General features: G+C 57.5%; 1 protein-coding gene across 1 annotated transcript; it reads left to right on the top strand.

Annotated features, from left to right (window-relative positions):
- Positions 1–13,480: 13,480 nt before the first annotated feature.
- Positions 13,481–17,956, top strand: HSPBP1 (HSPA (Hsp70) binding protein 1; the record flags this gene model as incomplete). Its single annotated transcript, XM_080639748.1, has 7 exons — positions 13,481–13,600; positions 13,684–13,888; positions 14,897–15,121; positions 15,782–15,937; positions 17,355–17,451; positions 17,670–17,781; positions 17,879–17,956. 7 exons carry the CDS (start codon positions 13,481–13,483, stop codon positions 17,954–17,956), a joined length of 993 nt encoding a protein of 330 aa, XP_080495874.1.
- Positions 17,957–51,945: the final 33,989 nt, after the last annotated feature.

Here is a 51,945-nt window from a genome sequence, read left to right on the forward strand (position 1 = left end):
AAATGAGCCCAAAATGAGCCCGAAATGAACCCGAAATGAACCCAAAATGAACCCAAAATGAACCCAAAATGAACCCGAAATGAACCCAAAATGAACCCAAAATGAACCCGAAATGAGCCCGAAATGAACCCGAAATGAACCCAAAATGAACCCAAAATGAGCCCGAAATGAGCCCAAAATGAACCCGAAATGAGCCCGAAATGAGCCCAAAATGAACCCAAAATGAACCCAAAATGAACCCAAAATGAGCCCAAAATGAACCCGAAATGAACCCAAAATGAACCCAAAATGAACCCGAAATGAGCCCGAAATGAACCCGAAATGAACCCAAAATGAACCCAAAATGAACCCGAAATGAGCCCGAAATGAACCCGAAATGAACCCAAAATGAACCCAAAATGAGCCCAAAATGAGCCCAAAATGAACCCGAAATGAGCCCGAAATGAACCCGAAATGAACCCAAAATGAACCCAAAATGAGCCCGAAATGAGCCCAAAATGAACCCGAAATGAACCCGAAATGAGCCCGAAATGAGCCCGAAATGAGCCCGAAATGAGCCAAATGAGACCCAAAATGAGCCCGAAATGAACCCGAAATGAGCCCGAAATGAGCCCAAAATGAACCCGAAATGAGCCCAAAATGAACCCGAAATGAACCCGAAATGAGCCCAAAATGAGCCCAAAATGAACCCAAAATGAACCCAAAATGAACCCAAAATGAGCCCGAAATGAGCCCAAAATGAACCCAAAATGAGCCCGAAATGAACCCGAAATGAACCCAAAATGAGCCCAAAATGAGCCCAAAATGAACCCAAAATGAACCCAAAATGAACCCAAAATGAGCCCGAAATGAGCCAAAATGAACCCAAAATGAGCCCGAAATGAACCCGAAATGAACCCAAAATGAGCCCAAAATGAACCCGAAATGAGCCCAAAATGAGCCCGAAATGAACCCAAAATGAACCCGAAATGAACCCAAAATGAGCCAAAATGAACCCAAAATGAACCCAAAATGAGCCCAAAATGAACCCAAAATGAACCCGAAATGAACTCAAAATGAACCCAAAATGAACCCAAAATGAGCCCAAAATGAACCCAAAATGAGCCCGGAAATGAACCCAAAATGAACCCAAAATGAACCCAAAATGAGCCCGAAATGAACCCCAAAACAGCCCCAAATGAGCCCAAACCGACCCCGCGCCGCCCACCCCCTCCCCCGGCCCTGCCCCACTCACGCTGCAGTTGGGCCGGCAATCTATGGGGCAGAAAGGGGGAGGCGCCTCAGCAGAGACCCCCCCAGCCCCCATAGATGGGATTTACCCCCCCCAGCCCCATAGATGGGATTTACCCCCCCCAGCCCCATAGATGGGATTCCCCCCGACAGCCCCACAGATGGGATTTACCCCCCCCAGCCCATAGATTGGATTTACCCCCCCAGCCCCATAGATGGGATTTACCCCCCCAGCCCCATAGATGGGATTTACCCCCCCCAGCCCCATAGATGGGATTTACCCCCCCCAGCCCCATAGATGGGATTTACCCCCCCCAGCCCCATAGATGGGATTTACCCCCCCCAGCCCCATAGATGGGATTTACCCCCCCCAGCCCCATAGATGGGATTTCCCCCCGACAGCCCCACAGATGGGATTTACCCCCCCCAGCCCCATAGATTGGATTTACCCCCCCAGCCCCATAGATGGGATTTACCCCCCCAGCCCCACAGATGGGATTTACCCCCCCCAGCCCCATAGATGGGATTTACCCCCCCCAGCCCCATAGATGGGATTTCCCCCCATTGCTCAAAGCCTCACCTTCAACCCCCCTTAACCCCCTTGCCTTACATTTCCCTGCCCATTGATGGAACCCCCCCACCCCCCCCCCCCAACTTAGGGCTCTGGGGGTTCATTTCCCCCTCACTGGGGCCGCTTCCCCCCCCCCAGGGCCGGCTGTTCCCGCCCCATAGATCCTCCCCCCCCAGCCGCACACATGGTACAATCCCCCCCCCCCCCCCCGCACCGTGGTTGATGAAGGCGGCGGGGCCGAGCCAGAGCTGCGCCCTCTGGCGGCGCGTGGAGTAAACGAGCCCGAAGTCGTTGAACCCCGCCCGCAGCAGCGCCCGGTCCCGGCCCCGCAGCTCCGCGGAGCAGCCCCCGAGCAGCGGCAGCGTCTCGTGCTTCCGCCTGCGGGAGGGCATAGAGCCCATAGAGACCCATAGAGACCCATAGAGACCATAGAGACCCATAGAGACCCATAGAGCCCTATAGAGACCATAGAGACCCATAGAGACCATAGAGACCATAGAGACCCATAGACCCCATAGAGACCATAGAGACCAGAGAGACCATAGAGACCATAGAGACCATAGAGACCATAGAGACCATAGAGACCCATAGAGACCCATAGAGACCATAGAGACCAGAGAGACCATAGAGACCCATAGAGACCCATAGAGACCATAGAGACCATAGAGACCATAGAGACCATAGAGACCATAGAGACCATAGAGACCCATAGAGACCCATAGAAACCATAGAGACCATAGAGACCCATAGAGACCATAGAGACCATAGAGACCATAGAGACCCATAGAGACCATAGAGACCCACAGAGACCATAGAGACCATAGAGACCCATAGAGACCATAGAGACCATAGAGACCATAGAGACCATAGAGACCATAGAGACCATAGAGACCATAGAGACCCATAGAGACCCATAGAGACCCATAGAAACCATAGAGACCATAGAGACCCATAGAGACCATAGAGACCATAGAGACCATAGAGACCCATAGAGACCATAGAGACTCATAGAGACCATAGAGACCATAGAGACCCATAGAGACCATAGAGACCATAGAGACCATAGAGACCCATAGAGCCCATAGAGACCATAGAGATCATAGAGACCCATAGAGACCCATAGAAACCATAGAGACCATAGAGACCCATAGAGACCATAGAGACCATAGAGACCATAGAGACCCATAGAGACCATAGAGACTCATAGAGACCATAGAGACCATAGAGACCCATAGAGACCATAGAGACCATAGAGACCATAGAGACCCATAGAGACCATAGAGACCATAGAGACCATAGAGACCCATAGAGACCATAGAGACCCATAGAGACCCATAGAGCCCATAGAGACCCATAGAGACCATAGAGACCATAGAGCCCATAGAGACCCATAGAGACCATAGAGACCCCATAGAGACCATAGAGACCATAGAGACCATAGAGCCCATAGAGACCCATAGAGACCATAGAGCCCATAGAGACCCATAGAGACCCATAGAGCCCATAGAGACCCATAGAGACCATAGAGACCATAGAGCCCATAGAGACCCATAGAGACCATAGAGACCATAGAGCCCATAGAGACCCATAGAGACCATAGAGACCCCATAGAGACCATAGAGACCATAGAGACCATAGAGCCCATAGAGACCCATAGAGACCATAGAGCCCATAGAGACCCATAGAGACCCATAGAGCCCATAGAGACCCATAGAGACCATAGAGACCATAGAGCCCATAGAGACCCATAGAGACCATAGAGACCATAGAGCCCATAGAGACCCATAGAGACCATAGAGACCCATAGAGCCCATAGAGACCCATAGAGACCCATAGAGACCATAGAGACCCCATAGAGATCATAGAGACCATAGAGACCATAGAGACCATAGAGACCCATAGAGACCATAGAGACCATAGAGACCCATAGAGACCCATAGAGCCCATAGAGACCCATAGAGCCCATAGAGACCCATAGAGACCATAGAGACCCCATAGAGACCATAGAGACCCCATAGAGACCATAGAGACCATAGAGACCCATAGAGACCATAGAGCCCATAGAGACCCATAGAGCCCCATAGAGCCCATAGAGACCCATAGAGACCATAGAGACCATAGAGCCCATAGAGACCCATAGAGCCCATAGAGACCATAGAGCCCATAGAGACCCATAGAGCCCATAGAGACCATAGAGACCATAGAGCCCATAGAGACCCATAGAGCCCATAGAGACCCATAGAGCCCATAGAGACCCATAGAGACCATAGAGCCCATAGAGACCCATAGAGACCATAGAGACCAGAGAGACCATAGAGACCAGAGAGACCCATAGAGACCCATAGAGACCATAGAGACCATAGAGACCCATAGAGACCATAGAGACCATAGAGACCATAGAGACCATAGAGACCCATAGAGACCATAGAGACCCATAGAGACCATAGAGACCATAGAGACCATAGAGACCCATAGAGACCATAGAGACCATAGAGACCCATAGAGACCATAGAGACCATAGAGACCATAGAGACCATAGAGACCCATAGAGACCATAGAGACCATAGAGACCCATAGAGACCCATAGAGCCCATAGAGACCCATAGAGACCATAGAGACCATAGAGCCCATAGAGACCCATAGAGACCATAGAGACCCCATAGAGACCATAGAGACCATAGAGACCATAGAGCCCATAGAGACCCATAGAGACCATAGAGCCCATAGAGACCCATAGAGACCCATAGAGCCCATAGAGACCCATAGAGACCATAGAGACCATAGAGCCCATAGAGACCCATAGAGACCATAGAGACCATAGAGCCCATAGAGACCCATAGAGACCATAGAGACCCCATAGAGACCATAGAGACCCCATAGAGACCATAGAGACCATAGAGCCCATAGAGACCCATAGAGACCATAGAGCCCATAGAGACCCATAGAGACCCATAGAGCCCATAGAGACCCATAGAGACCATAGAGACCATAGAGCCCATAGAGACCCATAGAGACCATAGAGACCATAGAGCCCATAGAGACCCATAGAGACCATAGAGACCATAGAGACCATAGAGACCCATAGAGACCCATAGAGACCATAGAGACCCCATAGAGACCATAGAGACCATAGAGACCATAGAGACCCATAGAGACCATAGAGACCATAGAGACCCATAGAGACCCATAGAGCCCATAGAGACCCATAGAGACCATAGAGACCATAGAGACCATAGAGACCCATAGAGACCATAGAGACCCCATAGAGACCATAGAGACCCCATAGAGACCATAGAGACCATAGAGACCCATAGAGACCATAGAGCCCATAGAGACCCATAGAGACCCATAGAGCCCATAGAGACCCATAGAGACCATAGAGACCATAGAGCCCATAGAGACCCATAGAGACCATAGAGACCATAGAGCCCATAGAGACCCATAGAGACCATAGAGACCATAGAGCCCATAGAGACCCATAGAGCCCATAGAGACCCATAGAGACCATAGAGACCCATAGAGACCATAGAGCCCATAGAGACCCATAGAGACCATAGAGACCATAGAGACCAGAGAGACCAGAGAGACCAGAGAGACCCATAGAGACCATAGAGACCATAGAGACCAGAGAGACCAGAGAGACCCATAGAGACCCATAGAGACCCATAGAGACCATAGAGACCATAGAGACCCATAGAGACCCATAGAGACCATAGAGACCATAGAGACCCATAGAGACCCATAGAGACCCATAGAGACCCATAGAGACCATAGAGACCATAGAGACCCATAGAGACCATAGAGACCCATAGAGACCCATAGAGACCATAGAGACCATAGAGACCCATAGAGACCATAGAGACCCATAGAGACCCATAGAGACCCATAGAGACCCATAGAGACCCATAGAGACCATAGAGACCATAGAGACCCATAGAGACCATAGAGACCCATAGAGACCCATAGAGACCATAGAGACCATAGAGCCCATAGAGACCCATAGAGACCATAGAGACCCATAGAGACCATAGAGACCCATAGAGACCCATAGAGACCATAGAGACCATAGAGACCATAGAGCCCATAGAGACCCATAGAGACCCATAGAGACCCATAGAGACCCATAGAGACCATAGAGACCCATAGAGACCCATAGAGACCCATAGAGCCCATAGAGCCCATAGAGACCCATAGAGACCATAGAGACCCATAGAGACCCATAGAGCCCATAGAGACCCATAGAGACCATAGAGACCCATAGAGACCCATAGAGCCCATAGAGCCCATAGAGACCCATAGAGACCCATAGAGCCCATAGAGACCCATAGAGACCCATAGAGACCCATAGAGACCATAGAGCCCATAGAGACCCATAGAGACCCATAGAGCCCATAAAGACCCATAGAGACCCATAGAGACCCATAGAGACCCATAGAGACCATAGAGCCCATAGAGACCCATAGAGACCCATAGAGACCCATAGAGACCATAGAGACCCATAGAGACCATAGAGACCATAGAGACCCATAGAGCCCATAGAGCCCATAGAGACCATAGAGACCCATAGAGACCCATAGAGACCCATAGAGCCCATAGAGCCCATAGAGACCATAGAGACCCATAGAGACCCATAGAGACCCATAGAGACCATAGAGCCCATAGAGACCCATAGAGACCCATAGAGACCATAGAGCCCATAGAGACCCATAGAGCCCATAGAGCCCATAGAGCCCATAGAGACCCATAGAGCCCATAGAGACCATAGAGCCCATAGAGACCCATAGAGACCATAGAGACCCATAGAGACCCATAGAGCCCATAGAGACCATAGAGACCCATAGAGACCATAGAGCCCATAGAGCCCATAGAGACCCATAGAGACCCATAGAGCCCATAGAGCCCATAGAGACCCATAGAGCCCATAGAGCCCATAGAGACCCATAGAGACCATAGAGCCCATAGAGACCCATAGAGACCATAGAGCCCATAGAGACCCATAGAGACCCATAGAGACCATAGAGACCCATAGAGACCCATAGAGCCCATAGAGACCCATAGAGACCATAGAGCCCATAGAGCCCATAGAGACCCATAGAGCCCATAGAGCCCATAGAGACCATAGAGACCCATAGAGACCCATAGAGACCATAGAGACCATAGAGCCCATAGAGACCCATAGAGCCCATAGAGCCCATAGAGCCCATAGAGACCCATAGAGCCCATAGAGACCCATAGAGACCATAGAGCCCATAGAGACCACAGAGACCATAGAGACCCATAGAGCCCATAGAGACCACAGAGACCATAGAGACCATAGAGACCCATAGAGACCATAGAGACCGTAGAGACCATAGAGACCGTAGAGACCCATAGAGACCATAGAGACCATAGAGACCCATAGAGCCCATAGAGACCATAGAGACCATAGAGACCCATAGAGACCATAGAGACCATAGAGACCATAGAAACCATAGAGACCATAGAGACCCATAGAGACCCATAGAGCCCCATAGAGGCTCCTGGCTCACCGTCAAACCCTCATTGGTATCCTCCCCAGTGCGACCCCAAACCCATGGGGACCCACCCAGTGTCTATGGGGCATCTATGGGGTGGCTATAGGGATTTATAGGGCTCTATAGGGTACCTATAGAGATCTATAGTGTGTGTGTAGGCATCTATAGGGATGTATAGGGTATCTATAGGGTCTCAAAAGAGATCCATAGGGAGTCTATAGGGGGCCTATAGGGTATCTATAGGGTGTCTATAGGGATCTACAAGGTATTGATAGGATGTCTATAGGGTATCTATAGGGGTCCACAGGGCTCTATGGGTTATCTATGGGGTCTATAGGGTATCTACAGGGGTCCATAGGGTTTATGGGGAATCTATAGGGCATCTATAGGGTGTCTATAGGGATCTATAGGGGTCCACAGGGCTCTATGAGGTATCTATAGGGTACCCATAGGGATCTATAGGACTCTATTGGGTATCTATACGGTATCTATAGGGCTCTATAGGATATCTATAGGGTCTATAGGGATCTATAGGGCTCTATAGGGATCTATAGGGTATCCATAGGGATCTATAACGCTCTATAGGGTATCTATAGGGTATCTATAGGGTATCTATAGGGCTTTATAGGGTATCTATAGGGATCTATAATGCTCTATAGGGTATCTATAGGACTCTATATGGTATCTATAGGGCTCTATAGGGTGTATATAGGGTATCTATAGGGATCTATAACGCTCTATAGGGTATCTATAGGGCTCTATAGGGCTCTATAGGGTATCCATAGGGTATCTATAACACTCTACAGGGTGTCTATAGGGTATCTCTAGGGCTCTATACGGTATCTCTAGGGCTCCCTAGGGTATCTCTAGGGCTCTATAGGGCTCTATATGGTATCTATAGGGTATCTCTAGGGCTCTATATGGTATCTATAGGGCTCTATATGGTATCTATAGGGTATCTCTAGGGCTCTATATGGTATCTATAGGGTATCTCTAGGGCTCTATAGGGTATCTATAGGGTATCTCTAGGGCTCTATATGGTATTTATAGGGCTCTATATGGTATCTATAGGGCTCTATATGGTATCTATATGGTATCTATAGGGTATCTCTAGGGTTCTATATGGTATCTATAGGGCTCTATATGGTATCTATAGGGTATCTATAGGGTATCTATAGGGTATCTATAGGGCTCTATATGGTATCTATAGGGTATCTATAGGGCTCTATATGGTATCTATAGGGCTCTATATGGTATCTCTAGGGTATCTATAGGGTATCTATAGGGTGTCTATAGGGCTCTATATGGTATCTATAGGGTATCTATAGGGTGTCTATAGGGCTCTATATGGTATCTATAGGGTATCTATAGGGTATCTATAGGGTATCTATAGGGTGTCTATAGGGCTCTATATGGTATCTATAGGGTATCTATAGGGTATCTATAGGGTGTCTATAGGGTGTCTATAGGGCTCTATAGGGTATCTATAGGGTATCTATAGGGTGTCTATAGGGCTCTATAGGGTATCTATAGGGTGTCTATAGGGTGTCTATAGGGCTCTATAGGGTATCTATAGGGTGTCTATAGGGCTCTATATGGTATCTATAGGGTATCTATAGGGTGTCTATAGGGCTCTATATGGTATCTATAGGGTATCTATAGGGTGTCTATAGGGCTCTATATGGTATCTATAGGGTATCTATAGGGTATCTATAGGGCTCTATATGGTATCTATAGGGCTCTATATGGTATCTCTAGGGTATCTCTAGGGTGTCTCTAGGGTATCTCTAGGGTATCTCTAGGGTATCTCTAGGGTATCTCTAGGGTGTCTCTAGGGTATCTCTAGGGTATCTCTAGGGTATCTCTAGGGTGTCTCTAGGGTGTCTCTAGGGTATCTCTAGGGTATCTCTAGGGTATCTCTAGGGTATCTCTAGGGTGTCTCTAGGGTATCTCTAGGGTATCTCTAGGGTATCTCTAGGGTATCTCTAGGGTATCTCTAGGGTATCTCTAGGGTGTCTCTAGGGTATCTCTAGGGTATCTCTAGGGTGTCTCTAGGGTGTCTCTAGGGTATCTCTAGGGTATCTCTAGGGTGTCTCTAGGGTGTCTCTAGGGTATCTCTAGGGTATGTCTAGGGTGTCTCTAGGGTATCTCTAGGGTATCTCTAGGGTGTCTCTAGGGTGTCTCTAGGGTATCTCTAGGGTGTCTCTAGGGTGTCTCTAGGGTGTCTCTAGGGTGTCTCTAGGGTATCTCTAGGGTATCTCTAGGGTGTCTCTAGGGTGTCTCTAGGGTGTCTCTAGGGTGTCTCTAGGGTATCTCTAGGGTGTCTCTAGGGTGTCTCTAGGGTATCTCTAGGGTATGTCTAGGGTATCTCTAGGGTATCTCTAGGGTATCTCTAGGGTATCTCTAGGGTATCTCTAGGGTATCTCTAGGGTATCTCTAGGGTGTCTCTAGGGTATCTCTAGGGTATCTCTAGGGTATCTCTAGGGTGTCTCTAGGGTGTCTCTAGGGTGTCTCTAGGGTGTCTCTAGGGTATCTCTAGGGTATCTCTAGGGTATCTCTAGGGTATCTCTAGGGTATCTCTAGGGTATCTCTAGGGTGTCTCTAGGGTATCTCTAGGGTGTCTCTAGGGTATCTCTAGGGTGTCTCTAGGGTGTCTCTAGGGTGTCTCTAGGGTATCTCTAGGGTATCTCTAGGGTATCTCTAGGGTATCTCTAGGGTATCTCTAGGGTGTCTCTAGGGTATCTCTAGGGTGTTTCTAGGGTATCTCTAGGGTATCTCTAGGGTGTCTCTAGGGTATCTCTAGGGTATCTCTAGGGTATCTCTAGGGTATCTCTAGGGTATCTCTAGGGTATCTCTAGGGTGTCTCTAGGGTGTCTCTAGGGTGTCTCTAGGGTATCTCTAGGGTATCTCTAGGGTATCTCTAGGGTGTCTCTAGGGTATCTCTAGGGTGTTTCTAGGGTATCTCTAGGGTATCTCTAGGGTGTCTCTAGGGTATCTCTAGGGTATCTCTAGGGTATCTCTAGGGTATCTCTAGGGTATCTCTAGGGTGTCTCTAGGGTATCTCTAGGGTGTCTCTAGGGTGTCTCTAGGGTATCTCTAGGGTATCTCTAGGGTATCTCTAGGGTGTCTCTAGGGTGTCTCTAGGGTATCTCTAGGGTATCTCTAGGGTATCTCTAGGGTATCTCTAGGGTATCTCTAGGGTATCTCTAGGGTGTCTCTAGGGTGTCTCCAGGGCTCTGTGGGTCCGTACCAGGCGCGGGTGGAGACGACGCGGGCGCCGTTGCTCTCGCGGGAGTAGCGCCGGCAGCGCTGGATGCAGACCCCGCTCTCGGGCAGCAGCACCCGCAGGTACCGCAGCAGCTGGGGGGAGCCGAGGGTCCATGGCCCCATAGAGACCCCCTGCCCCATAGAGACCCCTCCTGCCCCATAGAGACCCCCCTGCCCCATAGAGACCCCCCTGCCCCATAGAGACCCCTCTGCCCCATAGAGACCCCCTGCCCCATAGAGACCCCTCTGCCCCATAGAGACCCCCCTGCCCCATAGAGACCCCTCCTGCCCCATAGAGACCCCCCTGCCCCATAGAGACCCCCCTGCCCCATAGAGACCCCTCTGCCCCATAGAGACCCCCCCTGCCCCATAGAGACCCCTCCTGCCCCATAGAGACCCCTCTGCCCCATAGAGACACCCCCTGCCCCATAGAGACCCCTCTGCCCCATAGAGACCCCCCTGCCCCATAGAGACCCCTCTGCCCCATAGAGACCCCCTGCCCCATAGAGACCCCTCTGCCCCATAGAGACCCCCTGCCCCATAGAGACCCCTCCTGCCCCATAGAGACCCCTCTGCCCCATAGAGACCCCTCCTGCCCCATAGAGACCCCTCTGCCCCATAGAGACCCCCCTGCCCCATAGAGACCCCTCCTGCCCCATAGAGACCCCTCTGCCCCATAGAGACCCCTCCTGCCCCATAGAGACCCCTCTGCCCCATAGAGACCCCCCTGCCCCATAGAGACCCCCTGCCCCATAGAGACCCCCCCTGCCCCATAGAGACCCCTCCTGCCCCATAGAGACCCCCCTGCCCCATAGCGCCCTCTAGAGAACACCCCATGCCCCATAGCAAGCCCCATAGCACCCCATAGAACCCACCCCATGCCCCATAGCGCCCTCTAGAGAACACCCCGTGCCCCATAGCGCCCCATGGCGCCCACCCCGTGCCCCATAGCGCCCCATAGAGAACACTCCCTGCCCCATAGCGCCCCCATAGCGCCCACCCCGTGCCCCATAGCGCCCCATAGAGAACACTCCGTGCCCCATAGCGCCCCATAGAACCCACCCCGTGCCCCATAACGCCCCCATAGCGCCCACCCCGTGCCCCATAGCGCGCCCTCCCCACAGCGCCCCCCAGCGGCTCACGTGGCTCTTGAGCGCTGCGCGCTGCGCGGGGCGGCGCTGCCGGAAGTAGGGCCCTGCCCAGGCCGCGCTCAGCGCGCGCCACGCGGCCTCCGGGTCCCGGCGGCGCCGGAACGAGTCCACGGCCGCGCGCAGGAGGTGGGGGCGGCGCAGGGCGGGGAGGGGGCTGCGGGCACAGGGACCCTGCGGCCAGGCCACGCCCACCGCGGGACGAGGCCACGCCCCCCACCCGCCAAGCACCGCCCCCCACAGGAACCCGCTATGGAGCGAGGCCACGCCCCCAAGGCACAAACCACGCCTGCCCGGGGACCAAGCCACGCCCCCCGGCAAGCCACGCCCCCAAGCCACACCACATTAGAAACTCAATATAGAGCGAGGCCGCGCCCCCAAAGGGACAAACCACGCCTACCCAGAGACCAAGCCACGCCCCCTTAGGAACCCGACATGGCTCCAGGCCCCGCCCCCACGGGACAAACCCACGCCCCCCTCCGCGCCAAGCCACGCCCAGGCCGGAACCAAACCACGCCCCCCCCCCCGTCACTCCCACCCCCACCCGGAAAGCACCGCCCCCTTAAGGGTCGAACCACGCCCCCCTCCAAGCCACGCCCCCTTAGAAGCCCGATATGGAGCGAGGCCACGCCCCCAAGGGGCAAGCCACGTCTGCCCAGAGACAAAGCCACGCCCCCACGCCACGCCCCCTCCAAGCCACGCCCCTAGAAGCCTAATATATCGCGAAGCCACGCCCCCAATGGACAAAACCACGCCCCCCCTCCGCGCCAAGCCACGCCCCCTCAGAAACCCGCTATAGAGCGAGGCCCCGCCCCCAGGGCTCAACCCCGTGCCCCGCACCACGTCCCCATTGGACAAACCCCGCCCCCTTAAAAGCCACGCCCCCCGTGGCCAAGCCACGCCCCCAAGCACAGGGAGCTCCTCCCGTCCCCCGAGCCCCGTTACCCCCGTTCAAGCCCCGGTCCCCCCCCGGTCCTTACCTGACGCCCATCTTGTGCGTGCGGAAGCCGAGCACCGAGTCCAGCACCAGGCTCGTGGCCAGGTCATCGTTCTCGCACAGCTCCCGCGCCGTCACCCGCCGCTGCAACCGGGACCGGCGTTACCGGGACCCGGCCACGGGGGTGAATGGAAACAAAGAACCCCCCCCCCCCCCCCCAAGGGGAGCGGCGGGGAGCGGGACCCCCGGTACCTCCGCTCTGCGGCCGCGGCTCGGCCCGGCCCGGCTCCCATTGGAGCGGGCACCGGCACCGGCACCGGGACCGGGCCGCCGGCGCCCCCGCCGCCGCCGCCGCCGCCGCCGTCCCGCTGCCGCGCGGCTCCCCGCCATCCCCATTGGCCGCCCGCCCTCCGTCGCGCCGCGCTGATTGGCTGGCGGGTGTGGTCGGCGGCGGGGAGCGCCGCGTCCCATTGGCCCGAGGGGGGCGCGGATGAATGGCGGGGATTGGCCCGCCGCGCGGCCACGCCCCTCGCTGCCCATGGGCAAGCACCGCCCTCCCCGTGCTCCTATTGGGTGAAGCCGGCCCTTCCCTCCCGCCTCTCCCTCCCATTGGCGGACAGCGCTGCCGCTCAGCGCACAATGAGCCCCGCGGGGGCCATAGGCGCCCATTCTACGTTAAGCCGCGCCCCCACGGCGAAGCCGCGCCCCCTCCCGTCACGTGAGCTCCGGCGCGGGGGCAACATGGCTGCGCCCAGCGGCAGCGTGCGGCCGTGAGCGTCCCGTTGAGCTCCGTTAGGCCCCGGTCCCGGCGGCGATGGAAGCCGGAGGCGGCGGGGCCCGGCGGGACCCCCCCCGCTCGCTGCAGGGGCTGCTGGAGATGGCGGTGACGGCCGGAGAGCCCCAATCCCCGCCCCGGGAGCCCATGGGAGAGGAGGTGAGCGGGGAGCGGGGCTCGGGGCGGGGGGCGGTCAATGGGACCCAATGGGGACCCAATGGGGACCCAATGTGTGTCCGCAGCGGCAGCGCTGGCTGAGGGCGGCCGTGGCCGAGGCCATGGGGGGCACCGGGGGGGAGCTGGAGGAGCTGCGGCGCTGCCTGGATGTGCTGGGGGAGCCCTATCCCGAGGGAGAGGAGCCCGGGGGCGGCACAGGGGGGCCCGGAGCCCACGAACAGGCCCTGGAGGTGCTGGCGGAGCTCTGTGAGAGCCTGGATAACGCTACAGGTGAGGGGGGGGGGAACTAAAGGGACGTGGGGGAGTCCTAAGGGGGCTGGGGGGGGTCCAAGGTGGGTTTAGGGGGTCGGGGGGGCGTGAGGGTGGTTGGAGGTTGTATAGAGCCACTGTAGCTTTAAGGTATATACAGCCTATGTAGAGATTTAAGGCATATGTATCTCTATGCGTAGGCTTAGAGTATATATACTGCTATATATAGACTTATGCTCTATATGTTCCTATGCATAGACTGAGGCTGTATATAGCCCTATACGTAGACTTGAAGTATATATATGCCTATGTATAGATTTGGGGTATATATGCTGCTATGTATAGACTTAGACTATATATACCCCTATATGTAGACTTGAAGTATATATATGCCTATGTATAGACTTGGGGTATATATGCTCCGATGTATAGACTTAGACTATATATACCCCTATACATAAACTTAAGATGTATATATACCACTATACATAGACTTTGGGCATATATATTTCTGCATATAGAGTATATATACCCCTATATGTAGACTTGAAGTATATATACGTCTATATATAGACTTAGGGTATATATATTCCTATGTATAGACTTAAACTATATATACTCCTATACATAGACTTAAGCTATATATATACCACTATACATAGACTTTGGGTATATATACTGCTATGTATAGACTTAGAGTATATATATCGCTATATATAGGCTTAGGCTGTATATACTACTGTGTACAGAGTGCAGCTATATACACCCCTATACATAGACCTAAAGTATATATGTGCATATATATAGATTTAGGCTCTATATATCTCTCTGTATGGACTTGCAGTATATATATCCCTATAGCCCAGGTCGTGCTTAAGGTCTATGAGGACCACCCTGACCCCCCCATACACATATACACATATATATATGCACACACATACGGGGGGGGCCCATTCGGGTGTATGGGGGGGGTGTTCCAGGGGACCACCCTGACCCCCCCTTTCCTCTGTCTCCCCCCCCCCCCCATAGACTTCTGCGCCCTGGGGGGGCTGGAGGTGGTGGTGGGGCTGCTGCGGCCCCCCCGGCCCCCCCCGCTGCGCGCAGGGGCTGCGCGGGTGCTGGGGGCGTGCGCGCAGAACCTGCCCCAGGCGCAGTTCCGGGCGCTGGCGCTGGGGGCGCTGCAGCCGCTGCTGGAGGCGCTGCGGGGGGACCCCGACCCCCGCGTCCCGCCCCGGGCGCTGTTCGCGATCTCCTGTGAGTGGGGGGGGAAATGATGGGAATTGGGTGGGAAATGGGATTTAGGGGGATAAATGGGGGGAAATGATGGGAATTGGGTGGGAAATGGGATTTAGGGGGATAAATGGGGGGAAATGATGGGAATTGGGTGGGAAATGGGATTTAGGGGATAAATGGGGGGAAATGATGGGAATTGGGTGGGAAATGGGATTTAGGGGGATAAATGGGGGGAAATGATGGGAATTGGGTGGGAAATGGGATTTAGGGGGATAAATGGGGGGAAATGATGGGATTTGGGTGGGAAATGGGATTTAGGGGGATAAATGGGGGGAAATGATGGGAATTGGGTGGGAAATGGGATTTAGGGGGATAAATGGGGGGAAATGATGGGAATTGGGTGGGAAATGGGATTTAGGGGGATAAATGGGGGGAAATGATGGGAATTGGGTGGGAAATGGGATTTAGGGGGATAAATGGGGGGAAATGATGGGAATTGGGTGGGAAATGGGATTTAGGGGGATAAATGGGGGGAAATGATGGGAATTGGGTGGGAAATGGGATTTAGGGGGATAAATGGGGGGAAATGATGGGAATTGGGTGGGAAATGGGATTTAGGGGATAAACGGGGGGCAATGGGGGTGGTTCGGAAGCGCAGGCTCTGACCCCCCCCCCCCCCAGGCCTGGTTCGGGCTCAGCCCCAGGGCCTGGAGCAGTTCGAGGGCTTGGGGGGCCTGGAGGCGCTCGGGGGGGCCCTGCAGAGCCCCCACCCCCCCCTGCGGGCCCGGGCGGCTTTTGTGCTGCACAGCCTGCTCCAGGAGCACCCCCGGCTGCGCGGTGAGTGGGGGACCCAGAGGGACCCCTGCCCATAGGGACCCCCCATAGGGACCCCATAGGGAGACACCCATAGGGACCCCCCATAGGGACCCCATAGGGAGACACCCATAGGGACCCCATAGAGAGACACCCATAGGGACCCCCCCATAGGGACCCCCCATAGGGAGACACCCATAGGGACCCCCCATAGGGACCCCCCATAGGGACCCCCCCATAGGGACCCCCCCATAGGGACCCCCCCATAGGGACCCCATAGGGAGACACCCATAGGGACCCCCCATAGGGACCCCATAGAGAGACACCCATAGGGACCCCCCATAGGGAGACACCCATAGGGACCCCATAGAGAGACACCCATAGGGACCCCCCCATAGGGACCCCCCATAGGGAGACACCCATAGGGACCCCATAGGGAGACACCCATAGGGACCCCCCATAGGGACCCCCCCATAGGGACCCCATAGGGAGACACCCATAGGGAACCCCCATAGGGACCCCCCATAGGGAGACCCCCATAGGGAACCCCATAGAGAGACACCCATAGGGACCCCCCATAAGGAACCCCATAGGGAGACCCCCATAGGGACCCCATAGGAACTGCCCTATAGAGACCTCCATAGGGAGACACCCACAGGGACCCCCCATAGTGACCCCCCATAGGAACTGCACCATAGAGACCCCCATAGGAACCCCCCATAGGGACCCCATAGGGAGACCCCCATAGGGAACCCCATAGACCCCCCCCATAGAGACCCCCATAGGGACCCCCCTATAGGGACCCCATAGGAACTGCCCTATAGAGACCCCCATAGGAGCTGCCCTATAGAGACCCCCATAGGTAGACCCCAATAGGGAACCCCCTATAGGGACCCCATAGGAACTGCCCTATAGAGACCCCCATAGGGAGACCCCCCCTATAGGGACCCCGCCTATAGGGACCCCCCCTATAGGGACACCATAGGAACTGCCCTATAGAGATACCCATAGGGACTAACCTATAGAGACCCCCATAGGGAGACACCCATAGGGAACCCCATAGAGACCCCCATAGGGACCCCCCCCTAGACCCCCATAGGGATCCCCAATCCCCCCACCCCCCTCGAACCCCCAAACACCCACCCATAGGGATGTCCCCATGGACCCCTATAGGGACCCTCGATATGGACCCCCCCCATAGTGACCCCCCCATAGACTCCCCCATAGACCACCCCTTTGGGGACCCAATTTCCCCCCCCTGGGCCCCCCACGGACCCCTATAGGGATCCCCCCAAACATCCCCCCATAGGGACCCCAAACCCATCCCTTGACCCCCCCGGACCCCCATGGGACCCCTCAAACCCCTTCGGAACCCCCAAACCTGCCTTGAGGACCCCCTGACACCCCCCCCCCCCCCTTTCCTCTCTGTGGCCCCCCCCAGAGCCCCTGTGCCGGGGGGGGGCCATCGCCCGCCTGGGGGCGCTGCTGAGGACCGAGCACGATGGGGCCCATGAGCACGCGCTGGGGGCGCTCTGCAGGTGGGACCCCAAAACTGGGACCCTCAACGGGGGGGGGGGGGGAACCCCAACACCTTTGGGGGGGGGGGGAACCCCAACCCGTGGGGGGGAGGCGGGAGTTCAATGGGGGGGGGGGGGGTCCTGTGGGGGGGTCAGGGGTGATTTGGGGGGTGTCCTATAGGGGGTCCCTATAGGGGGGTCTCTGCCCTCATAGAGCCCTTTCCCCCCCCCCCCCCCAGTTTGGCCACGGACTTCCCAGAGGGGATCCGGGAATGCCGAGCCCCCCCCTTGGGGCTGGAGGAGCTGCTCCGGGAGCGCCGGGAGCTGCTGCGGGGCCGGGAGGAGTTCCAGGTATTGGGATATGGGGGGGACCCCAAACTATATGGGGGGGGGGTCCCCAAAATTGGGGAGGGGGAGCCCACATTGACCCCCCCCCCCGTTATGGCAGGAGGAGCTGGAGTATTGTGAGCGGCTGCTGCAGCTTTGCTTTGAGACCCCCCCCGAGGAGGGGGGCATGGACCGGTGATGGGGGGACCCCCAAATCCCCCCCCGGGTGCGCCCCCCCCACCTCCAGAGGGGTAATAAATGGTCCAACCCTGGTGGGTCTATGCCTTTGATTGGCTATATGGGGGGGGGAGGGTGTGATGTCATCGCTGACGTCATATTGTGGGGGGTGGACACCCCCCCCACCTCCATTTCGGGGGGTTCGTTCCCGCCGCACCGCGGCTCCTTCAGCACCATCGGCGTGGACAGCGCCGGGGCGGGGCCTGGGGAAGGGGGCGGAGTCAGAGTGGAGAAGCTCGCTCCTGATTGGCCGTTGTGGGGGGGGCGTGGTCTCTTGGCCCGACTTGGCAACCGAGACTGGGGCGTGGCCCGGGGTAAGGGGCGGAGTCAAGGGGGGTGAGCGCGCTCCTGATTGGCTGCTGCCGCGGGGGCGTGGCCTCGTGGCGCGGCAGTTACCAGTCTTGCCGTTGCCGTGGTAACCGCGGCGGGGGCGTGGCCTGGGTTAAGGGGGCGGAGACCACTGAGGGGTGAGCTCGCTCCTGATTGGCAGCTTCGGGGGCGCGGCCTCGCTTCCCGCCGTTGCCGCGGCAACCGCGCCGCCCCGTTCTCCCTCCTCATTGGCCAGCAGCGCTCCCGTTACCGGCGCCGTCCCAACATGGCGGCCGCCATTGAGGCCGCCGTGGGCACCGTGTGCTGGTGGGGCCTGTCCCCGGCGCTCGACCTCCTCCAGCACCGTGAGCCCGGACCCCCCCCCCGACCCCCAGAGACCCCTCCCGGTGCCCCCCATCCGGTAACGTCCCCTGTGCCCCCCCCCCCCCCCCCCAGTGCCCCCGGACCTGGACCCGGCGGCGGAGGCTCCGGTGCTGCTCGTGGGGGCGGCCGAGGGCCGCCACCTCCTGTTAACGGCGGCGCGGGCCCGGCGGGGCCCCCCCCGCGCCATCACGGTACGGCAGTGGGGGGGGGGGGCGCGGTGTTACCGGGGGTTAATACCGGCGGTTAACGGGGGGGTCCCGGTGTTACCGGTGCCACCGGGCTCCCCCCCCCCCGCAGCTCTTCGTTGCGGAGCAGCGCCCCGAGGCCGTGGCGCGGCAGCTCCTGTTCCTCCTCTTGGCCACCGAAGCCCCCGGTAGCAGCGGGCCCGCAGGTACAACGGGAGCCTCCCTGCTCCCCTTCCCTTGGCTCCACCGGGACCCATCCGGTACCGGTGTCTTCCGCAGCCCGCGCCGCCGCCATCCTGGAGCTCATGGGCTCCGCTCGGCTCCGCGCCGGGACCGCGGCGGGGCTCAGCGGCGCCGCCCGGCGGCTGCGGCGGTGGCTGAGAGCGGAGCGGCACCGGGACGGGAGCGCGGAGCGGGAGGGGCTGGCGGAGCTGGGGCTCATGAAGGTCAGAGCAGGGGGGGACCGGGGGGAGCGGGACCGGGGGGAACGGGGAGAGCCGGGAGCAACCGGTTAGGGGGGAACCCGGAGGGACCGGGAACGGGGAGAGCCGGGAGCAACCGGTTAGGGGGGAACCCGGAGGGACCGGGAACGGGAAGAGCCGGGAGCAACCGGTTAGGGGGGAACCCGGAGGGACCGGAACCGGGGGAAACCGGAACGGGGGTGAACGGGGGGACAGAGGGGGCCGGGAACGGGGGAACCAGCAACGGGGGGAACCGGGTCGGGGGGTCCTTGGGGTGTCCGGTACCGGGGGAACCGGGGATATGGAGGGGTCCGGAGCAGGGGGAAGCGAGAAGAACGGGGCCGGGAGGTGCCGGGGGTGGGGGGGTCCCGGTGCCGGGGTCGGGACAGGCTCCGCCGCCGCAGTGCCGGGACCGGGACGCGCTTGAGGCCGTTCTGCGGCGCTGGGAGCAACCGGAGGCGGTGCCGGAACCGGAGCCCCGGGGCTGGGAGCAGCGGCTGCGGTGGCGGCTCGGGACGAGATACGAGGCGAGAGCGGCGGCGGCCGATTGGGATCTGCGGATGGGGCTGCACCCGCGGGGGGTACCGGAGGCAACGGGGGGGAACGGGGGGTACCGGAGATAACGGGGGTGAATGGGGGGTACCGGAGATAACGGGGAGGAACGAAGGGTACCGGAGATAACGGGGGTGAATGGGGGGTACCGGAGACAACGGGGGGGAACGGGGGGTACCGGAGATAACGGGCGGGAACGGGGGGTACCGGAGATAACGGGGAGGAACGAAGGGTACCGGAGATAACGGGGGTGAATGGGGGGTACCGGAGATAACGGGGGGGAACGGGTGATGAACGCAGATAATGGCTGTTAACGGGGGATAACGAAGGTAACGGGTTAATGGGGGGTAATGGAAATAACGGGGGTTAACGGGGGGTTACCGGAGATAACGGGGGATCCGGAGGTAACCCTAACCCGTTAAAGGGGGGTACCGGAGAGAACGGGGGTTAACGGGTGGCTGACAGAGACAAGGGAGGTTAACGGGGTTACTGAAGATAACGGGGGGTGCTGGAGGTAACGGGGGGTACCGGAGATAAGGGGACCTAACAGGGATAACGTGGAACCGGGGGGATCGTTAACGGGGGGGTACTAGGAGAATAACGGGGGGCAAATGGGGGGACTGAACCAACGGGGGGGGGTAACGGGGGGAGTTCCCGTTGGGGTCACCGGAGGTCACACACACACCCCCCCCCCCCCCAGGCCACAATGGTCGCTCCCGCTGAGTTCGGCGCTTGGCGGGAAACGGGAATCGCGTTCGTGCCGCGGGGGGGCGCCGGGGACGTCCCGAACCCGACGTTGAGGAGCAGCCGCCGCCCGCGCGCGGTGAGGGGGGGGGGGGGGGGTGTCAGTGAGGCCCCCCCATTCATAACCTGCCTCCCATTCGCTCCTCCCGTTCCCACGCACCCCCATTCAGATCCCCCCATTCATAAGCTCCCCTCATTCCCACGCACAGTCCCATTCACACCCCCCATTCACTCACTCCCCCCATTCACACCCCCCATTTCCACGCTCCCCCCATTCATATCCCCCCCATTCCCATGCTCCCCGCCATTCCCACGCACCCCTCTTTCACACACCCCCATTTCCATGCTCCCCCCATTCATATCCCCGCCATTCCCACGCACCCCCATTCACACCTCCTCCATTTCTAAGCTCCCCTCATTCCCACGCACAGTCCCATTCACATCCCCCATTCCCACACTCCCCCATTCACATCCCCCATTCCCACGCTCCCCCCATTCATATCCCCCCCAATTCCACACTCCCCCCATTCCCACGCACCCCCATTCATATCCCCTCCATTCATAAGCTCCCCTCATTCCCACGCACAGTCCCATTCACACCCCCCATTCACACTCCCCCCATTCATATCCCCCCCATTCCCACGCACCCCTCTTTCACACCCCCCATTCCCACGCTCCCCCATTCACCCCCTCATTCCCCCCCAGGACGGGGCGCTGGGGCCGGACGCTGGGTACTGGGGGGACATCGACACCGGCCCCTTCCTCGCCTTCGGCTTCGACCCCGAGCACCGGAGCGCCGGAGAGGTGGGGGGGGACCGGGGCGGCCCCGGGGGGGGGGGTTCCGGTAACGCCCCCCCCCCCGGACCGGTTTAACGCCCCCCCCCCCCAGACGGCCACCGAGCGCTCCGTGGCCACGGTCACAGCCCTGGTGCGGGAGCTGCTCACCGGGACCGCCCCCAACGGGGACCGGGAGCCCCACACCGAGGGGGTCCCCCCCTGTGATGACGCAGATGCACTCGGTGAGACCCCCCCACACACACCCTATGGGTGCTGTGTGTGCCTATGGGTGCTGTGTGTGCATCCCTATGGGTGCTGTGTGCATCCCTATGGGTGCTGTGTGTGCCTATGGGTGCTGTGTGTGCATCCCTATGGGTGCTGTGTGCATCCCTATGGGTGCTGTGTGTGCATGCCTATGGGTGCTGTGTGTGCCTATGGGTGCTGTGTGTGCATGCCTATGGGTGCTGTGTGTGCCTATGGGTGCTGTGTGTGCATGCCTATGGGTGCTGTGTGTGCGTATGGGTGCTGTGTGTGCATGCCTATGGGTGCTGTGTGTTCCCTATGGGTGCTGTGTGTGCATGCCTATGGGTGCTGTGTGTGCCTATGGGTGCTGTGTGTGCATGCCTATGGGTGCTGTGTGTGCATGCCTATGGGTGCTGTGTGTGCATGCCTATGGGTGCTGTGTGTTCCCTATGGGTGCTGTGTGTGCATGCCTATGGGTGCTGTGTGTGCCTATGGGTGCTGTGTGTGCATCCCTATGGGTGCTGTGTGTGCATCCCTATGGGTGCTGTGTGTTCCCTATGGGTGCTGTGTGTGCATGCCTATGGGTGCTGTGTGTGCCTATGGGTGCTGTGTGTGCATCCCTATGGGTGCTGTGTGTTCCCTATGGGTGCTGTGTGTGCATGCCTATGGGTGCTGTGTGTGCCTATGGGTGCTGTGTGTGCATGCCTATGGGTGCTGTGTGTTCCCTATGGGTGCTGTGTGTGCATGCCTATGGGTGCTGTGTGTTCCCTATGGGTGCTGTGTGTGCATGCCTATGGGTGCTGTGTGTTCCCTATGGGTGCTGTGTGTGCATGCCTATGGGTGCTGTGTGTTCCCTATGGGTGCTGTGTGTGCATGCCTATGGGTGCTGTGTGCATGCCTATGGGTGCTGTGTGTGCCTATGGGTGCTGTGTGTGCATGCCTATGGGTGCTGTGTGTGCATGCCTATGGGTGCTGTGTGTGCATGCCTATGGGTGCTGTGTGTTCCCTATGGGTGCTGTGTGTGCATGCCTATGGGTGCTGTGTGTGCCTATGGGTGCTGTGTGTGCATCCCTATGGGTGCTGTGTGTGCATCCCTATGGGTGCTGTGTGTTCCCTATGGGTGCTGTGTGTGCATGCCTATGGGTGCTGTGTGTGCCTATGGGTGCTGTGTGTGCATCCCTATGGGTGCTGTGTGTTCCCTATGGGTGCTGTGTGTGCATGCCTATGGGTGCTGTGTGTGCCTATGGGTGCTGTGTGTGCATGCCTATGGGTGCTGTGTGTTCCCTATGGGTGCTGTGTGTGCATGCCTATGGGTGCTGTGTGTTCCCTATGGGTGCTGTGTGTGCATGCCTATGGGTGCTGTGTGTTCCCTATGGGTGCTGTGTGTGCATGCCTATGGGTGCTGTGTGTTCCCTATGGGTGCTGTGTGTGCATGCCTATGGGTGCTGTGTGCATGCCTATGGGTGCTGTGTGCATCCGTATGGGTGCTGTGTGTGCATCCCTATGGGTGCTGTGTGTCCCTATGGGTGCTGTGTGCATCCCTATGGGTGCTGTGTGTGCATCCCTATGGGTGCTGTGTGTGCATCCCTATGGGTGCTGTGCGTGCATCCCTATGGGTGCTGTGCGTGCATCCCTATGGGTGCTGTGTGTCCCTATGGGTGCTGTGTGTGTCCCTATGGGTGCTGAATCTCTATGGGTGCTGGGTCCCTATGGGTGCTGTGTGTTCCCTATGGGTGCTGTGTTCCCTATGGGTGCTGTGTGTCCCTGTGGGTGCTGTGTGTTCCCTATGGGTGCTGTGTGTCCCTATGGGTGCTGTGTGTTCCCTATGGGTGCTGTGTGTCCCTATGGGTGCTGTGTGTCCCTATGGGTGCTGTGTTCCCTATGGGTGCTGTGTGTCCCTATGGGTGCTGTGGTCCCTATGGGTGCTGTGTGTCCCTATGGGTGCTGTGTTCCCTATGGGTGCTGTGTGTCCCTATGGGTGCTGTGTTCCCTATGGGTGCTGTGTCCCTATGGGTGCTGTGTTCCCTATGGGTGCTGTGTGTCCCTATGGGTGCTGTGTTCCCTATGGGTGCTGTGTTCCCTATGGGTGCTGTGTGGTCCCTATGGGTGCTGTGTGTCCCTATGGGTGCTGTGTTCCCTATGGGTGCTGTGTCCCTATGGGTGCTGTGTCCCTATGGGTGCTGTGTTCCCTATGGGTGCTGTGTGTCCCTATGGGTGCTGTGTTCCCTATGGGTGCTGTGTGTCCCTATGGGTGCTGTGTTCCCTATGGGTGCTGTGTGTCCCTATGGGTGCTGTGTTCCCTATGGATGCTGTGTTCCCTATGGGTGCTGTGTGTTCCCTATGGGTGCTGTGTTCCCTATGGGTGCTGTGTCCCTATGGGTGCTGTGTCCCTATGGGTGCTGTGTTCCCTATGGGTGCTGTGTGTCCCTATGGGTGCTGTGTTCCCTATGGGTGCTGTGTGTCCCTATGGGTGCTGTGTTCCCTATGGGTGCTGTGTGTCCCTATGGGTGCTGTGTTCCCTATGGGTGCTGTGTGTCCCTATGGGTGCTGTGTGTTCCGTATGGGTGCTGTGTTCCCTATGAGTGCTGTGTTCCCTATGGGTGCTGTGTTCCTATGGGTGCTGTGTTCCCTATGGGTGCTGTGTCCCTATGGGTGCTGTGTTCCCTATGGGTGCTGTGTCCCTATGGGTGCTGTGTCTCTATGGGTGCTGTGTCTCTATGGGTGCTGTGTATCTCTATGGGTGCTGTGTCCCTATGGGTGCTGTGTCTCTATGGGTGCTGTATCTCTATGGGTGCTGTGTCCCTATGGGTGCTGTGTTCCCTATGGGTGCTGTGTCCCTATGGGTGCTGTGTCTCTATGGGTGCTGTATCTCTATGGGTGCTGTGTCTCTATGGGTGCTGTATCTCTATGGGTGCTGTGTCCCTATGGGTGCTGTGTCCCTATGGGTGCTGTGTCCCTATGGGTGCTGTGTGTCCCTATGGGTGCTGTGTCCCTATGGGTGCTGTGTTCCCTATGGGTGCTGTGTGTCCCTATGGGTGCTGTGTCCCTATGGGTGCTGTGTTCCCTATGGGTGCTGTGTTCCCTATGGGTGCTGTGTGTCCCTATGGGTGCTGTGTGTCCCTATGGGTGCTGTATCTCTATGGGTGCTGTGTGTCCCTATGGGTGCTGTGTCCCTCTATGGGTGCTGTGTCCCTATGGGTGCTGTGTGTCCCTATGGGTGCTGTGTTCCCTATGGGTGCTGTGTCCCTATGGGTGCTGTGTGTCCCTATGGGTGCTGTGTTCCCTATGGGTGCTGTGTTCCCTATGGGTGCTGTGTCCCTATGGGTGCTGTGTGTCCCTATGGGTGCTGTGTTCCCTATGGGTGCTGTGTTCCCTATGGGTGCTGTGTCCCTATGGGTGCTGTGTTCCCTATGGGTGCTGTGTCTCTATGGGTGCTGTGTCCCTATGGGTGCTGTGTCTCTATGGGTGCTGTGTTCCCTATGGGTGCTGTTCCCCCCCCCTTCCCTTAGGGCCGCTCGCGCCGCTCCCGCTCTGGGTTCGCTTCCTGCCGCTAGGGGGCGCGCTCCGACCCCCCGCGCGCGCCGGCCTCGAGGGGCGCTGCCTCGTTCTGGTGCTGGGCTGGAGGTGAGGGGGGGGCAATGGGGGGGATCCATGGGGGGGGGATCCATGGGGGGGATCCATGGGGGGGGGATCCATGGGGGGGGGGATCAATGGGGGGGGATCCATGGGGGGGATCCAGGGGGGGGGGATCCATGGGGGGGGGGATCCATGGGGGGGGGATCCATGGGGGGGGATCCATGGGGGGGATCCATGGGGGGGGATCCATGGGGGGGATCCATGGGGGGGATCCATGGGGGGGGGATCCATGGGGGGGATCCATGGGGGGGGGATCCATGGGGGGGGGATCCATGGGGGGGGGATCCATGGGGGGGATCCATGGGGGGGGATCCATGGCGGGGGATCCATGGGGGGGATCCATGGGGGGGGGATCCATGGGGGGGGATCCATGGGGGGGGGATCCATGGGGGGGGATCCATGGGGGGGGATCCATGGGGGGGGGATCCATGGGGGGGGATCCATGGGGGGGGATCCATGGGGGGGGGATCCATGGGGGGGGGATCCATGGGGGGGGATCCATGGGGGGGGATCCATGGGGGGGGGGATCCATGGGGGGGGATCCATGGGGGGGGATCCATGGGGGGGATCCATGGGGGGGATCCATGGGGGGGGGATCCATGGGGGGGATCCATGGGGGGGGATCCATGGGGGGGGGATCCATGGGGGGGGGATCCATGGGGGGGATCCATGGGGGAGGGATCCATGGGGGGGGATCCATAGGGGGGGATCCGTGGAGGGGGATCCATTGGGGGGGGATCCATGGGGGGGATCCATGGGGGGGATCCATGGGGGGGATCCATGGGGGGGGATCCATGGGGGGGGGATCCATGGGGGGGGGGATCCATGGGGGGGATCCATGGGAGGGATCCATGGGGGGGGATCCATAGGGGGGGATCCGTGGAGGGGGATCCATTGGGGGGGGATCCATGGGGGGGATCCATGGGGGGGGATCCATGGGGGGGGGATCCATGGGGGGGGGATCCATGGGGGGGATCCATGGGGGGGATCCATCGGGGGGGATCCATGGGGGGGGGATCCATCGGGGGGGATCCATCGGGGGGGATCCGTGGGGGGGTCCATGGGGGGGGACCCATCTGGGGGGATCCATGGGGGGGGGGTCCATGGGGGGGGATCCATGGGGGGGATCCATGGGGGGGGTCCATGGAGGGACCCTCAGCCCGCCCCCCCCCATAGGTCGCTGTCGGAGCTGAGCCCGGAGCTGGGACGCGCGGCAGCGCCCGGGGCCACGCTCCTGCTGGAGCTGCCCACGTGGGTACCGGGACCCCCCCCCCCCCCAATGTCTCTGGACCCCCCCATAACAGCTCCCCCCCCCCCCCCCAGGTTCGTGCCCGCCCTGCGCCAGCCCCAGCTCGATGCGTTCCGGGCTCAGGCCGAGGCTCGGGCCCGGGCCAGCGGCTTCGAGCCCTGGGGGGGGCCCGGGGAGCCCCCGGCCTGCGCCCGCTTCCGGAGAGTGCCCCCCCCCCCCCGACCCCGCCGAACCCCCCCATCCTGACCCCACCCTGACCCCCCCCACCCTGACCCCCCCACCCTGACCCCCCCACCCTGACCCCCCCCATCCTGACCCCCCCCATCCTACCCCCCCATCCTGACCCCCCCACCCTTACCACCCCCATCCTGACCCCCCCATCCTGACCCCCCACCCTTACCACCCCCATCCTGACCCCCCCATCCTGACCCCCCACCTTACCACCCCCACCCTGACCCCCCCACCCTGACCCCCCCATCCTGACCCCCCCACCCTGAACCCCCCATCCTGACCCCCCCACCCCTGACCCCCCCATCCTCCCCATCCTGACCCCCCCATCCTGACCCCCCCACCCTTACCCCCCCATCCTGACCCCCCCCCACCCTGACCCCCCCATCCTGACCCCCCCACCCTGACCCCCCCCACCCTGACCCCCCCCACCCTGACCCCCCCCATCCTGACCCCCCCACCCTGACCCCCCCCACCCTGACCCCCCCCATTCTGACCCCCCCATCCTGACCCCCCCCATCCTGACCCCCCCACCCTTACCCCCCCCATCCGGACCCCCCCATTCTGACCCCCCCATCCTGACCCCCCCCCATCCTGACCCCCCCACCCTTACCCCCCCCATCCGGACCCCCCCCCATTCTGACCCCCCCCATCCTGACCCCCCCATCCTGACCCCCCCCACCCTGACCCCCCCCATCCTGACCCCCCCCCGACCCCCCCATCCTGACCCCCCCATCCTGACCCCCCCCACCCTGACCCCCCCCATCCTGACCCCCCCCTGACCCCCCCCATCCTGACCCCCCCACCCTGACCCCCCCACCCTGACCCCCCCATCCTGACCCCCCCATCCTGACCCCCCCATCACCATCCTGACCCCCCCCACCCTGACCCCCCCATCACCACCCTGACCCCCCCCCAAATCGACCCCATTGACCCCCCTTAGGTGCCTGTGGGACCCCCAACCCCCCCGTCATTGCCCCAGCCCCCCCTGAGGCCCCGCCCCCGGCCCCGAGGCCACGCCCCCGCCCAGCAGCTGGTCCTGCCTCGAAGCCCCGCCCCTTTCCACGAGGCCCCGCCCCTCGCTCCCAGGCCACGCCCCCGCCCATTCATAAAGCGCCGTCGCGATCGCGCCGCTGCGGCTCCGGCAGGTACCGGAGGGGCAATGGGGGGGTCCCGGGGGGGGGGGTGACAAGGGGGGGATGTGGGGCTGGGGGGTGACGGGGGGGGATGTGGGGCTGGGGGGTGACGAGTGGGGGATGTGGGGCTGGGGGGTGACAAAGGGGGGATGTGGGGCTGGGGGGTGACGGGGGGGATGTGGGGCTGGGGGGTGACGGGGGGGGATGTGGGGCTGGGGGGTGACGGGGGGGGGATGTGGGGCTGGGGGGTGACGAGTGGGGATGTGGGGCTGGGGGGTGACAAAGGGGGGATGTGGGGCTGGGGGGTGACGGGGGGGATGTGGGGCTGGGGGGTGACGGGGGGGGATGTGGGGCTGGGGGGTGACGAGGGGGGGATGTGGGCTGGGGGTCCCCTTTATGTATGGGGGCACTCTCGGGGTCAAGGTTACCCCCGTTGTGGGGGGGGGGTTGATAAGGGCTATTTTTAGCCCCCCCCTTATCAGCCCCGGAGCTGTTGGCTCCATATAGGGGCAGCTCCGGGGCTGGAGGGGGGGGCGGAACCTCCGTTCCCGTTCCCATTCCCATTCCATTCCCGTTCCCATTCCCGTTCCCGTTCCCGTTCCCATTCCCGTTCCCATTCCCGTTCCCGTTCCCATTCCCATTCCCCCTCCATCGCTCCCGTGCTCCAGCGCCAGGACCCCCAGCATGGCCGAGCAGTGAGTGCTGGGGGGGTCCATGGGGGGGTCCCCCCGGCCCCATTGCGGGTGGGGGGGTCCAATCGATCATTAAGGGGGGGGGCTCTAACCCCTTTCTTTCCCCCCCCATAGGGAGGACGCCTCGGTAGGTGCTGCCCCCCCCCCTTTAACCCCACCTTTTGGGGGTGCCCCCCCCCCCCATTGACACCCCCCCCCGGACACAGCGCCCCCTGGAGGAGGAGGACCCGGGGGCCCCCCCCCCCGCCGCAGCAGCCCCCCCCCTTGCGCAGGAAGTCCTCAGCCAACTACAAGGCCTATGCAGTGGAGCCCCACGCCAAGGTGGGGCAATGGGGGGCACATATAGGGCAGGACCCCCCCCATCCTGCCCCATAACTGCCCCTCCCAACCCCCCCTTCTTGCCTCCCCCCCCCGTCCAGCGCAAGCCCAAGATCTCAGCATCCCGCAAGCTGCAGCTGAAGGTGAATGGGGGGGGGGAAGGGGGGGTTTTGGGGACCCCCCCACCCATGGGTGCCCCCCCACCCATGGGTGCCCCCCCCCCCCCCCCCCCAGACGCTGCTGCTGCAGAGGGCGAAGCGGGAGCTGGAGCGGGAGGAGCAGGAGCGGGCGGCGGAGAAGCTGCGGCTGCTGGGGGAGCTCTGCCCCCCCCCAGCGCTGGAGGGGCTTGGGATGGCCCAGCTCCAGGTGGGATATGGGGGGAATGGGATGGGGATGGGATGGGGATGGGATGGGGATGGGGATGGGGATGGGGATGGGGATGGGATGGGATGGGGATGGGATGGGATGGGGATGGGGATGGGATGGGGATGGGGATGGGGATGGGATGGGGATGGGATGGGGATGGGATGGGGATGGGATGGGATGGGGATGGGGATGGGATGGGGATGGGGATGGGATGGGGATGGGGATGGGGATGGGATGGGGATGGGGATGGGATGGGGATGGGATGGGGATGGGATGGGGATGGGGATGGGGATGGGATGGGGATGGGATGGGATGGGGATGGGGATGGGGATGGGGATGGGATGGGATGGGGATGGGGATGGGGATGGGGATGGGGATGGGGATGGGATGGGGATGGGATGGGGATGGGATGGGGATGGGATGGGGATGGGGATGGGATGGGGATGGGGATGGGATGGGGATGGGATGGGGATGGGATGGGATGGGGATGGGGATGGGATGGGGATGGGGATGGGGATGGGATGGGATGGGGATGGGGATGGGGATGGGATGGGGATGGGGATGGGGATGGGATGGGGATGGGGATGGGGATGGGATGGGGATGGGGATGGGGATGGATGGGATGGGGATGGGGATGGGGATGGGGATGGGGATGGGGATGGGATGGGGATGGGGATGGGGATGGGGATGGGGATGGGGATGGGGATGGGGATGGGGATGGGGATGGGATGGGATGGGGATGGGATGGGATGGGGATGGGGATGGGATGGGGATGGGATGGGATGGGATGGGATGGGATGGGGATGGGGATGGGGATGGGGATGGGATGGGGATGGGATGGGGATGGGGATGGGATGGGGATGGGATGGGGATGGGGATGGGGATGGGATGGGGATGGGATGGGGATGGGATGGGGATGGGGATGGGGATGGGACACAGGGCTCTGGGGGGACAGGGATTGGGGGACACACAGAGATGGACACAGGGCCATGTGGGGATGGACATGGGGGGCAATGGGGGCCACGGTGAGGGACACAGCGGGGGCGCATCCAGACACACCCAGGGACGTGGGGGGGACCCAGACAGAGGGGGCTGCGTTTGGGGGGGACCTGGGGTGACACTAGGTGACATTGGGTGACCATGGGTCTACTGGGTTACATTGGGGCCATTGGGTGCCATTGGGGCCATTGGATTCATTGGGTACCATTGTGTTCCGTTCGGTCTGTTGGGTGCCATTGAGCTCCATTGGGACCATTGAGTGCCATTGGGTGACATTAGGGTTCCAGTGGGGCCATTGAGTTCCACTGGGTGCCATTGGGTTCCATTGGGTCCATTGGGTGCCATTGGGTGTTGTTGGGTGACATTAGGGTTCCATTGGGGCCATTGTGTGCCATTAGGGTTCCAGTGCGGCTACTGGGGGCCATTGGGTTCCACTGGGTGCCACTGGGTGTTATTGGGTTCCATTGGGTGCCATTGGATTCCATTGGGTGCCATTGATTGCCATTGGGTGTTACTGGGTGCCATTGGGTGCCATTGGGACCATCGGGTGCCATTGGGTTCCATTCAGACCGTTGGGTGTTATTGGATGCTGTTGGGTGTTATTGGGTGCCATTGCGTGTTATTGGGTGCCATTGGGACCATTGGGTGCCATTGGGTGTCATTGGATGCCATTGGGTGTTATTGGGTTCCATTGGGTGCCATCGAGTGCCATTGGGTGCCATCGAGTGCCATTGGGTGCCATTGGGTGTTATTGGGTTCCATTGGGTGCCATTGGGTTCCATTGGGTGCCATTGGGTTCCATTGAGTGCCATTGGGTGTTATTGGATTCCATTGGGTGCCATTGGGTGCCATTGGTGCCATTGGTGCCATTGGGTGCCATTGGATGCCATTGGGTTCCATTGGTGCCATTGGGTGCCATCGGGTGTTATTGGGTGCCATTGGGGTGCCATTGGGTGTTATTGTGTGCCATTGGGTTCCATTGGTGCCTTTGGGTGCCATTGGGTGCCATTGGGCGCCATTGGGTTCCATTGGGTTCCATTGGTGCCATTGGGTGCCATTGAGTTCCATTGGTGCCATTGGGTGTTATTGGGTGCCGTTGGGTGTTATTGGGTGCCATTGGGCGCCATTGGGTGCCATTGGATGCCATTGGGTGCCATCGGGTTCCATTGGGTTCCATTGGGTGCCATTGAGTGCCATTGGGTGTTATTGGGTGCCATTGGGTTCCATTGGGTGCCATCGGGTGCCATTGGGTTTCATTGGGTGCCTTTGAGTGCCATTGGGTGTTATTGGGTGCCATTGGGTGTTATTGGGTGCCATTGGGTGCCATTGGGTTCCATTGGTGCCATTGGGCGCCCTTGGGTGCCATTGGGTTCCATTGGTGCCGTTGGGTTCCATTGGTGCCATTGGGTGTTATTGGGTGCCATTGGTGCCGTTGGGTTCCATTGGTGCCATTGGGTGCCATTGGGTGTTATTGGGTGTTATTGGGTGGAATTGGGCGCCATTGGGTTCCATTGAGTGCCATTGGGTGTTATTGGGTTCCATTGGGTGCCATTGGTGCCATTGGGTGCCATTGGATGCCATTGGGTGCCATTGGGTTCCATTGGTGCCATCGGGTGCCATCGGGTTCCATTGGGTTCCATTGGGTGCCACTGAGTGCCATTGGGTGTTATTGGGTGTCATTGGGTGTTATTGGGTGCCATTGGGTGCCTTTGGGTTCCATTGGGTGTTATTGGGTGCCATTGGGTGTTATTGGGTGCCATTGGGTGTTATTGGGTGCCATTGGGTGCCATCGGGTTCCATTGGGTTCCATTGGGTGCCATTGAGTGCCATTGGGTGTTATTGGGTGCCATTGGGTTCCATTGGTGCCGTTGGGTTCCATTGGTGCCATTGGGTGCCATTGGATGCCATTGGGTGTTATTGGGTGGAATTGGGCGCCATTGGGTGCCATTGGGTGTTATTGGGTTCCATGGGGTGCCATTGGGTGCCATTGGGCGCCATTGGTGCCGTTGGGTTCCATTGGGTGCCATTGGGTTCCATTGGGTGCCATTGGGTGTTATTGGGTTCCATTGGGTGCCATTAGGTTCCATTGGGTGCCATTGGGTGTTATTGGGTTCCATTGGGTGCCATTGGGTTCCATTGGTGCCGCTGGGTTCCATTGGATGCCATTGGGTGTTATTGGGTGCCATTGGGTGCCATGGGGGTGCAGGAGCTGTGCCGGGAGCTCCATGCCCGCATTGGGCGCGTGGATGAGGAGCGCTACGACCTCAGCACCCGCGTGAACAAGAACCTGGCAGAGGTGGGAGCATCCCGATGGATCCATGGATCCATATCCCTGTGTATCCCCTATCCCTGTGTATCCGGTATCCCTGTGTATCCCCTATCCCTATGTATCCGGTATCCCTGTGTATCCGGTATCCCTGTGTATCCCCTATCCCTATGTATCCGGTATCCCTGTGTATCCGGTATCCCTGTGTATCCCCTATCCCTATGTATCCGGTATCCCTGTGTATCCGGTATCCCTGTGTATCCGGTATCCCTGTGTATCCCCTATCCCTGTGTATCCCATATCCCTGTGTATCCCCTATCCCTGTGTATCCCCTATCCCTGTGTATCCCATATCCCTGTGTATCCGGTATCCCTGTGTATCCGGTATCCCTGTGTATCCCCTATCCCTGTGTATCCCATATCCCTGTGTATCCGGTATCCCTGTGTATCCGGTATCCCTGTGTATCCCATATCCCTGTGTATCCGGTATCCCTGTGTATCCCCTATCCCTGTGTATCCCCTATCCCTGTGTATCCGGTATCCCTGTGTATCCCCTATCCCTGTGTATCCCCTATCCCTGTGTATCCGGTATCCCTGTGTATCCCATATCCCTGTGTATCCGGTATCTCTGTGTATCCGGTATCCCTGTGTATCCCATATCCCTGTGTATCCGGTATCTCTGTGTATCCCCTATCCCTGTGTATCCCCTATCCCTGTGTATCCGGTATCCCTGTGTATCCCCTATCCCTGTGTATCCCCTATCCCTGTGTATCCCCTATCCCTGTGTATCCGGTATCCCTGTGTATCCGGTATCCCTGTGTATCCCCTATCCCTGTGTATCCCCTATCCCTGTGTATCCCCTATCCCTGTGTATCCCCTATCCCTGTGTATCCGGTATCCCTGTGTATCCCCTATCCCTGTGTATCCCCTATCCCTGTGTATCCCCTATCCCTGTGTATCCGGTATCCCTGTGTATCCGGTATCCCTGTGTATCCCCTATCCCTGTGTATCCGGTATCCCTGTGTATCCGGTATCCCTGTGTATCCCCTATCCCTGTGTATCCCCTATCCCTGTGTATCCGGTATCCCTGTGTATCCCCTATCCCTGTGTATCCCCTATCCCTGTGTATCCGGTATCCCTGTGTATCCCCTATCCCTGTGTATCCGGTATCCCTGTGTATCCCCTATCCCTGTGTATCCGGTATCCCTGTGTATCCCCTATCCCTGTGTATCCCCTATCCCTGTGTATCCGGTATCCCTGTGTATCCGGTATCCCTGTGTATCCGGTATCCCTGTGTATCCCCTATCCCTTTGTATCCGGTATCCCTGTGTATCCGGTATCCCTGTGTATCCCCTATCCCTGTGTATCCGGTATCCCTGTGTATCCCCTATCTCTGTGTATCCGGTATCCCTGTGTATCCCCTATCCCTGTGTATCCCCTATCCCTGTGTATCCCCTATCCCTGTGTATCCGGTATCCCTGTGTATCCCCTATCCCTGTGTATCCGGTATCCCTGTGTATCCCCTATCCCTGTGTATCCCCTATCCCTGTGTATCCCCTATCCCTGTGTATCCGGTATCCCTGTGTATCCCCTATCCCTGTGTATCCCCTATCCCTGTGTATCCCCTATCCCTGTGTATCCGGTATCCCTGTGTATCCCCTATCCCTGTTTATCCCCTATCCCTGTGTATCCGGTATCCCTGTGTATCCCCTATCCCTGTGTATCCCCTATCCCTGTGTATCCGGTATCCCTGTGTATCCGGTATCCCTGTGTATCCCCTATCCCTGTGTATCCGGTATCCCTGTGTATCCGGTATCCCTGTGTATCCCCTATCCCTGTGTATCCGGTATCCCTGTGTATCCCCTATCCCTGTGTATCCGGTATCCCTGTGTATCCGGTATCCCTGTGTATCCCCTATCCCTGTGTATCCGGTATCCCTGTGTATCCGGTATCCCTGTGTATCCCCTATCCCTGTGTATCCCCTATCCCTGTGTATCCGGTATCCCTGTGTATCCCCTATCCCTGTGTATCCGGTATCCCTGTGTATCCCCTATCCCTGTGTATCCCCTATCCCTGTGTATCCGGTATCCCTGTGTATCCCCTATCCCTGTGTATCCCCTATCCCTGTGTATCCCCTATCCCTGTGTATCCGGTATCCCTGTGTATCCCCTATCCCTGTGTATCCGGTATCCCTGTGTATCCGGTATCCCTGTGTATCCCCTATCCCTGTGTATCCCCTATCCCTGTGTATCCGGTATCCCTGTGTATCCCCTATCCCTGTGTATCCGGTATCCCTGTGTATCCGGTATCCCTGTGTATCCCCTATCCCTGTGTATCCCCTATCCCTGTGTATCCGGTATCCCTGTGTATCCGGTATCCCTGTGTATCCCCTATCCCTGTGTATCCGGTATCCCTGTGTATCCCCTATCCCTGTGTATCCGGTATCCCTGTGTATCCGGTATCCCTGTGTATCCCCTATCCCTGTGTATCCCCTATCCCTGTGTATCCGGTATCCCTGTGTATCCCCTATCCCTGTGTATCCCCTATCCCTGTGTATCCGGTATCCCTGTGTATCCCCTATCCCTGTGTATCCCCTATCCCTGTGTATCCGGTATCCCTGTGTATCCCCTATCCCTGTGTATCCGGTATCCCTGTGTATCCCCTATCCCTGTGTATCCCCTATCCCTGTGTATCCCGTATCCCTGTGTATCCCCTATCCCTGTGTATCCGGTATCCCTGTGTATCCCCTATCCCTGTGTATTCCCTATCCCTGTGTATCCGGTATCCCTGTGTATCCCCTATCCCTGTGTATCCCCTATCCCTGTGTATCCGGTATCCCTGTGTATCCCCTATCCCTGTGTATTCCCTATCCCTGTGTATCCGGTATCCCTGTGTATCCCCTATCCCTGTGTATCCCCTATCCCTGTGTATCCCCTATCCCTGTGTATCCGGTATCCCTGTGTATCCCCTATCCCTGTGTATCCCCTATCCCTGTGTATCCGGTATCCCTGTGTATCCCCTATCCCTGTGTATCCGGTATCCCTGTTTATCCGGTATCCCTGTGTATCCCCTATCCCTGTGTATCCGGTATCCCTGTGTATCCCCTATCCCTGTGTATCCCCTATCCCTGTGTATCCCCTATCCCTGTGTATCCGGTATCCCTGTGTATCCCCTATCCCTGTGTATCCCCTATCCCTGTGTATCCCCTATCCCTGTGTATCCGGTATCCCTGTGTATCCCCTATCCCTGTGTATCCCCTATCCCTGTGTATCCGGTATCCCTGTGTATCCGGTATCCCTGTGTATCCCCTATCCCTGTGTATCCCCTATCCCTGTGTATCCGGTATCCCTGTGTATCCCCTATCCCTGTGTATCCCCTATCCCTGTGTATCCCCTATCCCTGTGTATCCGGTATCCCTGTGTATCCCCTATCCCTGTGTATCCGGTATCCCTGTGTATCCCCTATCCCTGTGTATCCGGTATCCCTGTGTATCCCCTATCCCTGTGTATCCCCTATCCCTGTGTATCCGGTATCCCTGTGTATCCGGTATCCCTGTGTATCCGGTATCCCTGTGTATCCCCTATCCCTTTGTATCCGGTATCCCTGTGTATCCGGTATCCCTGTGTATCCCCTATCCCTGTGTATCCGGTATCCCTGTGTATCCCCTATCTCTGTGTATCCGGTATCCCTGTGTATCCCCTATCCCTGTGTATCCCCTATCCCTGTGTATCCCCTATCCCTGTGTATCCGGTATCCCTGTGTATCCCCTATCCCTGTGTATCCCCTATCCCTGTGTATCCCCTATCCCTGTGTATCCGGTATCCCTGTGTATCCCCTATCCCTGTGTATCCGGTATCCCTGTGTATCCCCTATCCCTGTGTATCCCCTATCCCTGTGTATCCCCTATCCCTGTGTATCCGGTATCCCTGTGTATCCCCTATCCCTGTGTATCCCCTATCCCTGTGTATCCCCTATCCCTGTGTATCCGGTATCCCTGTGTATCCCCTATCCCTGTTTATCCCCTATCCCTGTGTATCCGGTATCCCTGTGTATCCCCTATCCCTGTGTATCCGGTATCCCTGTGTATCCGGTATCCCTGTGTATCCCCTATCCCTGTGTATCCGGTATCCCTGTGTATCCGGTATCCCTGTGTATCCCCTATCCCTGTGTATCCGGTATCCCTGTGTATCCCCTATCCCTGTGTATCCGGTATCCCTGTGTATCCGGTATCCCTGTGTATCCCCTATCCCTGTGTATCCGGTATCCCTGTGTATCCGGTATCCCTGTGTATCCCCTATCCCTGTGTATCCCCTATCCCTGTGTATCCGGTATCCCTGTGTATCCCCTATCCCTGTGTATCCGGTATCCCTGTGTATCCCCTATCCCTGTGTATCCCCTATCCCTGTGTATCCGGTATCCCTGTGTATCCCCTATCCCTGTGTATCCGGTATCCCTGTGTATCCGGTATCCCTGTGTATCCCCTATCCCTGTGTATCCCCTATCCCTGTGTATCCGGTATCCCTGTGTATCCGGTATCCCTGTGTATCCCCTATCCCTGTGTATCCGGTATCCCTGTGTATCCCCTATCCCTGTGTATCCGGTATCCCTGTGTATCCGGTATCCCTGTGTATCCGGTATCCCTGTGTATCCCCTATCCCTGTGTATCCCCTATCCCTGTGTATCCGGTATCCCTGTGTATCCCCTATCCCTGTGTATCCCCTATCCCTGTGTATCCGGTATCCCTGTGTATCCCCTATCCCTGTGTATCCCCTATCCCTGTGTATCCGGTATCCCTGTGTATCCCCTATCCCTGTGTATCCGGTATCCCTGTGTATCCCCTATCCCTGTGTATCCCCTATCCCTGTGTATCCCCTATCCCTGTGTATCCCCTATCCCTGTGTATCCGGTATCCCTGTGTATCCCCTATCCCTGTGTATCCCCTATCCCTGTGTATCCCCTATCCCTGTGTATTCCCTATCCCTGTGTATCCGGTATCCCTGTGTATCCCCTATCCCTGTGTATCCCCTATCCCTGTGTATCCGGTATCCCTGTGTATCCCCTATCCCTGTGTATCCCCTATCCCTGTGTATCCGGTATCCCTGTGTATCCCCTATCCCTGTGTATCCGGTATCCCTGTTTATCCGGTATCCCTGTGTATCCCCTATCCCTGTGTATCCGGTATCCCTGTGTATCCCCTATCCCTGTGTATCCCCTATCCCTGTGTATCCCCTATCCCTGTGTATCCCCTATCCCTGTGTATCCGGTATCCCTGTGTATCCCCTATCCCTGTGTATCCCCTATCCCTGTGTATCCCCTATCCCTGTGTATCCCCTATCCCTGTGTATCCGGTATCCCTGTGTATCCCCTATCCCTGTGTATCCCCTATCCCTGTGTATCCCCTATCCCTGTGTATTCCCTATCCCTGTGTATCCGGTATCCCTGTGTATCCCCTATCCCTGTGTATCCCCTATCCCTGTGTATCCGGTATCCCTGTGTATCCCCTATCCCTGTGTATCCCCTATCCCTGTGTATCCGGTATCCCTGTGTATCCCCTATCCCTGTGTATCCGGTATCCCTGTTTATCCGGTATCCCTGTGTATCCCCTATCCCTGTGTATCCGGTATCCCTGTGTATCCGGTATCCCTGTGTATCCCCTATCCCTGTGTATCCCCTATCCCTGTGTATCCGGTATCCCTGTGTATCCCCTATCCCTGTGTATCCCCTATCCCTGTGTATCCCCTATCCCTGTGTATCCGGTATCCCTGTGTATCCCCTATCCCTGTGTATCCCCTATCCCTGTGTATCCGGTATCCCTGTGTATCCGGTATCCCTGTGTATCCCCTATCCCTGTGTATCCCCTATCCCTGTGTATCCCCTATCCCTGTGTATCCGGTATCCCTGTGTATCCCCTATCCCTGTGTATCCGGTATCCCTGTGTATCCGGTATCCCTGTGTATCCCCTATCCCTGTGTATCCCCTATCCCTGTGTATCCGGTATCCCTGTGTATCCCCTATCCCTGTGTATCCGGTATCCCTGTGTATCCCCTATCCCTGTGTATCCGGTATCCCTGTGTATCCCCTATCCCTGTGTATCCCCTATCCCTGTGTATCCGGTATCCCTGTGTATCCGGTATCCCTGTGTATCCCCTATCCCTGTGTATCCGGTATCCCTGTGTATCCGGTATCCCTGTGTATCCCCTATCCCTGTGTATCCCCTATCCCTGTGTATCCGGTATCCCTGTGTATCCCCTATCCCTGTGTATCCCCTATCCCTGTGTATCCGGTATCCCTGTGTATCCGGTATCCCTGTGTATCCCCTATCCCTGTGTATCCGGTATCCCTGTGTATCCGGTATCCCTGTGTATCCGGTATCCCTGTGTATCCCCTATCCCTGTGTATCCGGTATCCCTGTGTATCCCCTATCCCTGTGTATCCCCTATCCCTGTGTATCCCCTATCCCTGTGTATCCGGTATCCCTGTGTATCCCCTATCCCTGTGTATCCGGTATCCCTGTGTATCACCTATCCCTGTGTATCCCCTATCCCTGTGTATCCCCTATCCCTGTGTATCCCCTATCCCTGTGTATCCCCTATCCCTGTGTATCCCCTATCCCTGTGTATCCGGTATCCCTGTGTATCACCTATCCCTGTGTATCCCCTATCCCTGTGTATCCCCTATCCCTGTGTATCCGGTATCCCTGTGTATCCCCTATCCCTGTGTATCCGGTATCCCTGTGTATCCCCTATCCCTGTGTATCCCCTATCCCTGTGTATCCCCTATCCCTGTGTATCCGGTATCCCTGTGTATCCCCTATCCCTGTGTATCCCCTATCCCTGTGTATCCGGTATCCCTGTGTATCCCCTATCCCTGTGTATCCCCTATCCCTGTGTATCCCATATCCCTGTGTATCCCCTATCCCTGTGTATCCGGTATCCCTGTGTATCCGGTATCCCTGTGTATCCCCTATCCCTGTGTATCCGGTATCCCTGTGTATCCCCTATCCCTGTGTATCCCCTATCCCTGTGTATCCGGTATCCCTGTGTATCCGGTATCCCTGTGTATCCCCTATCCCTGTGTATCCCCTATCCCTGTGTATCCGGTATCCCTGTGTATCCCCTATCCCTGTGTATCCCCTATCCCTGTGTATCCGGTATCCCTGTGTATCCCCTATCCCTGTGTATCCCCTATCCCTGTGTATCCGGTATCCCTGTGTATCCCCTATCCCTGTGTATCCCCTATCCCTGTGTATCCGGTATCCCTGTGTATCCGGTATCCCTGTGTATCCGGTATCCCTGTGTATCCCCTATCCCTGTGTATCCGGTATCCCTGTGTATCCCCTATCCCTGTGTATCCCCTATCCCTGTGTATCCGGTATCCCTGTGTATCCGGTATCCCTGTGTATCCCCTATCCCTGTGTATCCGGTATCCCTGTGTATCCCCTATCCCTGTGTATCCCCTATCCCTGTGTATCCGGTATCCCTGTGTATCCCCTATCCCTGTGTATCCCCTATCCCTGTTTATCCCCTATCCCTGTGTATCCGGTATCCCTGTGTATCCCCTATCCCTGTGTATCCGGTATCCCTGTGTATCCCCTATCCCTGTGTATCCGGTATCCCTGTGTATCCCCTATCCCTGTGTATCCGGTATCCCTGTGTATCCCCTATCCCTGTGTATCCGGTATCCCTGTGTATCCGGTATCCCTGTGTATCCCCTATCCCTGTGTATCCGGTATCCCTGTGTATCCGGTATCCCTGTGTATCCCCTATCCCTGTGTATCCCCTATCCCTGTGTATCCGGTATCCCTGTGTATCCCCTATCCCTGTGTATCCCCTATCCCTGTGTATCCCCTATCCCTGTGTATCCGGTATCCCTGTGTATCCCCTATCCCTGTGTATCCCCTATCCCTGTGTATCCGGTATCCCTGTGTATCCGGTATCCCTGTGTATCCCCTATCCCTGTGTATCCGGTATCCCTGTGTATCCCCTATCCCTGTGTATCCCCTATCCCTGTGTATCCGGTATCCCTGTGTATCCGGTATCCCTGTGTATCCCCTATCCCTGTGTATCCGGTATCCCTGTGTATCCCCTATCCCTGTGTATCCGGTATCCCTGTGTATCCCCTATCCCTGTGTATCCGGTATCCCTGTGTATCCGGTATCCCTGTGTATCCCCTATCCCTGTGTATCCGGTATCCCTGTGTATCCCCTATCCCTGTGTATCCCCTATCCCTGTGTATCCGGTATCCCTGTGTATCCGGTATCCCTGTGTATCCCCTATCCCTGTGTATCCGGTATCCCTGTGTATCCGGTATCCCTGTGTATCCGATATCCCTGTGTATCCCCTATCTCTGTGTATCCCCTATCCCTGTGTATCCGGTATCCCTGTGTATCCCCTATCCCTGTGTATCCCCTATCCCTGTGTATCCCCTATCCCTGTGTATCCGGTATCCCTGTGTATCCCCTATCCCTGTGTATCCCCTATCCCTGTGTATCCGGTATCCCTGTGTATCCCCTATCCCTGTGTATCCGGTATCCCTGTGTATCCGGTATCCCTGTGTATCCCCTATCCCTGTGTATCCGGTATCCCTGTGTATCCCCTATCCCTGTGTATCCCCTATTCCTGTTTATCCCCTATCCCTGTGTATCCCCTATCCCTGTGTATCCGGTATCCCTGTGTATCCCCTATCCCTGTGTATCCCCTATCCCTGTGTATCCCCTATCCCTGTGTATCCGGTATCCCTGTGTATCCCCTATCCCTGTGTATCCGGTATCCCTGTGTATCCCCTATCCCTGTGTATCCTGTATCCCTGTGTGTCCCCTATCCCTGTGTATCCCCTATCCCTGTGTATCCCATATCCCTGTGTATCCCCTATCCCTGTGTATCCCCTATCCCTGTGTATCCCCTATCCCTGTGTATCCGGTATCCCTGTGTATCCCCTATCCCTGTGTATCCCATATCCCTGTGTATCCGGTATCCCTGTGTATCCCCTATCCCTGTGTATCCGGTATCCCTGTGTATCCCCTATCCCTGTGTATCCGGTATCCCTGTGTATCCCCTATCCCTGTGTATCCCCTATCCCTGTGTATCCCCTATCCCTGTGTATCCGGTATCCCTGTGTATCCCCTATCCCTGTGTATCCGGTATCCCTGTGTATCCCCTATCCCTGTGTATCCGGTATCCCTGTGTATCCCCTATCCCTGTGTATCCCCTATCCCTGTGTATCCCCTATCCCTGTTTATCCCCTATCCCTGTGTATCCGGTATCCCTGTGTATCCCCTATCCCTGTGTATCCCCTATCCCTGTGTATCCCCTATCCCTGTGTATCCGGTATCCCTGTGTATCCCCTATCCCTGTGTATCCGGTATCCCTGTGTATCCCCTATCCCTGTGTATCCGGTATCCCTGTGTATCCCCTATCCCTGTGTATCCCCTATCCCTGTGTATCCCCTATCCCTGTTTATCCCCTATCCCTGTGTATCCGGTATCCCTGTGTATCCCCTATCCCTGTGTATCCCCTATCCCTGTGTATCCGGTATCCCTGTGTATCCGGTATCCCTGTGTATCCCCTATCCCTGTGTATCCGGTATCCCTGTGTATCCGGTATCCCTGTGTATCCCCTATCCCTGTGTATCCGGTATCCCTGTGTATCCCCTATCCCTGTGTATCCGGTATCCCTGTGTATCCCCTATCCCTGTGTATCCCCTATCCCTGTGTATCCCCTATCCCTGTGTATCCGGTATCCCTGTGTATCCCCTATCCCTGTGTATCCGGTATCCCTGTGTATCCGGTATCCCTGTGTATCCCCTATCCCTGTGTATCCCCTATCCCTGTGTATCCGGTATCCCTGTGTATCCCCTATCCCTGTGTATCCGGTATCCCTGTGTATCCCCTATCCCTGTGTATCCGGTATCCCTGTGTATCCCCTATCCCTGTGTATCCCCTATCCCTGTGTATCCGGTATCCCTGTGTATCCGGTATCCCTGTGTATCCCCTATCCCTGTGTATCCGGTATCCCTGTGTATCCGGTATCCCTGTGTATCCCCTATCCCTGTGTATCCCCTATCCCTGTGTATCCGGTATCCCTGTGTATCCCCTATCCCTGTGTATCCCCTATCCCTGTGTATCCGGTATCCCTGTGTATCCGGTATCCCTGTGTATCCCCTATCCCTGTGTATCCGGTATCCCTGTGTATCCGGTATCCCTGTGTATCCGGTATCCCTGTGTATCCCCTATCCCTGTGTATCCGGTATCCCTGTGTATCCCCTATCCCTGTGTATCCCCTATCCCTGTGTATCCCCTATCCCTGTGTATCCGGTATCCCTGTGTATCCCCTATCCCTGTGTATCCGGTATCCCTGTGTATCACCTATCCCTGTGTATCCCCTATCCCTGTGTATCCCCTATCCCTGTGTATCCCCTATCCCTGTGTATCCGGTATCCCTGTGTATCACCTATCCCTGTGTATCCCCTATCCCTGTGTATCCCCTATCCCTGTGTATCCGGTATCCCTGTGTATCCCCTATCCCTGTGTATCCGGTATCCCTGTGTATCCCCTATCCCTGTGTATCCCCTATCCCTGTGTATCCCCTATCCCTGTGTATCCGGTATCCCTGTGTATCCCCTATCCCTGTGTATCCCCTATCCCTGTGTATCCGGTATCCCTGTGTATCCCCTATCCCTGTGTATCCCCTATCCCTGTGTATCCCATATCCCTGTGTATCCCCTATCCCTGTGTATCCGGTATCCCTGTGTATCCGGTATCCCTGTGTATCCCCTATCCCTGTGTATCCGGTATCCCTGTGTATCCCCTATCCCTGTGTATCCCCTATCCCTGTGTATCCGGTATCCCTGTGTATCCGGTATCCCTGTGTATCCCCTATCCCTGTGTATCCCCTATCCCTGTGTATCCGGTATCCCTGTGTATCCCCTATCCCTGTGTATCCCCTATCCCTGTGTATCCGGTATCCCTGTGTATCCCCTATCCCTGTGTATCCCCTATCCCTGTGTATCCGGTATCCCTGTGTATCCCCTATCCCTGTGTATCCCCTATCCCTGTGTATCCGGTATCCCTGTGTATCCGGTATCCCTGTGTATCCGGTATCCCTGTGTATCCCCTATCCCTGTGTATCCGGTATCCCTGTGTATCCCCTATCCCTGTGTATCCCCTATCCCTGTGTATCCGGTATCCCTGTGTATCCGGTATCCCTGTGTATCCCCTATCCCTGTGTATCCGGTATCCCTGTGTATCCCCTATCCCTGTGTATCCCCTATCCCTGTGTATCCGGTATCCCTGTGTATCCCCTATCCCTGTGTATCCCCTATCCCTGTTTATCCCCTATCCCTGTGTATCCGGTATCCCTGTGTATCCCCTATCCCTGTGTATCCGGTATCCCTGTGTATCCCCTATCCCTGTGTATCCCCTATCCCTGTGTATCCCCTATCCCTGTGTATCCGGTATCCCTGTGTATCCCCTATCCCTGTGTATCCGGTATCCCTGTGTATCCCCTATCCCTGTGTATCCGGTATCCCTGTGTATCCGGTATCCCTGTGTATCCCCTATCCCTGTGTATCCGGTATCCCTGTGTATCCGGTATCCCTGTGTATCCCCTATCCCTGTGTATCCCCTATCCCTGTGTATCCGGTATCCCTGTGTATCCCCTATCCCTGTGTATCCCCTATCCCTGTGTATCCCCTATCCCTGTGTATCCGGTATCCCTGTGTATCCCCTATCCCTGTGTATCCCCTATCCCTGTGTATCCGGTATCCCTGTGTATCCGGTATCCCTGTGTATCCCCTATCCCTGTGTATCCGGTATCCCTGTGTATCCCCTATCCCTGTGTATCCCCTATCCCTGTGTATCCGGTATCCCTGTGTATCCGGTATCCCTGTGTATCCCCTATCCCTGTGTATCCGGTATCCCTGTGTATCCCCTATCCCTGTGTATCCGGTATCCCTGTGTATCCCCTATCCCTGTGTATCCGGTATCCCTGTGTATCCGGTATCCCTGTGTATCCCCTATCCCTGTGTATCCGGTATCCCTGTGTATCCCCTATCCCTGTGTATCCCCTATCCCTGTGTATCCGGTATCCCTGTGTATCCGGTATCCCTGTGTATCCCCTATCCCTGTGTATCCGGTATCCCTGTGTATCCGGTATCCCTGTGTATCCGATATCCCTGTGTATCCCCTATCTCTGTGTATCCCCTATCCCTGTGTATCCGGTATCCCTGTGTATCCCCTATCCCTGTGTATCCCCTATCCCTGTGTATCCCCTATCCCTGTGTATCCGGTATCCCTGTGTATCCCCTATCCCTGTGTATCCCCTATCCCTGTGTATCCGGTATCCCTGTGTATCCCCTATCCCTGTGTATCCGGTATCCCTGTGTATCCGGTATCCCTGTGTATCCCCTATCCCTGTGTATCCGGTATCCCTGTGTATCCCCTATCCCTGTGTATCCCCTATTCCTGTTTATCCCCTATCCCTGTGTATCCCCTATCCCTGTGTATCCGGTATCCCTGTGTATCCCCTATCCCTGTGTATCCCCTATCCCTGTGTATCCCCTATCCCTGTGTATCCGGTATCCCTGTGTATCCCCTATCCCTGTGTATCCGGTATCCCTGTGTATCCCCTATCCCTGTGTATCCTGTATCCCTGTGTGTCCCCTATCCCTGTGTATCCCCTATCCCTGTGTATCCCATATCCCTGTGTATCCCCTATCCCTGTGTATCCCCTATCCCTGTGTATCCCCTATCCCTGTGTATCCGGTATCCCTGTGTATCCCCTATCCCTGTGTATCCCATATCCCTGTGTATCCGGTATCCCTGTGTATCCCCTATCCCTGTGTATCCGGTATCCCTGTGTATCCCCTATCCCTGTGTATCCGGTATCCCTGTGTATCCCCTATCCCTGTGTATCCCCTATCCCTGTGTATCCCCTATCCCTGTGTATCCGGTATCCCTGTGTATCCCCTATCCCTGTGTATCCGGTATCCCTGTGTATCCCCTATCCCTGTGTATCCCCTATCCCTGTGTATCCCCTATCCCTGTTTATCCCCTATCCCTGTGTATCCGGTATCCCTGTGTATCCCCTATCCCTGTGTATCCCCTATCCCTGTGTATCCCCTATCCCTGTGTATCCGGTATCCCTGTGTATCCCCTATCCCTGTGTATCCGGTATCCCTGTGTATCCCCTATCCCTGTGTATCCGGTATCCCTGTGTATCCCCTATCCCTGTGTATCCCCTATCCCTGTGTATCCCCTATCCCTGTGTATCCCCTATCCCTGTTTATCCCCTATCCCTGTGTATCCGGTATCCCTGTGTATCCCCTATCCCTGTGTATCCCCTATCCCTGTGTATCCGGTATCCCTGTGTATCCGGTATCCCTGTGTATCCCCTATCCCTGTGTATCCGGTATCCCTGTGTATCCGGTATCCCTGTGTATCCCCTATCCCTGTGTATCCGGTATCCCTGTGTATCCCCTATCCCTGTGTATCCGGTATCCCTGTGTATCCGGTATCCCTGTGTATCCCCTATCCCTGTGTATCCCCTATCCCTGTGTATCCGGTATCCCTGTGTATCCCCTATCCCTGTGTATCCCCTATCCCTGTGTATCCGGTATCCCTGTGTATCCGGTATCCCTGTGTATCCCCTATCCCTGTGTATCCGGTATCCCTGTGTATCCGGTATCCCTGTGTATCCCCTATCCCTGTGTATCCCCTATCCCTGTGTATCCGGTATCCCTGTGTATCCCCTATCCCTGTGTATCCGGTATCCCTGTGTATCCGGTATCCCTGTGTATCCGGTATCCCTGTGTATCCCCTATCCCTGTGTATCCGGTATCCCTGTGTATCCCCTATCCCTGTGTATCCGGTATCCCTGTGTATCCCCTATCCCTGTGTATCCGGTATCCCTGTGTATCCGGTATCCCTGTGTATCCCCTATCCCTGTGTATCCGGTATCCCTGTGTATCCCCTATCCCTGTGTATCCGGTATCCCTGTGTATCCGGTATCCCTGTGTATCCGGTATCCCTGTGTATCCCCTATCCCTGTGTATCCCCTATCCCTGTGTATCCGGTATCCCTGTGTATCCCCTATCCCTGTGTATCCCCTATCCCTGTGTATCCGGTATCCCTGTGTATCCCCTATCCCTGTGTATTCCCTATCCCTGTGTATCCGGTATCCCTGTGTATCCCCTATCCCTGTGTATCCCCTATCCCTGTGTATCCCCTATCCCTGTGTATCCGGTATCCCTGTGTATCCGGTATCCCTGTGTATCCCCTATCCCTGTGTATCCCCTATCCCTGTGTATCCGGTATCCCTGTGTATCCCCTATCCCTGTGTATCCCCTATCCCTGTGTATCCCCTATCCCTGTGTATCCGGTATCCCTGTGTATCCCCTATCCCTGTGTATCCCCTATCCCTATGTATCCGGTATCCCTGTGTATCCCCTATCCCTGTGTATCCCCTATCCCTGTGTGTATCCGGTATCCCTGTGTATCCGGTATCCCTGTGTATCCGGTATCCCTGTGTATCCCCTATCCCTGTGTATCCGGTATCCCTGTGTATCCGGTATCCCTGTGTATCCCCTATCCCTGTGTATCCCCTATACCTGTGTATCCGGTATCCCTGTGTATCCCCTATCCCTGTGTATCCCCTATCCCTGTGTATCCCCTATCCCTGTGTATCCGGTATCCCTGTGTATCCCCTATCCCTGTGTATCCCCTATCCCTGTGTATCCCCTATCCCTGTGTATCCGGTATCCCTGTGTATCCCCTATCCCTGTGTATCCGGTATCCCTGTGTATCCCCTATCCCTGTGTATCCCCTATCCCTGTGTATCCGGTATCCCTGTGTATCCCCTATCCCTGTGTATCCGGTATCCCTGTGTATCCCCTATCCCTGTGTATCCGGTATCCCTGTGTATCCCCTATCCCTGTGTATCCGGTATCCCTGTGTATCCGGTATCCCTGTGTATCCCCTATCCCTGTGTATCCCCTATCCCTGTGTATCCCCTATCCCTGTGTATCCGGTATCCCTGTGTATCCCCTATCCCTGTGTATCCGGTATCCCTGTGTATCCCCTATCCCTGTGTATCCGGTATCCCTGTGTATCCCCTATCCCTGTGTATCCGGTATCCCTGTGTATCCCCTATCCCTGTGTATCCGGTATCCCTGTGTATCCCCTATCCCTGTGTATCCCCTATCCCTGTGTATCCGGTATCCCTGTGTATCCCCTATCCCTGTGTATCCGGTATCCCTGTGTATCCGGTATCCCTGTGTATCCCCTATCCCTGTGTATCCGGTATCCCTGTGTATCCGGTATCCCTGTGTATCCGGTATCCCTGTGTATCCCCTATCCCTGTGTATCCCCTATCCCTGTGTATCCGGTATCCCTGTGTATCCCCTATCCCTGTGTATCCCCTATCCCTGTGTATCCGGTATCCCTGTGTATCCGGTATCCCTGTGTATCCCCTATCCCTGTGTATCCGGTATCCCTGTGTATCCCCTATCCCTGTGTATCCCCTATCCCTGTGTATCCCCTATCCCTGTGTATCCGGTATTCCTGTGTATCCGGTATCCCTGTGTATCCGGTATCCCTGTGTATCCCCTATCCCTGTGTATCCGGTATCCCTGTGTATCCCCTATCCCTGTGTATCCGGTATCCCTGTGTATCCGGTATCCCTGTGTATCCCCTATCCCTGTGTATCCGGTATCCCTGTGTATCCCCTATCCCTGTGTATCCGGTATCCCTGTGTATCCCCTATCCCTGTGTATCCGGTATCCCTGTGTATCCCCTATCCCTGTGTATCCGGTATCCCTGTGTATCCCCTATCCCTGTGTATCCCCTATCCCTGTGTATCCGGTATCCCTGTGTATCCCCTATCCCTGTGTATCCCCTATCCCTGTGTATCCGGTATCCCTGTGTATCCCCTATCCCTGTGTATCCCCTATCCCTGTGTATCCCCTATCCCTGTGTATCCGGTATCCCTGTGTATCCCCTATCCCTGTGTATCCGGTATCCCTGTGTATCCGGTATCCCTGTGTATCCGGTATCCCTGTGTATCCCCTATCCCTGTGTATCCCCTATCCCTGTGTATCCGGTATCCCTGTGTATCCGGTATCCCTGTGTATCCCCTATCCCTGTGTATCCCCTATCCCTGTGTATCCGGTATCCCTGTGTATCCCCTATCCCTGTGTATCCCCTATCCCTGTGTATCCGGTATCCCTGTGTATCCCCTATCCCTGTGTATCCCCTATCCCTGTGTATCCGGTATCCCTGTGTATCCCCTATCCCTGTGTATCCCCTATCCCTGTGTATCCCCTATCCCTGTGTATCCGGTATCCTGTGTATCCCTATCCCTGTGTATCCCCTATCCCTGTGTATCCGGTATCCCTGTGTATCCCCTATCCCTGTGTATCCCCTATCCCTGTGTATCCCCTATCCCTGTGTATCCCCTATCCCTGTGTATCCGGTATCCCTGTGTATCCCCTATCCCTGTGTATCCCCTATCCCTGTGTATCCGGTATCCCTGTGTATCCCCTATCCCTGTGTATCCCCTATCCCTGTGTATCCGGTATCCCTGTGTATCCCCTATCCCTGTGTATCCCCTATCCCTGTGTATCCGGTATCCCTGTGTATCCCCTATCCCTGTGTATCCCCTATCCCTGTGTATCCCCTATCCCTGTGTATCCGGTATCCCTGTGTATCCCCTATCCCTGTGTATCCCCTATCCCTGTGTATCCCCTATCCCTGTGTATCCGGTATCCCTGTGTATCCCCTATCCCTGTGTATCCCCTATCCCTGTGTATCCGGTATCCCTGTGTATCCCCTATCCCTGTGTATCCCCTATCCCTGTGTATCCGGTATCCCTGTGTATCCCCTATCCCTGTGTATCCCCTATCCCTGTGTATCCGGTATCCCTGTGTATCCCCTATCCCTGTGTATCCCCTATCCCTGTGTATCCCCTATCCCTGTGTATCCGGTATCCCTGTGTATCCCCTATCCCTGTTTATCCCCTATCCCTGTGTATCCCCTATCCCTGTGTATCCCCTATCCCTGTGTATCGCAGATGGAGGACTTGCGCCGCCGCGCCGCTGAGGGGCGCTTCGTGCGTCCCGCGCTGCGCCGGGTGCGGCTCTCGGCGGACGCGATGATGGCGGCGCTGCTGGGGCACAAACCCCGCGTGGGGACGGACCTGAGAGCGGGGCTGCGGCAAGTGAGGAAGGACGAGGAGAAGGTGGGAAAGGAGAGGGGGAACGGGAAGGGGGGAACGGGAAGGGGGGAACGGGAACGGGAATGGGGGGAACGGGAAGGGGGGAATGGGAATGGGGGAATGGGAATGGGGGAATGGGGGAATGGGAGAATGGGAATGGGGAATGGGAATGGGGGAATGGGGGAATGGGAACGGGAATGGGGGAACGGGAATGGGGGAATGGGAATGGGGGAATGGGAATGGGGGAATGGGGGAATGGGGGAATGGGAATGGGGAATGGGAATGGGGGAATGGGAACGGGAATGGGGGAACGGGAATGGGGGAATGGGGAAGGGGATGGGAATGGGGGAATGGGGAATGGGGAATGGGGGAATGGGGGAATGAGGAAGGGGATGGGAATGGGGGAATGGGAATGGGAATGCGGGAATGGGAATGGGGGAATGGGGGAATGGGAATGGGAATGGGGGAATGGGAATGGGGGAATGGGAATGGAGATGGGAATGGGGGGAAATGGAGGGGAATGGGAATGGGAATGGGGGAATGGGAATGGAATGGGAATGGGGATGGGAATGGGGGGAATGGGGGAATGGGAATGGGGGAATGGGAATGGGGGAATGGGGGAATGGGGGAATGGGGGCAATGGGGGAATGGGGGGAATGGGGGCAATGGGGTCAATGGGGGTCATTGGCGGCCAAGGGGCGGCCCTGTCCCGCGAGGGGGGCGTGTCCCGGTGACGTCACGCGGTGGGCGGGGCAGGAGAGCCGCGAGGTCGGGGACTGGCGCAAGAACGTGGACGCGCTGAGCGGGATGGAGGGGCGCAAGAAGAAGTTCGAGGCCTCGGGGGGGGCGGGCACGGCCTAAGGGGGGGGGAAGTGCCCCCCCCTCCCCATAGCCCTCTATGGGGGTACCCCCCCATCACCTCCCTATGGGGGCTCCCCCCTTTTCAACCCCCCCCGCCGCCTCATCCCCATCATCATCCTCATCACTGTGACACACCCCCCCCCCCCATAATAAACCCCCCCCCCGCCAGCATTGACCAATGGACTCGCCCGGTCTTCACGGGCTCCTTTCATTGCAGCTCGTTTATTAACGACCCCCCCCCCCCCATTGACCTTGGGGGGGGCAATGGGCACCCATAAGGCACTATAGGGGGTACCCATGATCCTTTGCAGCTGGAGCCCCCCCCCCCCCCATTAGGAGCTCAGTATTGCACGGGGGGGGGGGTCTGACCCCCCCCATGGGGTATTTGGTGCCGGGGGGGGGGGGAGAGAAGGGTTTGACCCCTCCCCCCCCCATATTTGGTGGGGGGAGGGGCAGAGCCCCCCCCGGAGTGTCGGGGTTGGGGGGGGGGGCCTCGGCCCCATCCGGGGTCACAGGGGCTGAGCCCATGGGCTGGGGACGCGGCCATACTGGGGGGGGGGGGGGCAGGGGTCACGTGAGGGGCACAGATCCCCTGACTCCCCCCCATTGTGTGTGTGCCCCCCCACTGTGCCCCCCCATTGTGTTCCCCCCATTCTGTGCCCCTCCCATTGTTCCCCCCCATTGTGTCCCCCCCATTGTGTTCCCCCCATTCTGTGCCCCTCCCATTGTTCCCCCCCATTGTGTCCCCCCCATTGTGTCCCCCCCATTGTGTTCCCCCCATTCTGTGCCACTCCCATTGTGTCCCCCCCATTGTGTCCCCCCCATTGTGTCCCCCCCATTGTGTTCCCCCCATTCTGTGCCCCTCCCATTGTGTCCCCCCCATTGTGTCCCCCCCACTGTTCCCCCCATTGTGCCCCCCCATTGTGTGCCCCCCATTGTTCCCCCCATTGTGTGCCCCCCATTGTGTGCCCCCCATTGTGTCCCCCCATTGTGTCCCCCCATTGTGTCCCCCCCACTGTTCCCCCCATTGTGCCCCCCATTGTGTGCCCCCCATTGTTCCCCCCATTGTGTCCCCCCCATTGTGTGCCCCCCATTGTGTCCCCCCATTGTGTCCCCCCCATTGTTCCCCCCATTGTGTGCCCCCCATTGTGTGCCCCCCATTGTTCCCCCCATTGTGCCCCCCCATTCTGTGCCCCTCATTGTGCCCTCCCCATTGTTCCCCCCCATTGTGTCCCCCCCATTGTTCCCCCCCTTACCTGGATGTCCCTCAATGCATGCAGGAAGCGCTGACTCAGCTCCGGGCCGTGCTCCATGGTGGGCACTGGGTGCAGCTGGGGGG

The sequence above is a fragment of the Psittacula echo genome (assembly GCF_963264785.1).
Source record: "Psittacula echo genome assembly, contig: SCAFFOLD_156, whole genome shotgun sequence".
NCBI lineage: Eukaryota > Metazoa > Chordata > Aves > Psittaciformes > Psittacidae > Psittacula > Psittacula echo.